The sequence below is a fragment of the Nicotiana sylvestris genome, chromosome 10 (assembly GCF_000393655.2).
Source record: "Nicotiana sylvestris chromosome 10, ASM39365v2, whole genome shotgun sequence".
Lineage (NCBI taxonomy): Eukaryota > Viridiplantae > Streptophyta > Magnoliopsida > Solanales > Solanaceae > Nicotiana > Nicotiana sylvestris.
The window spans coordinates 99,821,745-99,893,833 of NC_091066.1; the positions used below are offsets into that span (position 1 = coordinate 99,821,745).

At 38.0% G+C, this 72,089-nt stretch overlaps 1 protein-coding gene across 3 annotated transcripts; it reads right to left on the minus strand.

Moving 5' to 3' along the window:
* Window positions 1–19,074: 19,074 nt before the first annotated feature.
* On the minus strand, window positions 19,075–27,107 carry LOC104210459 (nucleobase-ascorbate transporter 6-like). Of its 3 annotated transcripts, XM_009759361.2 has the most exons (15): window positions 26,944–27,107; window positions 26,452–26,588; window positions 25,169–25,266; window positions 24,888–25,061; window positions 24,512–24,612; window positions 24,123–24,198; window positions 23,934–23,993; window positions 23,645–23,829; window positions 21,798–21,894; window positions 21,182–21,268; window positions 20,302–20,360; window positions 20,122–20,213; window positions 19,931–20,008; window positions 19,673–19,833; window positions 19,075–19,558 (listed from the first exon to the last, which is right to left on the minus strand). In XM_009759361.2, the coding sequence occupies exons 2-15, from the start codon at window positions 26,561–26,563 to the stop codon at window positions 19,340–19,342; spliced, it is 1,599 nt and encodes a 532-aa protein (XP_009757663.1). In that variant the 5' UTR covers window positions 26,564–26,588; window positions 26,944–27,107; the 3' UTR covers window positions 19,075–19,339. The 3 variants fall into 3 exon arrangements, with proteins under 3 accessions (XP_009757663.1, XP_009757662.1, XP_070016096.1); XM_009759360.2 differs by lacking the exon at window positions 26,944–27,107 and having other exon boundaries at window positions 26,452–26,758; XM_070159995.1 differs by lacking the exons at window positions 26,452–26,588; window positions 26,944–27,107 and adding an exon at window positions 26,105–26,188.
* Window positions 27,108–72,089: the final 44,982 nt, after the last annotated feature.

Below are 72,089 nucleotides of genomic sequence, written 5' to 3' on the forward strand. Positions count from 1 at the left end.
AGTTGAGGTCGAAGAGCATTGCTTCAGTGAAGGTTTAGTGGAGGGGTTAGCTAGCTGAGGAGGTGACTTGGTAGGTCGAGCATGATTTGTGTAGCCGTTACCCTAATCTTTTCACCACTTCAAGTTTGTCTCTATACTCATTCGATGACGAACGTTTGTTTCAAGAGGGGGAGGATGTAATGACCCGGCCGGTCATTTTGAGTGTATTAGCCATGATCCCCTATTTATTATCCCCTCTGTTTCATTTTATGATTATTTGACTTGTCGGGGTGCTTGGTGTCGGGTTTGGGAGAGTTTCAGAGTGAAAGGGGACACATAGTCCCTAACTTTGAAGTTTAAGTTGTAAGAGTTAACGGTAGTTTGACTTGTGTGAAGATCACTCCGAAATGGAGTTTTGTCGGTTCCAATAGCTCCGTATGGTGATTTTGGTTTTAGGAGCGTGTCCGGATGTTGATTTAGAGATCTGTAGTTCATTTCGGCATTAATTGGCGAAAGTTGGAAAGTTGGAATCGGGGTCGGATTCCAATTTCGGAAGTTGGAGTAGGTCTATAATGTCAAATGTGACTTGTGTGCAAAATTTGTGGTCAATCGGACTTGATTTGATAAGTTTCGGCATCGGATGTGGAAGTTAGAAGTTTAAAAGTTCATTAAGCTTGAATTTGGGTGCAATTCGTGATTTTAGCATTGGTTGATGTGATTTGAAGACTCGACATTTGTATGATGTTTTAAGACTTTTTGGTAGGATTGGTTGAAGTCTCAGGGGCCTCGGGTGTGATTCGGATCATGTTCGGCGAAATTTGGATCATTTTAGAATAGCTGAAGATGCTGGTTTTCTCAGGCATGGTTTCCTTTAGTGCGATCCCGTGGGTTGTTCCGCGATCGTAAAGGGTTTTTTTGGGTGAACTGTGTTTTACTCTACGCGTTCGCAGAGAAGGGAGCACAAACGCGGAAGGTTGGTTCACAGCGAGTCGCGAATGCGTGGTGAAAGTCGCGTTCGCGTAGGGGTTTTAGGAGCAGCAGGTCACGCACAGTTGTGCTTCGTGATTGCGTGGCTTAGTTCGTGATCACGTAGGTCTGGGCACTCATTTTCCGTGTTCGTGTGTAGTCAACTGCATTCGCGTAGGCCATTTTTAGGGGCAGCCTTGCTTTCTTCTTCGCGATCACGAGGGTTATTCCGTGATTGCATAGTGTGATAACTGGGCTTCAGAACTTAAATTTCAAAATCGAGGATTTGCTCTCATTTTCATTTTTGGGACTTTGAGAGCTCAGATTGAGGCGAAATTTCGAGCGGATTTTCAGAGAAAACATTTGGGTAAGGATTCTTGACTCATTTTTTATTAATTCTCACTAATCTACCATTAATTTCTTCATCTAATTAAGGATTTGGTTGAGAAATTGGGGAAAAAGGTGTACAGTTCTTAGACTGAATTTTGAGGTTTTGATCGAGGTTTTGGTATCGGATTTGAGTAATTTTGGTATAGGTGGACCCATGGTTAAATGGGTGTTCGAATTTTGTGACTTTTACCTGATTCCGAGACGTGGGTCTGGGTCGACGTTTTGGGGCGATTTTCTAATTCCTTGTTAAAGTCATAATTTTATTATTTAGATTAGTTTTTTATAGTTATATTTATAGTATGTAATTATTTTTGGCTAGATTTGGGCCGTTTGGGGTCGGAAAGTCGAGGGAAAGGCATTCTTATTGATTGATTGAGCTTGGTTTGAGGTAGTGACTTGTCTAACCTTGTGTGGGGGAAATTCCCCTTAGGATTTGGTATTGTTGTGATAATTTGTGATATGTGAGAGCTGTGTACGCGAGGTGACGAGGGCGTACACGGGCTAAATGTTGAAATTTCGGTTTTTGCTAAGTAGTTTCTTTTTTTTATGCCTTAACTGAGTTACTTTAGCACGTGCAGTCATCATGTTTAGCCTAATTTCATATGCCTACTTATCTTATCTCTTATTTGCAACTTGTACTACATGCTTAGTTGAATTACCTGCTTTCTTGATTCTATATTCATTATTTAACTGTGGGATTCTTTACTTGAAATTGTTGTCCTTGAACTATCATTGTTCAGTTGTTATATTTTGGTTACCGTGATTATTGTTGAGATGATTGTTTGGTTGTTACACGAGGTTTCTGTCGTGCTGTGGTTATTGTTTTACGAGGTTTCTATCGTGCGATTGTTATTGTTTGCACGAGATTCCTGCTATGCCATTGTGATTATAGATATGCATGCGGTGGTATAAGGTCTGGGTGTTGAAATGCATGCAGTGAGATAAGGCAGGCTTGAAATGCGTGGCTAGTAGGGGAACTACTAGAAGTCATGTGGGGTGATAAGGTGGGTTAAAATGCAGGTGATGACATCCAAATCCACTACTAAAAAGTAAATGGATACGGTTACATGCAATATAATTTACCCAACTATGAGTCGGGATCGAATCCCATAAAGAATAACATGTAGGCGATGAAGCGTGTAAGAGAATTATCACTTATTATGCTAAGACAAACACTTAGAAAAGTTTTGAGAAAATATTTATGTCTAAAATGCAAAAATGTAAACTAACCTAGAAAGCAAGTAAAATGATCAATGGCTACAAGCATGGATGCATTGGGAATTACACTCAAGTAACGATCCAATGTATTTTACGATTTTACAAATATGAGCGAGTTTATGTTAATTAACATCGGGTAATAATTCTATATTAGCTTATTCCAAATACTAACAAGACTTTCTAATTGAATTATCCCTAAAACAATTAAGAGATTAAGCACATCCAAATATGTCTAAAAGTAGTTCAATCTTATCCCTAGGTAGAATCTATAAAGTGAGGGTTAAAGCCTCAAGTTCTTGTTAATTAATCTTTCCCAAAAGTAATTCGAAGTAAATGGGCGAGTCCTAGGGTTAGCTAATCTCTTTGGAAACATTAAAGAACAAGAATAATTAAAGAAACAATAACTCACTTCATAATAAATAACAATCATTCAATACATAAGCACAACAAGATATTTAATCCACACATTAAATATGAATATTCCCATAAACAAGTTCAAGTATTGGAAAAAATACTACACACTTAGATATACAATACAAAGCAAGGAAATGAAGAAATAAACATAATGGGTAAGAAATTCTCAACCAAAAGCTTCAAATCTTCAAGACCCAAGTGTGTGTGCAAGAACCCTAGCTTCCAAAACTTGTGTTCACTAGTCTAAGGACTGAAAATAAGCCAAAGATATCCCAAACATATGCCAAAAATATGCCAAAGATATTTACAAATGATCTAGGTCGTGTATTAAATGGTTTGGGGCCAAAAATATGTGAAATTACTGAAGTACCCATAACAGAAGCACGATCTTCGCATTTGCGAAGAAATGTTCGCATTTGCGAACCCATGGATTACTGTTGCACGTCGCATTTGCGATCCTTATATTCGCAATTGCCGACTTGACACTGTGCACTGGTTTTTGCATTTGCAATGGAGATCTTCGCATTTGTGAAGGTTGACTACCTGGTTTGACTTCACATTTGCGGTTCCTCCGTCACAATTGTGACCTCTGCTATATTCGCATATTCCACATTGATGTCGCAATTGTGACATATGAGGCCATTTTCCAAATTTCTTCTTTTCAACGTCTTTTTGACTTGTTTTTACTTGGTTTCTTCATGATCACTTCTAAATCACAGAGAACCTATAAAATAGAAGTAAATGACATTAAGCACATGCTTTTACCACTCAAACATAGCAAAAATCTAGGCTTAAAGACAAGATAAGTTAGTAAAATACCAACTTATCATCGAGATGCTATTTAGGGAAAATATTTTTCAAAACAAAATATAAAGTCCCCGCGGTGATATAAGAAAATATTGTGAGCTATTTTACTTTTGGGACTACGAGGCGATACCTCGGGAGTGCCCCTGTTGATTTTCTCTATTTGTTGTATTGGTTGTTGTTGTTTTCCTTAACTTGTAAGATTCTTACTTCCTTTGTGTTGTATTTGTCTTTACTTGATCTCGCATTGTTACTTTCTATAAACTCTTGTTTGTTTCTTTTCCATGTCATTTAATTATGCCATTATATCTTCTGTCTTGTTTCCTATTACTTTCAGTACGGCCTTAACCTGACCTCGTCGCTACTCTACCGAGGTTAGGCTTGGCACTTACTGGGTACCGTTGTGGTGTACTCATGCTATGCTTTTGCACATCTTTTTGTACAGCTCCGAGTACCTCCTTCCAGTCCAGGCACCAGTGAGGCGAGCTCAGTTCAGAGACTTCAAGGTATACCTGCCGGCGTTCCCAAACCTCGGAGTCCCCTTTTATCATGTTCTTTTCTTGTTTCTTTATATCTTTATAGACATTGATGTATATGAGTGTTCCGTATCTAGAGCTTGTGACTCAGTATCACTAGGTTTTGGAGAAAATGTAAATGCTGAGTTGTGGAGTTTTTTGTATTAAAATTGTTGAGTATTTGGGAGTTTATTTGTTATTTCAGTTATATTCCACATGTTGTTAGGCTTACCTAGTCTTAGAGACTAGGTGTCATCACGATATTCTATGGAGGAAAATTGGGGTCGTGACAATGCAAGGTATATGTTCCAACAGATGGTGCTCAATTATGAAAATTGGATGTTTTGATATTAAGTAGGAAGGAATCTAGTATATTCCAGTATTTAGAGGATGCTGTAAAATTGGGAAAGCAATCAAAGTAAATTAAATCGCTATACAGGCTGGTTCCTACCATTCCCAGGAGGGAATCATTGATATTTAGAAACTTAGAGTCTCTAAGGTAGAGGAGGAAAGATATGTTTAGACCTTCTCTTGAAAGAGATTTAGCTGCAATTTGTACTAAATCGAAATGAAGGTAATAATATTTTCACTTATACTTTTTATAGAGTTAGGGTTTAAATGTTGATATCTTTATGATTTGACTCAAGAGGAATGATTTGTTCAATAGTTGAAATGTGATAGTAACTTGTCAAAGCCTATCTTGAAGATTTGTAGATGGTGGACTGGGGATGTTTAGAAATTTTTCAATCATCAATTGATTGCTGCTAATCGGCAAAGCTAATTTATTCTTTGAGTTTAGAATTTAAGGAAGAAGAAAAGGATGTAGAGGTAGAGGAGGAAGGAAAGGAGTTATTAGAAGAGGAAGAGAAAGTGGAGAAGAATGACATTGTAAGATCTGCACAAAAAATTAGTTAGAGACAATAATAATGATTTAAATGCTTCTATTCTTGGTTTAAGAGACCATTAGGTTTCATAAGAAAAATATTCAAGTTCTTAACTTAATCTTATGCAGAAGAGTCAGATTTATAAGTTAAATCAATGGATACATACTTTCATTTATACATAATAGTTAAATCTGATCATTTTCTAAGAAGTTCATCTTATCATGTGACCAAAAGGTTATAAATAACCATCTGTAAGTCTATTGAATATTTTTTGGGGGTAATCTAGCCATTTTGTCTCAGAAAAACTAGTTACAATATAAATTTGGAAGAATCACATTGTCATCCTTAAGAGATCTTCTTAAAAATTAAAGATTTAACAAGGATATATAAGAATTCATGTATCTATAGATTATATATATAGAGAGAGAGTGTGTGTGCGCGCGCGTGCCTGTATGTGTGTGCGCATGTGTGCGTGTATGAGTATTATTCGCGCGTATGTGATTTCTCATGTGGTTTTTTTAAGAAATTTATAATGACGTTCAACATATTCTATCTTTGTTGCATTATTATTCGGCCTTAAACCATATATATTAATATTTATAATATGATATAAGCATGTTCCTTGACTTCATTACTTTCTTGCAGCATTTTGTTACCCTTGAGATGCAAAAATAATAATAATAATAATAACGTTTGTTCTATCACATCTCAACTTGGCTTTTAAGAACACCATTAAAATAACTGATAAGGCTTTCTCTCCATGTTAAGCAAACGTGCGTCGTCTTCGCCATGACTGGTAAGAAAGCTCGTGGACGTCCTAGAAAGCAGCAAATTCGTGTAGATGACGAAATACCTAAGCTCAACGCCATGGAAAGGAGCTCAACAAAGTGAATGGAAACCATTTCTAGACCATCGAAGGTGACTACTGGATCTGTTTCTCTAACACAGATCTACCATGGAGAAGCTTCAGGATCAGCTAAACAGCAGCAGAAACAAGTAAATCAGAGTCCAATCCCTATGCATGTTGACTTACGAGGAAGTATCACACCCCCAGTAGTTCGAGAAGTTACTGTTCCATTGAGCAAAGAGCAGGAAAATAGAGCTAATGCACAAGCTGAAATTATTGTTCCATTGGTGAACAAGGGGCAAAACCAAGTTGTCTCCACAAAGTCTACTTGGGCTAAAGTACTTATAGGAAATAGATCTACAGCAAATGGTATGACACTGAATTATATTACTCCTGAAATTATAGAAGAAAAATTAGTAACTAAGCTTGAGAAGTCCGAAATTGAGCTGGAAAATCTGAAATGGAAGAGTGCCTTAATAGTCTATGTTTTGGGTGAAAACCAGGCTACAACTATATAAAAAGATACATAAATCAGATGTGGAACACAGTTGCCATGCCAGATTTGTTTTATCATAATGAAAGGTATTATATTGTGAGATTTCAAACATTGGAGGATATGAAGGAAATAATGTGTGTTGGGCCTTATACAGTGAATAATAGATCAATGATAATGAAATACTGGTCTCCTTAATTTGATTTTGCAGCAGAATTCATGACAGACATTCCATTATGGGTAAGGTTTCCAAAACTTCCCATGAATTGTTGGAGTGAGAACTCAGTGAGTAGAATAGCAAGCACAATAGGGATTTCATGTTTGCAGATGAGTGTACTGTCAAACAGACAAGAATTTTCTATGCTAGAATCCTAATAGAAGTGAATGTTACAAAGCCTTTGCCAACTAGCATTCCAGTCATGAATGATGAAGTGGTGATTTTTGAGCAAGCAGTTGAATTTGATTGGAAACTAGAGTTCTGTGACAAATGCTTAAAAGCAGGACATAATTGTAGTAGAATTCCAAAGGAAGGTGACAAACAAATTTTCCAGCCCAAGAAAAGGAAACAAATATGGAGAACTAAGGTATCAGAAATAGTTACAACTGATGAAATGAGACAAAAACAAGTGGAATAAGCTAGCAAGGAAGATGTGAGTACTTCTAAGCTAACAGAAGGTAAGAAAGATCATCAGCAAGAAGAGGAAGCAGTAGAAGTAAGTAGGCAAGTAGATAAAGGGAAAATGAAAGTAGTGACTAATGACACTCCAATGACCTATGCCAAAGCTATAATGTCTCCATTGAAACAAAGATCGCAAACACTCCTGAGTGCAGCTATGATAGCAACCTTGAAACCACCTAATATAGGTGGTCATTCTCAACTTTAACTATGTCTTGGATGATATGGAACATAAGGGGTACCAACAAGAAATACAAATAAAAGGAGTTGGGTACCTATATAAAGGAGAATAATATAAAGCTATTGGGGTTAGTAGAAACTAGAGTAAAGAAGGACAAAGCAGCTCAGATTTCATAGTTAGTGCACATGGTTGGCAAGCTCACTACAATTATGATTATGCAATAAATGGGAGAATTTGGATTCTTTGGGATCCTCAGAGTTATGTCATTACAGTTTTAGGAAAAAATCTGCTTAAAAAATTCACTGTAGAGTTATAGGCAGACAAAATACTATAAATTGTATTATGACAATAGTGTATGGATTTCATACTACTAAAGCAAGAAAACCTTTATGGCAACAACTAAAGGCTGATACACCTCAGAATACTGAACCATGGATCATCTGGGGGGACTTTAACTCTGTCTTAATAATTCAAGACAGAATTTGTGGGAAAACAGTTACACGAAATAAAATACAAGACTTTAATGAATGTATGCAGACTCTGAATTTGAACGAACTGGCTTGGAGAGAAGATTACTATACATGGTCGAATAAACAGTAAGGAGCAGATAGAGTATATAGCAGGATTGATAGAGCTTTAGGGAATGATGAATGGATGCAAGCTTATGGACATATGGAAGTAGAATATAGACTTCCATTCATTTCAGATCATGCTCCAATGGTTATCCCTATAAGAAGACTAGTACCAAGTGGCAAGATTCCTTTCAGATTTTTTAATGTTTGGGCAAAACATCCAAGCTTTATGGCACTTGTGGAAGGAGTATGGAAAGAACGATATGATTATGACCCTATGAAGAATATATGGCAGAAGTTGAAGATTCTAAGATCTTTGTTGAAGCAGCTCAACAACAGTGAATTCAAGGGCATCACAGATAAGCTGGAATCAACAAGGAGTTTACTACAGGGTATTCAAGCTCAAATATCAAAAAGTTATTCAAGCAAACTAGCTATTGAGGAAAAACAAGCATTAGAGAACTTGGAGAAATGGTCACTAATTGAAGAAAGCATACTGCAACAGAAGGCTCGAGCTACATGGATAAGATTAGGGGATGCTAATTCTAAATATTTCTCAGCAGTAATGAAGGAAATAAGGCAGAGAAAAGTTATCACAAAACTACAAGATAGCTTGGGAAACAAAATAACTGACCAGCAACAGATAGAAGCAGAGATCATCAGTTTCTACAAAGCCTTGATGAGGGCAACAGTTGGGAATATACCTATAGTCAATAAACAAACAATGAAGAATGGGCTAGTTCTTAATCATGAACAGCAGATGAACTTGATTGCAGAAGTTACTGAGCAAGAAATATATGAAGGTCTATGTGATATTGGAAATGATAAAGCTCCAGGATTTGATGGTTACAATGCAGTATTTTTCAAGAAAGGATGACCAATTATAGGTGTTGATGTTTGCTAAGCAGTCAAAAGATTTTTTACCACAGGGAAGTTATATAGGGCAGTGAATTATACAGCTTTCACCATTCTGCCTAAAGTCCCAAATCCTACAAGCATCAGAGAATACAGACCAATAGCTTGTTGCACTGTATTATATAAACTGATAGCTAAGGTTCTAGCTAATAGAATACAGAAAGTCATTGCATCCATCATATTAGAGACTCAGGTTGGATTCATCCCAGGAAGAAAGGTTGCGGATAATGTGATACTTGCTCATGAACTAGTCAAAGCTTATTCTAGGAAGAACATTTCTCCTAGATGCCTTATCAACGTGGACATCCAAAAATCTTATGACACAGTAGATTGGAGATACTTGCATCAAATGCTAGATGAACTTGGCTTCCCAACTAAATTCATTAACTGGATCATGGAATGTGTGACAACAGTAAACTATACAATTCTTGTAAATGGTGAAACAACAAAGTCTTTTGATGCAGCTAGAGGACTGAGGCAAGGGAACCCTATGTCACCTTTCTTATTTGCCATAGCCATGGAGTATCTCAGCAGGAACTTAAAGACCTTAAAGCAGGAGAAAGAACACTATTTCCATCCTTTGTGTGCAAGGTTGGACTTAACTCATTTGAGTTTTGCAGATGACCTTCTGATTTTTGCAAGAGGAGATACAACTTCAGTAAGTTTAATACATGACAGATTCCAGATTTTTTCAGAGCTTCAGGACTTAGTGCTAACCTAGCAAAAAGTTCCATCTATTATGGAGGATTCAGTATGGAGGCTCAAAAGGAGATACAAGGAAAGCTGGGGTATAGTCAGGGGTCACTGCCTTTCAAATATTTAGGCATATCACTTGATTCTAAGAAACTATCAATCATGCAATGGCAGCAACTTATTGACAAAATAGTGGCAAGAATCTCATCTTGGACAGCTAAGAAATTGTCATATGCAGGTAGAATTCAAATTGTTTAGCATGTCATCTTTGGTATTCAAGCATACTGGGCTCAGATTTTCATCATGCCAGCTAAGGTTGTCAAGACAATTGAAGCTTATTGTAGAAGTTATGTATGGTCAGGGGAGAATGTGATCATAAAAAAAGCTCTGGTATCTTGGGAGAAGATGTGCTCACCTAAAGCTGCAGGGGGACTAAATTTGGTTAATCTGGCATTGTGGAATAAAGCAGCAATAACAAAGTCTACATGGGAGCTGGCAAACAAGAAGGACAAATTGTGGATCAAATGGATCCATAGTTATTACATTAAAGATCAGTCTTTTGTTACTATGGGGGTACCGCAGTATGCTTCCTAGATGCTGAAGAAAGTCTTTGAAGCAAGAAGTTATGTGGCAGGTATCAATAGCAATCAAGGCAAACAGAAGACAATGATCAAACAGGTATACATGAAGCTGATAGGAGAGATGCCAAAGATAGCATGGAAGGGTTTAATGTATCAGAATCAGGCCAGGCCAAAAGTAGTATTTATACTGTGGTTGCTAATGTATGGTAGACTCCAAACTGCTGACAGACTGAAGAAATGGAAGATTCAAGTGGATGAAATATGCTTTTTTGTAAGCAAGCTTTGGAAACAAAGGAGCATATGTTTGCAGAATGTGCATATGGCAGAGAATTGTGGAGCAGACTCATGCAATGGATTCAAATGCAAACTAGTCTGTCTTCATGGACAGAGTGGCAACAATAGGTAGTACAGAAGACAAAAGGAAGTTCTCAAATGGCTAGAATACTCAAAATGTTAGTTGCAGAATATGTGTATGCATTGTGGATTGAAAGAAACTTAAGAGTCTTTGAGAAAACAGCTACAACATGGGACATCCTCGCAAAAAAGATAGCTTGTGTATGTAGTATGAGAACTGAGGGGTATACTAAAGTTTTGTTAGCAAAATGTAATTATTAATAGATATAGTTGATAGGCAGTTAGATGGAGGATAGATTGATTGTATCCAATAAGGAAGTTAGGTTGAGCTGACCTACTGCTTTGTAAATATTACTTTGGTGATTAATACAAGGATTTAATTACCAAAAAAAATACCATTAAAATATACTTAATGTATTTTCACTTATTTGCAAGTCTTGATTACTAATTTAGACACCTAAAATTTTTAGAAACCTGGCATCTCGTTTTGTAACACTATACCTACTCAGAGCACACCATCCTACTTTTGTAACTCTTAAGAATCCATCTTTATCTAATGCCTTGACCTCCATTTACTTATTCATCTAAAACTCACATATATCATACTCACACCTTCACACATATCATCCGGCTATTGACTTAAGCTCTTGTATTCACTATATCTCCCGAAATGCTTACGTTACTTTGCTTAAAGCTATTATCCCCTTCTTTAGTCTAAGATTCTCCGTTGTAAACTAAGTTAATTCATATTCTATAATCCCCAAAACATTTTCTACTTTTTTTAGCTGAACCTTATCCATCTTAACAATTCTCTTAGGTCTACCAAGATTTCGGTAAAACTTTCCTTGTATTTAGAACTACGTCATTTTTATACCTGTCTCAAAACATCAACGACCACAACCTACAATCACCATATATATACACCAAACACCTACTATTGAACTCCAATCAACTCTGTATCATCTATCAGACTATACATTAGAATTAATGTGCATTTAGTAGCACCATTGTTCACTTGGTAAGCAGTTGCATCACAAGTTTATGCCATTTTTGCGACGCACGAGTAACTACGAATGTGGTCAAGACAATCCTAAAGAGAATTTCAAGCTCTACAACTAGGGATGGCAATGGGACGGTGCGGTTGCGGGGCAGGGCGGGTTTAGGCCTATGCGGGGTATATTCAGGCTTATGCGGTGTGGGGCGGGTTGAAATGGAAAATTTTCAAATTCTAGCGGTGGTGGGGCGGTTGCGGATGGAAACTTTTCACCAAAAACGTTACATGTTGTTATTATTAATAGAGCAGCTGATGCTGCATAACTTGAAATATGTTGCAATTACAAAAATACCCCTACGCGCTCTGAGGAGAATTGAACCTTGTAAAGTTTTTGAACCTCTAAGCTATATTTTTAGATTGTTACATGAGAATTAAAAACATGTAAAAATTAGATTTTGCCTTTTATATATAGTGTAACTTTTGTCCCTAAATCCGTCCCTTTTAGTAGTGTATTAGCTTTTTAAATTATTTAATGAGTGAAATATGAATATCATTTTAGATTTTATCATAAATAAAATAATCGAAAAAATACGAAAACAAGCACCTTCAGTTGGAAGGATATTAGTTATCATGAAGTTCGACATACGCTAATATGTATTTTTTTTTTTTTTGGTTTTTTACCCGGTATCCGGTATCGACATTGGGACCCGACTAAATCCGAATTCGCACCGAAAAATCTATATTGGGAGTAAAGCACTCCCTAACAAAGCCGACTTCAAACCCAGGCCTGAACCCGAGACTTCTGGAAATTTTTCAAATTCTGAAGTTGCATAATCTATTCTTTCTATTGATAAGTTACTTTTAAGAGGGCCTGCTACTTAATTGCTAAAACTAAAGAAAAACATCTTACGAGGCTACAATGATGGAAAATAACAAGTTTGCTATAATATATTTGAATATATTATTTATTTGATTCGACGACAACAAATAAATGAAATAGAGTAATTTCTTATTGTTATTCCATAAAGACTAGTATTATTTCTGAATTTTCAATATAGAATGGTAGCAATATAGAATATAAGTGTTCTAGTGGTATTTTCGAGTATTATGGTTTACAATCACATCTATATATTGACCGAAAAAATTAAATATGGCATGCTAGCTTGAATATTTTTATTGGGGAATGATTTCCAGTAACAATTAACAAATTCGTTTTTGTTAGACATACGTTGTTTAGAAGGAAACAAAGCAAAAAATCGAAAAGCAAAGAAGAAATACAGAAGAAAAAAAAATAACAAATGTAAAAAGGGGAAAAAAAGAATTGATGCGGGGCGGGCAGGGCGGGTTGAAAATTTTGCGGGTTCAGCAAAACCCGCCCCGCAACCGCCCCATTGCCATTCCTATCTACAACACAATCTACAATAGAAAAGAGTAAGAAACACTTATAATATCCTGGTAGTCATTCATTTATACAGGTGACCAGTTCGCATGAAGAGGACTCTAGTAGACATAACTCTACAGACAAACCTAGGACACTTCTAATCCTAAATTTCATATACTATGCTTGTCACGCCTCAAACCCGACCCTAGCGCAACAAGCATCCGATGCTAAGGGGCCATGTTGGAAGCACCTTATAAAATGAAAGTTATAACAATGCCCCCACATTCTTTTAATAAGTCATTAAGTTATAAGAAAGATGAGATAGGTCTAAATAAAATAATTTAAATTAAATATAACAATTCAAAATCTCAAAAAGAAGCTAAGCAATGACTTGCACAACCTTACCCACAATATGACACTTGTCTATGGATCTTCTAAGAAAAATAGTCTAATTCAGGACACATCCCGAAACCAATAAGAAATAATAAATGACTTAATGGAGCCCCACGAACAAGGATGTGGACTCACCAGCAACTCAAAAGCAACAAGTACTCCTAGCTTGCTCGATTTACCTATACCTGCTCTTCTTCATTACCACCCAACATTCCATCAAAAAGAACAATGGTATATCTGAGTATACATACTCAGCGAGTGTCTTAGGGCAAGAGTTCGTATAACAAAATAAGAATAATAATACATAAGTGAAGTAATTTCGAGGGATCAGTTCCAATTCAAATATGCGGAATAAATCATGTAGTTAGCATAAATCAACAGTAAAGAATTATCCAGTTCACAATCGTTATGTCTAAAAGTTCCATCATGGCAATACAAGCCAAGTTCTGCCAATACAAGCTCAGTTCATGCCAATACAGGCCCAGTTCATGCCAATACAGGCTAGTCCAATACAGGCCCAAACTATGCCAATACAAGCCCACACAAGTTCAGTGTATCATTTATGTCCTTTCATTAGTCGTGGCATAGTAGCCGAATTGTGCATGGTCATTATTCTTTTAACAAGAGCATTTCAGAAAGCTATACCTTAGTTCAAAAAATCATGTTCAAAAGTCTGTAATTCAGGTTCAAAATTAATAACTCATGCATAAGGTACCTCATCTATACATATGTATAGCATACAACATAATCAAAATACGAGACTCGATGCGAACTTGTCCAACATGTGCAAAAAGTCTAGTTCAAATACTTATGTAGTTGAAAAGAATTTTCAAAAGAGATACACTTTATAGTAAAAAGTATTTTCAAGGAGAAATACCTCAAATCCGCTAATAACGCTCCTAAATGCGATTTCCAACGTTCAAAAATCGCTTTGACAATCACTTATGATAAAGTTTAGATCTTTGATCCTATTTCATGAATTCTCACCCTTTTCGAAAAACTAGGTTTTAAGATTAAAATTCATGTTCTTGACAATTCACAAAATCATTCAACATTCTAATATCTTTCTATAGGCCACACGAACCACAATCCACTCTATAAAAGCTACAAGGAATCAAGGGACTTACCTCTGGATGATTCCCCAAAAAATTCTCTTCAAACGATCTTAAATTGATTTTCAATAATATGAGGATATAGATGTTAATCTAGCGTTAATACTTGTTTATTTGATGAAATATCCATGGGGATTGATTAGCAATTCAATTATATGATTTGGAGAAGCCCTAGGGTGTCTTTCTCCTCAAAAAGTCGGACAGAACAAAATAGAATTTGAAATCTCAAAAATTCTCATATTTATAGAGTTTCTGTCATTTTCGACATATGGTCTGTATGTTGGTCGTATGTCAACTCCTAGAGCCTACTGTGGTGGATATACACTTCATATACGGCTGATACGACTAATATACGGCCCATATGTCACACATACGGTCCAACCCGACTTTTTTATCTTTCAGTATTTTCAACCGACGGTGGATATAACTATCGCTCTTTACGGTTGCGCGAGGCCATTATAAAGTAGGATTAAAAACTCTTCTAATATAACACACAAAATGAGGGTTAGAAGGAAAACTATAAGGTAAGCACATAACAGTAATCATTTTTGCCAATTCTTCACGATCTTTATTTGGATCATAATATAAAATGTCACCAGTAATAGTGTTAATTCTCGGTTGAACTAGATTTGACCATGTACTAGGGTTAACCGTAGTATCTACACTTGTCCCCTCTTGTGCAGCTTTCATTTGTAAATATCTAGCTTTATCTCTAGGGTATTTCTTTATGTGTCTAGTCAAAGTACTCGTACTGCTACAGTCTCCATTATATTTATGAGCCATCAAAAACCCACAAGTTTTACACTTAGCCTTATTTTGTTCTCTTAGTTAAGTAAAAAAGTGCCAAACAAGAGATGTTTCGGTCCGTTTAGAAGGTTGTCTATTAAAAGTAGGGGTTACTACAAGAGGGTCAGGCGGGGCATCATTTGGATTATTATCAGTTGGGTTATTAATAGGACTAGTAGGTGTATCATCTAAATCCGGTTGCGTTTCATCTAAATCATCATTTTCCTCATCATTTTCAAAGATAGTTTGATTAGAATAAAGAGCATTCATAATTTCATCATTTAATGGTTGACCTGGTGTAAGATCATGGCAAAATTGACTATCGGAAAATTGAAAGCAAAGGTTATCACTATCAAGAATAACAGGTGGAGGAGGACGGGTAACAGGTCTAGGTCGGGGAGCCGGGGGGAGAGTATTAGCTTGGCGACTAGATTCACAAATTTTAGATTTTCCATTACCCTTGCCACAAAATATTTTTTTCAAAGAAAAATTCATATTAATTATAATTATACTAACTAAAACAAACAAAACTATAATATTAAAACTTAAGAGTTGGAACGAGTTTACCGAATTGACGAACAACTTCTTGAAAATTGAATATCATTGAAGACTTGAATACTTCAATTCACCAACTTCACAATTTTTCACGAAATTGCAATAATGAAGTAAGTAATTATAGAATAAAATTAGAGAGAGATTGATGAATTTGTGAGTAAAAATGAAAGAATGATGAGGTATTTATAGTTGAGAAGAGGGAAAAAGTGTAGTTATAAAAAGTTTGGGGTTAAAACAAAGTTTGAGGGCCAAATGACTATTTTTGAAAATGCCAAACGGCTAAAATTGCAGGCCAACGGCTACTTTTCAAATTTTAAACCGTTGGCCTTTTTTTAAAAAAAAAATTGAAAAATATCCGTTGGGCCTGTTTGGCCCGGTTGAACCGGCTCAGGCCCGCCTGCCGGTCCCGGGCTCACGGGCTATTTGGTGAGGAACGGCCCACTGTGGGCTTTTAGGACCGGCCCGTTTGGCCCGTTTTGTGTATTGTGTTCTACATAATTTCTTTTTCTGCTAAAAAATTAATAATGATAGTTGATATTCGGCTAAAAGTTCATATTTTTAGTATATTTTGCCTCATATCTAGAGCGAAGTTGTAGTGATTTGCATTGTTATTGAGGTATTTTGAGTTAATTACATGTCTTACGTGTGTAGCAAGTATTTTGGATGAAAGAGAAATAAAAATAAATGATTTGGCGCAAGTTTGAGTAAAGAAAATAAGAAAAAAGGAAGTTGAGAGTCGAACGTATGCCTTGTTTGCGACTCGCGTCACGAGCAGGCATGACCTCCACGAGGTTTCAGCAGCCATGCAAAACAGTGAAGTGAAAGCAAGGCGAGCCCTATCACGAGACCTACATTTGGAAGCATGGAAGTGGATATTTTCCCGGGCTCGCCTCGCATGAGTCATAGACCTGCACTACAGGTTTTCCTAGCCAACTTGGGATTGGTTAGAGCGACCTCCAACATGCCCTAGGTCTTATATAAACACCATAAAACGTCCTTATGAAGGGGAGACACCACTTTGAAGGTAAGAAACATACGAGGAGCGACGACCATTGGAATTCGGCTTACGAGTTTCTCTTCTTTTTTTTCCATTCGTTCTTGTTGGTTTATGAATTCTAGTATTTTATCTTTGAATGAAATTATAAGTAGCTGAACTTCTCATCTAAGTTTTTGATGGGATCAATTGTTGGGTGAATTATCTGCAGTGTTTATTTATAATTGAGTTATTTTTATAATTTATTTATTTAACTACGTTTTGCTTGTGGTTAATTGAATGGTCATTGATTAAATATAATATTATATCTTGTATTGCTTGAGAGAGGTTGTAGGATTAAATTACTATTAAACAACATGATTTCTAAGTAATTAAGAAATTAATTGCTTGGATTTAAAAGTGGATTAGAGATAATGAATCTTTAACGCGATCTTTGTGAGTTATTCGAATTGCTAGTTAGAGGTAGTTCGAGGGAATAATTATAGAAAATTACTATTTTTGATCGAGAGATAATTGTGGTAACAAGAGAACTTACCATTAGTGGAGAATAACTCAATGAGATTATAATGAACACGTTAGGCATTCACCCCGTTTATTGTGGTTACAATTCTAGGCTTTTTACTGTTGAATATTATTTTACTCCCTACAGTCGATAGTTTTACTGTTTTTAATAGTTGTTAGTCACTTAGTTTAAAACAAGCACAATTTTTTAACTCGAAATTTGGTTAAACTTATTCTCTTAGTAATATAAAATAGTTATAGTTGAATGATAGTTTTGTGTGGAAGTTGACTAAGGACTCTTTAGCTGGATATGGTTACGGCAACCGCTAAGTCTCTTTTATTAGAGTCTCTTTGGGCGTGAGCAAATGGTAGTGGATGAGGAGATCAGTATATATTCTGTATAGGCATAGGCTGAGTTAAGATTTGAAGGTTATAATCACTCCCCACTTTCCCCATCAAACTGCAATATATCACTGTCCGTATTCTTGCCTTATCTTATTTTTTAGCCAAAAGTGATATATTCCCTCTAAGCAGGAATCGCATACTTTGAAGTAGGGGTGTTCTGGTTCGGTTTGGATCGGTTTTTCCCTGAAAAGAAACCAAATCAAGTAAGTCGATTTTTCAAATATTAGAACCAAACCAAACCAATTAAGTCGGGTTTTCTCGATTCGGTTTATGTCGGTTTTTCGGTTTTTCCGGTTATTTGTCGGTTTTTTCTTAAATATAAGACATACACTACCAAATACATATTCCGGCGACCACATTTTCAATGTAACACTATCAAATCAATTGCCCTTTGAGAAATCTATTATTTACCAAAATATATTGATGATAATTGAATCAAATAGTGATAAATAATTTAAGGACTCAATTGAAAATATGTTATTTTTAACACGAAAGGGATTCTTACACTAAACAAAAAGAAAACTACCAATCAAACTAGAATGTAAAGGTAAAGAACTATATTAAAAGTGCAAACTACTAACATTTACCGTAAATTTTTTGAAACTTTGTATAACAATATACATATATATAGGTGTAATAATAAATTTGAAATAGCTATTCCTATAGTCGGTTTGGTTCGGTTTTTTTCTGATTAAAACCAAAACCAAACCAAATTTGATCGATTTTTAAAATTCAAAACCAAAACCAAACCAAACCAAATAGTATCAGTTTTTTTGGTCGGTTTGATTTTGTTTTCGGTTTGGTTCGATTTTTCGGGTTTTTATGAACACCCCTACAAATCAGATTCTAAAGTACAAAAGTCAATGCATCCAATTATCAATGTGAATTATGAGATCGACTTTTTAAACTTTTATGAAATGGGGTTAACATATTTAAAGTTACATTATAAACAACTTTGTATAATTATTATAATATGAGAAGTCTTTTTGATAATCATATTCAGAGAAGAACAATTCCTATCAAAATAGCAACAGTTATATCGTTTTAGTCGGAGAAAGCAGTATTTAGGACAATTTTGAGTGTGCTTTTATACACTGGATGAAATTAAGGCACTTAAGCAAATTACATGGTCCTAGGTTATATTTGCCATTGAAGACCAGATAAAAGGTTTGTTCAATCCTCAGAATCTCAGTATTACAGATTGACATTTGTGTTTTCATGATATGTCCATTATCATCATTCAATGCTTCTTCTGTCTTTTAGTCCACTAGAACAAGTGAACGTCAAGTTCAAGTACGTTACAGAACTAAAATGGAAGCAAAACTTCTCAAGTCATGATAGATACGACCTGTTATACTGCTAACAAATCAAAGAAAATTGGAAGACGAAAAACGACGATAGGGTGGCTGAAGGAGAAAGTGGATATATGTGCTAGCTTGTTGGCTGGTTAGTTGCTGCACAAATCAGGACAAGAGTAGAAAGCACCAGACTTGCTATATTACTACTAAAATCCACATACATATCCATCAATTTACAGCAGAAAAATAACAATAAAAAAATTCACTAAGCATCTTCAAAATGGTCAGACTAATTATACTTTCTTTTTCCATGTAACCGGGTACATATAAAAGAAAATACGTGTAGCAGCAGTGAGGCCCCCAATAAAGATTTTCATTGAGAAGGGACTTGCGTGTTATGGTGTATGAACCCTTTTGTCTCCATATGATGTCCGCAATTCACACAGATGGGAAATACTTGTTGAGATTGAAAGGAAGGGAATAGAATTCCTCACTTCTTGTGTCGCTCTTGAAGGACTTGAACTTGTTCCACCAGGGCTTGCCTCTGTCTTTCTTTATCGCATTATCCTTTTTGTGCATTGTGTTGTCCAGGAAATAAGCCAAGATACCAGCAACAAAAGCTTCTGATGAGAAAGGTACATTGACCATGTCGTTGAACTGAACAATAACAAAGCACAAGCAACTTTTTTTCAGAAACCCTCTCAACACATGAGCAAGCGTGCAAGTCAAAATATTAAAAAGTATTAAGGAGCTAATGCCAATTTGCCATACCCATCGTCCATGTGTGTGAACAGGTCCATAACCAGCAATCACAGTGTACTCGTTGAAGTACTGTGGTACTGACAAACCCAGAAAGATAGAGAAACCCAATATAAACTTGTTACGGAAACTATTAAGATTGCAAAACTGAAGGAAGCTTAAGCCTCCAACCCCTGCAATAAAGAGAACAAAGAAATCACTAACTTGACATAACATGAACCAGATATTGGTAGTGATCCAGGCAGATGTTTCCCTTGCATATTTACATACCTACATAAGCGAAGAAAAGGCAATACAAAGCGCCTACAATGGGTGCTGGAATTGAAGCAAAGACAGCTCCAAATTTCCCTGATGATAACCAATGCGCAGTTAAAAAAGCAACATGCGAAAGAGGAGAGGGGGATCATATATCAGCCCAAAAAACCAATCTATTCAACAAAATGCTTAGGCAGGAGGTTTACCAAGAATTGAAAAGAAAATCATAAACCCAGCAGATATCTGAACAACTCTTCGGCTGCCAACACGTGTTAGTGCTAAAAGACCAGCATTTTCACTGCATATACACGAAGGAAAAGTCAATTCATCTGTGATGACTAATTTCTTCATCTTATTGTGCTGAAGAAGATTTTGCCTGGACTTACACAGATACAGAAGATCCATTCCCTGTGCCAAACAACCCCGACAGTAAAATGCCAATTCCCTGAGACATACAAATGGTTTTGAAATTAACTACAGCAAGAAGGGTCTGTCATATGATGAAATATAGGGAGCAGGTGATCCAGATCCAGTTGATCCCCCCCCCCAAATCCCTCTAGCCCCACAATAACTCACAGGCTTGCATAAGTTTCAAACCATTCCCAAACTCATTCTGCAAGATAAAAGAATCCTCCCCACGTAAAAGAAAGACAGTGAATGAATGTGAAGAGGAACATAAAATTACTAGAAAACACAAGAGGAAGCAAGGACTGGCAAATATCAAGTTTCAAGACAAGGGTCGTCACTCGTCAGATGGTTATGCAGGGATTTGGGGGTATCTTAATTGCTTGAGCAACATGACGTATGATAGCTGCCCTATAATGGCATACCAAAGTGGATCCAGTGAGAAAAATCAGTAACCAACTTGACTCAGATTGGCATTAAACTCAGATTCTCAGAATATTTAGCTTCATATAGCTGAACCAGACTTTGACAATGTGGGCTTAGATTGATTGGAAACATTATACTCTTGCAATGTATGGAGTGTCATGGGACAGAATTTGGGTACTAGCTGAAGAAAGAGTCTCATGGTGATTTTTTCTGGTGGAAAAGGTTAATCTGGGAAGAGTGGAACAATGTTTTAACTGCATATTCCCAATTTAGTCATGCTCCTCCATATAAACCTTCCAAACCGTCTTATGCATTTGAATGTAAGTTCTAGTTCAATGAAATCATCAAATTATTTACGTTTTCCTTTTTTTCTCATTTTCTTAGAATACAGTGGGATTGGGAAGGGCAGGTTTTAGGGGGATAGCACCGGATTACCTGCCAGCCTACGCCACGGCTGAGTATCGATGGTGGCATGGGAGTGGCACTTGCATATCTTGCAACTGCAATAAAAGCACCAGTGGACTGAAAATACCAGAAAGCACAACCAAGAAAGAAATTAGCTTCAGGCCTATAACTTACCAAGCATAAAAATATCCTTGCTCGCTGACAAGGAAAATTTTGGAATGAAATTAAAAAACTGATAAAGAAGTTTAAGGGAAAGGCAGAACAGCGCAGGGAGAATAAGAAAGCAAGAGACAGGAGTAAGCTGAGAAGCAACTCATATGCATCTAATCCGACAACCTCAGCATCATTATATCCATTGTACCCTAATGGAAGCAAAGAGCACACTATAACAAAGCCAAAGCAATAACAAAAGGAGCAACGTAGACCTAAAATATTTGCAAATATGACAGTATAAGACAGGCAAGAGAGGGTAGCTCGGGCAGAAAGCATCCTTCACATTCACCTTGAGGTTGAGGAATTTGAGTCAACAAGAGAGCGAAGTGCAAAAGTACCACTATTGACTCTTGGGGAGAGGGCAGGGCTGGGGTAAAAGATATCAGTTACCATATCGATAAGATAGTTATTAACAATATTCAATGTGACAAACCTCTACAAGAGCAACAAATGTAGCCATCATCATAGCAAATGCTTCACCAGCATCAAATGAAGGTGCTCCCCACTGAAAAGGGTATGGAACTCTAATCCTGCAGATACACAGAAGCAAAAGATGAAGAGAAAATTATTTTTCTTGAAAGACATTACATTTGGAGACAGTTGCTAGAATAATCGTGTTTTGGGCTAGACGTTTATTGAAAACAAAAAGTAAGCTGGAAATCATTAAATAGTCCAAACTCAACTGAACCCCTAACAATTACTTCCGGCACATTATGAAAATATTACAACAATTCAATAAAGTAACATCTATTAGATCAATGAGTTAGTGCTATAGCAACATTAAAAAGAAAGTGAAAGAAAAAAAAAGAAATAGTAAAAATTATAGCAGTTTTACAACAAACAAAAATAATTTTACAATGAGAAAATGAAATACCATAAGATATATGGAATTACTTAAAACGTACAGCAAGAGAAAAGGAAGAGAAAATAGTTCTCCTTCTAGCCCAACTCAAAAATATTTGATACAAGTTCATCTCTTTACAAGCTTCACAACTCACATTCATTATCAACTTTTAAAATTTGATGTGATAAAAATATTTCAACAACTGCTTTAATTTTTTGTTCCAATATTACTAATTGAATATGTAAGTCAACTTTAACATCTAAAACTTCTAGCCCAAGCAAATATCGTTAAATGAAACAAGGCAGTATATCTTGTTTTATATAACATCGTGGAGAAAGGAGGGCCAAAGTGAATGAATCTGGAAAAGAAGAGGGTTCAGCAGGAAGAATAAGCTAATCCATTTTTTCTTGGGTTTTCTAGAAAACTGAAAACAATTTTCATTATCTTCAGTTCTTATGAGTAAGTTTCAGGTTTTGGTTTTTGCAAAACCCAAAACTGTTATCTATTCAAAACGTTTTTTTTTTTTAAATTTGGTTTCTAGGGAAGTGAAGGGGAGTCTTGGAACAACTGTAAAGTTGTCTCCGTGTGACTTATAGGTCACGGGTTCGAACCGTGAAATCAAAGCCACTGATATTTGCCTCGGAGCAGCTGCCTACATTACACCCCTTGGAGCGCGGCCCTTCCCCGGAACATGAGTAAACGCGGGATGCTTCATGCACCGGGCTGCCCTTTTTTTTGGTTTCTGGGGAAGTATGTTGGAAAATGTTTCCAACCCAACAGTCACCCACTTACCTTGGAATAAAAGCATCATTTAGACGCACTGATGGAAAAAGCAAGTAGAGCAAAATGCACATTGACGCTTAAACAAATACTACTAAACAAGCTTTGCCTCTAACAATAGTGCATCATGTGCCAGGACGATGAGCCCATCAGTGGAAAGATAAAGTGAAGAAGAGAAGTGAATTTGTTGTGTGCTCAAGAATAACTATTAATCAACTATGCCTCAATTCCAATTAGTTGGGGTCGGCTTATAGGATTTTTTAACCAGACATCAACCTACCGCAACCCACTAATTTATCCAAGCTTGGGACTGATTGTACTTTGCCGAGCTCGGCAATATGGACTTTGCTCCAAGGATTATAGAAAAAAATATACAAATATATCAATACCCTAAACAATTTCCGAAATGTGCAACAACTATAGAAAGCAACCCATGCAGTCTTAAACAAGGAAATCAGATTGATGAATTTCAGATATCCCGCAGTGTTTTTTACCTTGTACATTTTTTTGTCCCATTACATATACGCTAATTATGCTGTGTGCAAGAACAAATGGCAACTAGCGAGCATAGGCATTTCTTCGTTGTCCCTAAAGGTGATGGAAAAAAAGCACTAGAACTCAAATCCCCTAGAAAGTCATAAAAGAAGATAACTTACCAGGGAGCACCACTAATAAGTCCAGCCCGATCAGTTCTGCAGCTTATCTGTGTCTTTTGTGGCTTCCCATTATAAGCCCCACCCACAGTAAGTATGTATGCATAAATCCATACAATTGCTACCGTGAAAAGAACAGCAAAGCGATCAAAGATATTCTTTCCTGGTTTTATCAGATGGGCCAAATACTGCATTGACCAACCAAATTTGTTTATTTTTTCATATCCAATTATGCATTCCAGCATAAAACAATGCGTAATAGGAAAATTTGACTTCCAAAATAGCATCCTACCTGAGAGAAAATGACCAAAAGGACTAGCTGTGGCAACCCAACTTCAACACATTTGGCAACCTAAAAAGCGAAGATGTATTACACTTTAACAGACTCAGAAGCAACAAAGTCCCATGGACACCCAAAGAGAAAATAGTGTAATATGCTATAAAATTGATACTTCAGGATCAGGCGAGGTTGTATACATACCCCAGGAAAACCAAACTCATAAAGCCCAAAGCCAACAAGAGATATCAAAGGAACAGCTGAAAGGGGGGTCAGAAACCTATGAATCCACAAAATATAAAATGTTAATATAGCTAGTTTCCACAGTATCTATATAAACCCTTTGCCATGAACATGCAGACCTCAAATCAGAAAAGGTGATCTTAGGAGCTTTTACTTGATCTACTAGTATGGAGGAACACTACACAGAGTGCAGAAAATTATGTCACCTCATCAAAATGATGGATGAAGGAGAAGGTACTACAGGAGAATAATGATGCAGATGCATGGAGAAGCACAATTTAAAGCATCAATTATGCTATAGGTAATGAATAATTTAGAGCATGCTCACACATTTGCTGACACTGACTAACCTTACAACGTTGCGCCAGAGTCCACTGAAGCCCAGGACAATTTGAAGCGTTGAAGCAACAATAAGTGCACCTTGGGTAGCTCGCATTATCTTCTTGAATCTCTGATGAATCATAGGAAATGTTTACAATCAATAAGCACCAAATAGCACCAAGATGCAATGGATGAGTCTCGTAATATCTCACTGTCTCTCCACATGTCTTCCCACCCATTAGAGAATTTACAGGAATATACACCAATATGGATCATAAATGAAAAAATAAGTAGTTTGTTTATAAATAATTATAAAATAGCTCTTATTTTCTCCTTTTCCAGTTAACTGTTGAGATTCAGTATGTATTCACAGAGAAGACAAATACAGTGCTTGAAGAGACCAACCGACACAGGGTCTGGGTCCTCCCAACGACCAGAAAGGATGATTGAAATTGTAGGAGCAACAAAGGTGTAGGACCCTCCAATCACAGCAGGCAGCCTAGTCCCAAAGAAACTCTGCAACAAGGTGTTCAGCCCGGCAACAAATAGCAATGTCTGGATAACTTTTGCTTTTTCCTCCTGCAAAAGGACATGCATTATTTCATATAAAACCCGTAACACTGCTTGACTTCAAAATTAGTCATGGGTTAAGTAGTTAAATAGGCTATTCTGTTGAGTATTCTCACATTTCCACCTCCCATTTGGGGAACCAGAGCCGTAGGAATGATGACCGTTGTACCAAGCATAACAAGATAATGTTGAAACCCAAGAAGGATAGCCTCAGCTGCATTCCAACAATTAGGCAAAAATCAGCAGAGTACAAAATCTACATTATGGTGAAACTGATTCTTAAAAACAAAGTTTTTTTGATGAAATTTAAAAATGTTACTTAATACAGAGAAGTGCTACTCTTTGCTCAAGTGTATTAACAGGAAAAGAAGTACAAATTACTTTATGGATTAAAGTTTAAATCAGCCACCAAAATAATAGGCCATACAATCAGCCTACTAGCCAAAAACACTCTTGAACAAGTTGTGTGAGATTTTCATGTGAGACTAGTTATTGGGACGATAAAAGCATAATATGTAAATCTAAAATTGAAAAAACCTTCAGAGATACAGAAGGCAAAAGAGATTCCATTAACTCGATTTTATACTTAAACGCTGCTGAAAGAAAATAATTCTACTCTTTACGAGCTAGAACAGGAAAAAGGAGGGCACATATGGGAAGCTTTTCCCATATCTGACCAGTTTCGAGATCTTATTTCGCCAACAGAACACATATACACCACAAACCCAGCACATAACATGACCTACACAATTAGTCCCTGATTTGAAAAGTATATCAGAAGACGAAAAAAATCCTATATTCACTAGAGCAAAAGGCATTAGTATGAAGCAATTCACACCAGTGAGCTAAACTTGGTTCAGCAAAATCAGAACCCACATACACCTACCATGAAGGAATATAAATATTAATCAATCAATTAGAAAAACTGAAATACAAGGGTATATAAATTAGGCTATACAAATTATCTATAAAGGGCAGCCCAGTGCACTAAGCTCCCGCTATGCGCGATCCAGGAAGGGCCGGACCACAAGGTCTATTGTATGCAGCCTTACCTGCATTTCTGCAAGAGGCTGTTTCCACGGCTTGAACCCGACCTTCTGGTCACATGGCAGCAACTTTACCGGTTACTTCAAGGCTCCCCTTCGTACAAATTATCTATATCCAGTTTATTATTATTGAATTATTTTTATGTTGACGGTCAATTTACCACCACTCTCCTCCATCACCTGGACTTGGCACATACACAGAGTTAAGGAACATACAAGGTAAAAATAGTACTTAAGAAAGTAGATACATATTAGGTTCCTCAAAGAATCTAACACTACTCCCATCAAACCTAAAACAGTAAAACATGAAAGCAAAAGAATATAGTGAGGTAGAAAGAGAGGTATAGACTTACGCCATGGGGGAGGACTAGTAATACAGTAGGAAACATTAGGAAGCTGATCTTTAGTTGGATGTGGCGCTGGGTCATCTGATGATTTTGCTGGAGCTGCTCCTCCACCTGCCATTCTTTCCTCTTTCTCTCTCTACAAACTTAAGCAACACACTGTATGTAATACTACTATTATTCTCCAACAGTATACACTAAGAATCTATTCACTACCCAGATCACAAATCTTTCAGAAATAAAGACTCAAACTTTTTGGTTGAAATTTGGAGTAACCAGAAAGCACAAATGCTATGACAAGATTGGAACAACAAACCACATGTTATTGTACCATATACCTACTTATTATAACTTTCTTTATGTAAAAAGAGAAAAAAATATATAAAAGCAAGGGTTAAGAAAATAAAACTGTAACAGCTAGTGCTTGCCAGTGTAAAAGGATAGAAAGTGTGTACAGAAATGGTAATTATTATTATTATTATTGATAGCTAGGAAAACTACCTTCTTGTAAATAAGCTTTTGGAGCAACCTCAAGTGTGTGTGGGGTACTAAAGGCAATAAAATCCTAGACCCTACTTTAAATTAAATTCAAGAAAATGGGGTTTAGAGAAAAGAAAAAAAGTGAACTTTATAGAGGATGCTATTTTGCTTTTGCCCCAAGTGCCAAAAGAGAGAAAAAGGAAGTCTAGAAACAGTATATTAGCATTTGAAGATAAAAAGATTGAAGATTGGCCCACCAACTTTGAACACCTCTGCTTTTTCTCCCATTTCTCTCTCTCTTAATAAATAAATAAATAAATAATAGTAGAAGAATCTTGATCAGACACATTAATTAACGGGGCTAAATTTGTTTAATTAGGCTCCAACATACATACCCCTCCTGAGGTGCTAATATGTCAAATAAGAATTACTATATCAATGGAGTAATAAAATGACCTTTTTTAAATTGTCGTTTTACTCTTTCTGTTGGTTAGTTCACATGAATTGCCCAAATTATTGCACTACTGTTTTCACACACACATAATAATATAAGACAAAAGAAACTCAATTGAGTATCAATAGTCAAGAAACTACTGAAATTCGTATTTATGATACTTCATTTCCAATGGTATATTTCGATCATTAGATTATACCTTTTTTAGTTTTTGTCAGCAAATAAAATAGTTCAGATAGGAAAGCTTTTATTTGTCTGACTCTTTCCTAGTCTTGCATATAACGGGAAGTTAGTATACCAGGTTCTCTATTATTTATTTTAATATGACGGATTTGTCTATGGTTAAAATGAATGCTCGAGCTCAACAAAACTCAATTATTAAAATGGGCCAGCTTTGACCCTTTGATTGATCAATTTGTACCCTATGGTATATAATTTCAAAGTGAGAATATGGGGATGCACAAAAAGAGTAGACAATTTGGAAAAAGAAACAAAAGACACCGACATATCACTTTATCCCTTTCTCATATGGTTACAACTTGCATCACACACACACACTGCCCTCTACCTTCCTACCTTTTTTATTAGCTGAGGAAGTTTCCACCTTTGGCCCCGTTTGTTTTTTCGATTTATTTCTTTTTCTAAGAATAAGATGTCAGAATGCAAATATATTACTACTTTTTCCGTTCTAATTTATGTAAAATTATTTGACTGGGCACAGAGTTTAAGAAAAAAATTGAAATTTTTTGGAATTTGTGGTCCTAAACAAGTCCAAATGGGCCCAAAATATTTGTGTGGTTATAAAAGCTTCTCATTAAGGGTAAATGTGTAACTTTAAGCTAAATTGTTACCAAATTTAGAAAGGGTTCATTCTTTTTGGAACGGACCAGAAAGGAAATAGGTTTACATAAACTGGAACAGAGGGAGTACTATCATCTATAAATTTTGAATATAGAATATAAAAAATATTTGCTTTCTCAATCTTTGAATATAGAATTTATTTTATTCAAAATTAATACATATAAAAAACAAATAAATATAAATTAATTGTTGCCGACAGACTGGAGGTTTGGAGACAGACTCTTGAGTCTACAGGTTTCATGCTGAGCATGACCAAGATGGAGTACTTGGAGTTTAAGTTCGGCAAAGTTAACCAGAAAGCAGACAAAGGTGTGAGGCTTGATACACAGGTCATCCCCAGGAGAGAAAGTTTCAAGTACCTTGGATCTATAATACAAAGTAACGGAGAGATTGATGAGGATGTCAGACATCGTATTGGAGTAGGATGGATGAAGTAGAGACTCGTTTCCGTTGTCTTGTGTGATAAGAATGTGCGGCTGAGAGTTAAAGGTAAATTCTATAAGGCAGTAGTTAGACTAACTATATCATATCAAAGTGTTGGCCTGTCAAGAACTCTCATGTCCATAAGATAAAAGTAGTTGAAATGAGGATGTTAAGGTGGATGTGTGGGCATACCAGGTTAGATAAGATTCTTCGGGATAAAGTAGGAGTGGCCTCTATGGAAGATAAGATGTGGGAGGCGAGGTTGAGATGGTTCGGACATGTTAAGAGGAGAAACATTGAAGCCCCGGTTAGAAGGTGCGAGAGGTTAGCCTTGGTGGGTATCAAGAGAAGTAGAGATGGATCGAAGAAGCCTTGGAGAGAGCTTATTAGGCAGGAAATAGCGCAGCTGGAGCCGACTGAGGACATGGCCCTAGATATGAGGGTGTGGAGGTCGAAAATTAGGGTAGACGGCTAGTAGGTAGTCGAGCGTTTCTATTTGTCTTACTCAGTTCGCTAGCATTAATGTTAGTATGATATCTTTTTATTCATAGATTGCTATTACTATCTAGAATCTAATTACATTCTTGGCTTCAATCTTATTTTTATCTTGTTGTTAGTTCCTACTTGTTGCCATTACTTTTTTTCATCTGTTCTCCAGCTGAGGGTCTATGGGAAACAATCTTTCTGCCCTTCCAGAGTAGGTGTAAGGCTGCATATATCTTACCATCCCTAAACTCCACTTGTGAAATATCACTGAGTTTTTTATTGTTGTTGTCATCGTCTATTAAATATTAAAGAGAATATTAATTTATCCACACAAAAAAAGGATCTTAATTAACAGTGTTGCAGAAATTATTGTTTACTGAAGCATGCTCTAAAGCTAGCGAGAGTAGCAATTGATGGTAGTAGTAGTCGATCATGATAGTTATAAGGTGTTGGCTGGTTGATGGTGATAACTAATTATTATTAGTAATCTGTGTATCTAACCAGACAAATAGAGAAACTGGTTGATGGTGATAACTAATTATTATTAGTAATTTGTGTATCTAACCAGACAATTAGAGAAATAAAAAAATATTAGTTCAATAAAGCAAAACATAAAATAATTTTTGAACCCACAAGTTATTTGTGTGTCCTTAAGGAATTTAATCCCCTCAGTATTGCCTAAGGTTATGGATTACTTCCTCCCGGGATAGAACAGAGAAACTATTTAGTAATACTGAAAATCAAAATTACAGAACTTTCACAAACTCAATAAATGGAGCAAATCACACTTGACATGTATATGTTTGTTTTGGAAAAATATTGTAATAATATAGAGAAGAGAGGCGAAATTTTCAGATTTTTCTATGTATGATAATTGAGGTTAGACCTCTAAACTTATAGACAATGAAAGATTGAGATGAAGTGGTGCAATTCAAAGGTACCTCTTTCATTTCTCATTCATACCCATTCACAAAACCTAACAATTATGATGATTGTGCAAACATGTGGTGACAATGGTGGGTGAATATGACTAACTGATTGTACAGGATGGGTTAATGGTGGTTGTGTCACGGTGGCTTGGTTGTGTTATTGTTATTGATGATGGAGTTAGTTGGTGGTAGTGACTGGTTGTTAGTATCTGTATTCGAAAATATAATTTCTACAAAATAAAATGAAACCAGAAACAAAAGACAAAAGTAGAATAAGATGAATAACGTTCCGAGCCCAATAGAAAACTATGTTTCCTTAAGAAATTTAATACCCCCACTGTTGCCCAAGGTTGTTGGATTAATTCCTCTCAGGACAAAACAGAACAAATATCTTGTAATACCGGCAATAAAAATTACAAAACTTCGCCGAACTCAAAAAATGACAGTAAATCACACTGATGCTTACGTTTTACTTTTGAAAAACAATGCAGAAATACAAAACAGAGAGGGAGAATATGCAAATTTTGGTGGTCTGAAAGTGAGACCAAACCTCTGAATTTATAGCCAAACAATCTGGATTGAATAGGTGTGAAAGTACCTGTTCACATGAGGTACTGTTTCAGCAGAAAACTTTTCTATTTGATCGCGAATCAATCATATCAATTGACCGAATCCGATTTTGAAGTCGAAGCTGAGCCGCGCGAGCAACGACGATGACGTGAGGCACCACTTCTTCTAAACTCTTTAAGAGCTAGAAGATATGATTCTCTATATAAGCACAAAGATTTTCTTTCCTTTTTCCAATAAGGGACAAAGTGCATTAGTAAAGGAAACACTTCAAATTTTTTGTTTTCCTCATTTTTCATTCACACCTCTTATTATATAAAACCCAACAATCCCCCACATGAATAGGGAATGGCTATCTAAAATATGCATGCATGAAAAACTATGTGATTTACAAGCAAGGATTAATTGCATCTGGATAAGTAGGTTTCCCTTTGAACTTTTTATAGTGAAATTATGTTGGATATACTCGGTCAATCTATAGATTTGACATCTTTGAACAATCAAACTTTGGTGTATACCTAGACAGCCATAAGTCACACAATCAACTCTTTAACCACTTTTGGTTCTTATTGTTGTGTTCGTTTCAGCCATGAACACCACCTGATTCATAAGTGCGTACAGATCTGGCCTTACAGAATTCTCCTTAAAGCGGCTTGCAATTTACACTTATATAGGTAATTCCTAAACGTGTTATCCCATAGATACATGATGTGTCGGAGAATTTCGGCACATTTAATACAAATTGCTTAGATTTTAGCTTGTTTTAAATGCAATTATCTTTTATACTTATATAATTTTAATGTTTTTGTAGTGTATGAGGTTTAAGGACCCAAGAACAAGGAAATGAAATCAAAAAGCTGCAAAAGGACAAGAAAAGAGCAAAACACGATTGCAGATGTAAAAATACAGACCGCAAATCCAACATGCGGACCGCATAGTGCTAAAAGGAATCACAAAGCCCAACAGTCTATTGGCCAAATTCAAGCGCAAGAAATGCGGTCCATTATGCGACCACATAACAGGTTTGCGGGTCATATAATGGATCACAAACTCTCTGTAGAAGTTGCTAAAGGTGGAAAATGCGGTGACAAATGTTATTGCAAATCAACAATGCGGATTGCATAACCTAAATGCGACGAATACCTGGGAACTAGGGTTTCGAAGATGCGATGGTTGTGACGAGAATGCGGACCGCATGTCTGTTATGCGACAGAAATGTGGTCGCATAATTAACCTGGAAGGGTATTTTTGTCCGAATTTGGTCCCGAATTTTATCCCACTATAAATAAATTTATTGGGATTTTGTGGAGGCATCTTGTCTTGGTTTTGAGCTACATTCCAACATTTGAATATTTCTCTCTTTTGGAAGCTTTAGGAGTGAAGAATCTTATACTTTGTAAGCTTTATGGCATTTAATATTCTCATCTTTTTGTATTTTAGCATGAGTAGCTAGCTTTAAATACTAAGGTTGTGGACCCTAAATGGGTATTATGTTAATGTGTGTTTAACATTGAATATATATATAATGGTTGGTTAATATATATTTATTTCTCATTCTTCATTTATTGTTGGTGGTTGCAAACATTAACAAGAGTCATTAAACTCTTTCTTTACTTAGAAAAGTGAATTAGAGTTTAGTAGAAGTAAACATCAAAGACTCAAGGCTTTAAACCTTGTTTAATAGAATCGCTTAGGAATAAGTGGATTTTATTTGGCATAAATTGATTGCTCTTAAATTGCAACTCTTTTATATTTGGAAAAATCATAAAGAGAAAATACTACCTAACTATTGAAAAATATTGGGTAGTCATTTAGAAATCATTTGCATATCTAAAGAACCTTCCATTAGAAATATATCATATTAATACCGATAGCATTACATTTCATTGAAGGGAACACAACCTTGGTTTACTTAATCAAATTATTTACATTCTCAACATTACAATTAGTTATCTCTTCAAATCACAATCATATCATACTCTTGTTACAATTAACGGAATAGAATTATGACCTAAGTCAAGTAGCACACTACTCGAGTAACCTTTTTACACCTATTCCCTGTGGGATTTGACCCCAACCTTGTTGAGTTATTATATTTAACACCGACCGCCTTATACTATTTAATTAAAGTATAATTTGAGCGTATCAAATTTTGGCGTCGTTGCCGGGGAATATGGTTTTGAAATTACTAATTAGTGTGTGCTTTACTTTACGTCTTATTCTATTCTATCACACTCTGCTTGTTTTGCTTGGTGTTTATAGGAAGACATGGTTGAATATGAGGAAGAAATGGAAGAAAATCCTTTTGCAGACATAGATGAGTACATCGAGGATACAAATGTTATTGTACCTCCGGTTGTTGGTGCTACAACTTTTAAAGTAGAACATGGTTTAATCATAATGATCAAAGCGGAGGGATTTTTCATGAATTCCACTGATGATGATCCGACACAACATCTTAGAAACTTCTTGGGTGTGTGTATGATGCATAAGCAGAACAACGTCTCTGATGATGCCCTAAGGTTGAGGGTGTTCAAGTACTCACTAGCTGGGGACGCAAGGAAATGGCTTCAAAATATGCCACCAAATTCCATCCATTCTTGGCCCGAACTTATCCGAGCATTCTTAGCTAAATGGTTCCCGCAAAGTAAGAAATCTGAGCTCCGGGATAAAATTTTCTTTTTCAAGCAAGTACCGGGAGAACATCTACATGAGGCATGGGATCGATTCAAGTTATATTTGGTGAGGTCTCCCAATCATGGTTTAAAGGATTCTATCTTGTTGGAGAAATTCTACATGGGTTTAGATCCTATGAACCAATCTATAGCGAAGAATGTAGCTGATGGATCTTTTATGCACAAGATATTTGCAAGGGTCACACAAATCCTTGACAAAATGGCACAACATAATCAAGTTTGGCACTCAGAAGATACCACAGGTGGAATTGCATATGGTTCTCCCTCCTTGACCACCATGATTAAGGAGAATCAAGAAAGAGATCAAGTAATTGCAGGGCTTGTCACAATGTCAATGTGTTGACAAAAACATTCATTGAAAGCCAAACGAAGAAGGTAAATGTGGTAGAAGATGTTCAACCATCATCAAATGAAGATTATGAGGAAGCCAACTATGTCAACAACTCTCAAGGAGGCTATCAAAGGCAACAATACCAAGTTCAAGGACAACAAAATCAATGGAGGCCTAACTCGCAAGGGTAAGGAAACCAATAGTGGCGAAATGACCAAGGTGGCTCAAATTAAGGAAATTGGAATAACAACAACAAAAACTTCTCAAATCGGAGTTCCAACCCTTACGTTCCTCCAAAGGGTCAATATTCAAATCAAGGTTCCTCAAGTGATTCCAAGTTGGAAAGCATGCTTGAACGGGTATTGCAAAATCAAGATATGAGGAATATGACCGAGCTTATTGGCTCTCATACCGCATCCATTCAAAAATTGGAGATGTAAATGAGAGATCTCTCTAGGGAACAAAATCCAAAGCAAAAAGGAACACTTCCTAGTGACATAATTGCGAACCTAAAAGGTAGTGGGAGTGACCCAACTTCTCATATCATGGCAATTACTACTTGGAGTGGGAAGGTACTACAAGGAGAAAGTGAACAAGTGGTTGAAGTAGAAGAATCCGAACAAGAGGTTGAAGTTGAAGAGCCAAGTGTTGTTGAAGTTGAAAAGGTTCCGGAAGAGTTGAAAGTGCAAGAAGTAAATCGGGAAAAGGTAAAACAGACTCCAAAACTCTACCACCTATTCCTAGACCTCCTCCTCCATTCCCTCAAAGACTTGAGAGGAAGGTTGATGATAGCAAACTCGAAAAGTTCTATGACATTCTCAAGCAGTTATCGGTGAATATTCCATTTGTGGAAGCATTTCAAGAGATGCCGGGTTTTGCTAAATATTTGAAAGACTTGATTATCAAGAAAAGAACCACCAAGAATGAAGTGGTGAATGTGACTCATCGGGTTAGTTCCATCATTGCAACATCCACCGTTCAAAAGAAAGAAGACCCCGGGAGCTTTCACCATTCCATGTACTATTGGGGCACATGATTTTGCAAGAGCCCTTTGTGATAATGGGGCTAGCATCAACTTAATGCCTCTTGCCATTTACAAGCAAGCAGGGTTAGGTATGCCAAGGCCCACAAGTATGAGATTGCAAATGGCCAATCGTTCCATAAAGAGACCGGTGGGAATTGTCGATGATGTGCTTGTAAAAGTGGAAAAAGCTTCATTTACCTGCCGATTTCGTAATCCTTGATTGTGCAGTTGACAAAGAGATCCCTATCATCTTGGGGAGACCATTCCTAGGAAGAGCACTAATGGATTCAGAATGGAATGAGATCAAATTTCGTGTGAATGATGAAGAGGTTACATTCCAAGCAAGCAAGGGTATGAAACTACCACATGAATATGAAAACATCTTGGTGATTGATGTTGTTGATGAAGTGTAAGATGCGGTTGAAATGAAGATGGAAGAACAATGCCTCGGTGAGGTGTTGGCGGCTATTTTGGTAAACTTCGATGGTGAAGATATGAAGGGGTATATGGAATCAGTCAATGCATTGGAGGGTCTTGGGTCCTACACTTATGCTCCGACGAAGCTCTCTCTCGACTTGGAGAATAAAGCCACTCCTCCCGCAAAGCCTTATATTATTGAGCCACAACAACTAGAGCTCAAACCACTTCCACCACACTTAAGGTATAAATTTTTTGGCTCAAATGATACTCTACGGGTAATCATTTCTTCTTTGTTGAATGATATGTAGGTAGAACAATTGCTGGATGTCTTGAAGTAGCATAGACAAGCTATTGGGTGGACAATTGCGGACATCCGAGGGATTCTCGCCGGAATTTGCGAACACAAGATCCAATTGGAGAATGAGACTAAACCAAGTGTGGAGCATCAATGACGGTTGAACCCGTCCATGTAGGAGGTGGTAAAGAAAGAAATCATCAAGTGGTTGGATGCTGGGGTAGTCTACCCCATTGCCGATAGTTCTTGGGTGAGCCTGGTGCAATGTGTGCCGAAAAATGGAGGCATGATCGTAATTGAAAATGATAAAAATGAGCCCATCCCAACAAGAATGGTGACCAGATGGAGGGTGTGTATGGACTATAAGAAGCTTAACAGTGCCACGTGCAAAGACCATTTCCCTATGTCTTTTATTGATCAAATGCTTGATCGGCTAGCGGGAAGGTCATTCTATTTCTTCCTGGATGGATATTCTGGTTACAACCAAATCAACATAGCATTGGATGACCAAGAGAAGAAAATATTCACTTGCCCTTATGGAACTTTTGCCTTTAGCCATATGCCGTTTGGTTTGTGCAAAGCTCCGACTACTTTTCAAAGATGCATGATGTCTATCTTCTCAGATATGGTGGAGGATTTTCTAGAGGTTTTCATGGACGACTTTTCGGTGGTAGGTGACTTTTTTGAGCATTATCTTAACAATCTTAGACAAGTGCTCACGAGATGTGAGGAGACCAACCTTGTGCTTAACTGGGAGAAATGCCACTTCATGGTAGATAAAGGCATTGTCTTGGGGCATAAAATTTCAAAATATGGCATAGAGGTTGACCGGGAAAAGATCGAGATCATTTCCAAGCTTCCTCCACCTACTTCAATTAAAGGTGTCCGAAATTTTTTGGGGCATGCCGGATTCTATAGGCGTTTCATCAAGGATTTTTTCAAAATTGCAAATCCCATGTGCAAACTCCTTGAGAAAGATGCAAAATTTGTGTTTGACCAAAAGTGCCTCAAAGCCTTTGAGGAATTGAAACAAAAGCTCACCACGACACCTATTATTGTCACACTCGATTGGTCTCTTCCATTCGAACTCATGTGTGACGCCAGTGGTGTAGCTATTGGGGCAGTGTTTGGCCAACGCTATAACAAGGTTCTTCACCCGGTCTATTATGCAAGCAAGACACTTAATGGAGCGCAAATGAATTATACGGTGACTGAGCAAGAACTTCTTGCCATTGTCTATGCCTTTGAGAAATTTTGGGCTTACTTGTTGGTATCCAAGGTGATAGTGTACACAGACCATGCTGCTCTTCGCTATCTTATGGCAAAGAAGGATGCAAAGCGTAGGTTGATTCGGCGGGTCCTGTTGTTGCAAGAATTTAACTTCGAAGTCAAAGATCGAAAAGGGACGAAAAATCAAGTGGCGGATCATTTATCAAGGCTTGAAGAGGCAGGGAGACCAAAGGAAGATCTTGAAAAAAAATGATGCGTTCCCAGATGAACACATATTGGCATTATCTAACACTTTTGCTCCTTGGTACGCCCATATTGCTAATTATTTGGTTAGCAACCTTATTCCGTATGGATTGGAAGCTTATCAGAAGAAGAAGTTTTTGAGAGATTGTCGACAATACTATTGGGAAAAACCATTCTTGTTCTGTGTTTGTGCTGATAACATCATTAGAAGGTGTGTTCCAAAAAAAGAGATTATACCAATTCTAAAGGCATGCCACGACCCACCGGTCGGGGGTCACCATGGGGGCAATCGAACGGCGGAAAAGGTGCTTGAATGTGGTTATTATTGGTCGTTGATCTATCATGATGCCAATAAAATGGTCAAGCCTTGTAACCAATGTCAAAGGCAAGGATCAATCTCCAAGAGGCATGAAATGCCAATGCACTTTGTGATGGAGATAGAGATCTTCGATGTATGGGGAATTGATTTTATGGGCCCCTTTGTAAGCTCTTGTGGTATGAAATATATCTTGGTAACTGTGGACTATGTGTCCAAATGGGTTGAAGCAATTGTCTTACCAAACAACGAGGCAAGAAGTGTGATCACATTCTTAAAGAAAAACATATTCACGCGGTTTGGCACTCCTAGAGCCATTCTTAGTGATAGTGGATCTCATTTCTGTAACAAGGCTTTCACAGGGCTACTAGAGAAATTATGGTTTCAAGAATAAGGTGGCCACATCTTATCATCCTCAATCAAGTGGCCAAGTTGAAGTTTCCAACTGGGAGATAAAGAATATTCTAGCAAAGACTGTTAATGCAAACAGGATCGACTGGTCAAGGAAGCTAGATGACGCATTATGGGCATACCGCACGACATACAAAACCCCTATTGGCACTTCTCCTTATTGGTTAGTCTTCGACAAGGCTTGTTATCTACCCGTAAAACTAGAGCACAAAGCCATGTGGGCTTTAAAAAGGCTGAACTTGGACTGGGTTGAAGCTGCAAATTTGAGGTTAACACAACTCAATGAAATGGAAGAATTCTGTTTCCATGCATATGAAAGTGCAGATGTGTACAAAGAAAAGATGGAGTTCATCCACGACAAAAAGATCTTGAAAAGGGAGTTCAAGTTGGGTGACTTAGTTTTACTCTTCAACTCAAGGCTCAAATTGTTTCCGGGGAAGCTCAAATCGAAATGGTCTGGTCCGTGTAAGGTGGTAGATGTCTCTCCTTTTGGAGTTGTGGAATTAGAATCGGAGGATGGGTTCCGAACATTCAAAGTAAATGGCCAGCGAGTCAAGAAGTACTTGGGCATAGATAGAGACAAACACTTGGTGGAACAGTTGGCTCTCAAAGTTGGCTCATGCCCGACCAATGAGTAAAACCAAAGAAAGTCCAACTTCGTCGTGCCGCGACGTTAAATCAAGCGCTTTATGGGAGGCAACCCATGTGTGGTAACATTATTTTTGTCCTTTAAATTTTAACTTTTGTTATATAGATTTAATTGAGCAATTTAAAGTGTGTGTTAGAGTGAAGGTGATTCAAAAGATCATAACACAGGGTAAAATTGCATGTGAAAGGGAAGAAAAGTCACCATGGGAAGTCTGCTACACGTATGCAGTTGCATTTTAACTATGCGGGCTGCATAGTGGTCGCAGACCTTGACAGTTTGTTTCGCAAAAATTGGTGGTAGAAATGCAGCAAGGACGTGCACTTTGCGGACCGCATTTTAGTTATGCGATCGCACAAGTGCACCGCATTGTGTCCATGAGCAACTCCAGCTGAAACCACCGCATAACACTTATGCGGTCGCATAAGGTGTTATGCAGTAACTTATCAACCGCAAACTTCACAGGTAAATAACCCCTACCCCTTCGCACTTAAACACACACCAGCACTCACAGTTCCCTCTTAAACAAAATAAAAAGAAAACGAAACAAAAAGAAAAAAGGAGAAAGAAAAACGGCTAGTGAACAGAGTAAACAACGATCCCACTTTGTGCATTCATCTTCCAAGGGTTTTAAATTCTCCGTTCCTGGTATGTTCCCCTTTCCAAATTTCATCCCTGTAAATTTTAGTTTAAATTTTGTTGTGTGTTGTCCCATTTTTATTTCTTTTAATTTTTATTTTTTGTTTTCCTCTTTGTTCTTGGGTATATGCTCATGATTAGGGGGGGGGGGTTCTGGAATAACTAGTTAGGCTTGGGGTGCTGGGTAGTGAAATTGGGTTCGCTATTGTAGAAGGTAGAGTTCAAAACATTGAGGACGACGATTTTTGCAGACCGCATAGTTGATTTGCAGTCCGCATTGTTGCCGCATAACAAACCCTAGGTGGACTGAGGAAGATGACAATTTGTGGAGGCTTTGCGATCGCATAAGTGATATGCGGACCGCAAAACCACCGCATACCTAGGCAGTTTCAGGCCCTTTGTAAAATGTTGTTTGCGGCTGAATTGAGATCGCAAACCCATCTTTGCGGTGGATTTTACGATCGCATAGTGTGATGTACTTTCCAAGCATATAGTTTTGCGATGGTTATGCGAACCGCATAATCGATATGCGATCGCATAACCCATCGCATAACTGTTTCCTTTCAGCAGACAAAAGTTTTGCGACAGGTTTGCGGTCCGCATAGTGGTTATGCGACCGCATAACCCATCACATACTTGATGTTCTTTGTAATTTTTTCCTGATGTCTGCTATGTTGCTCACACTTTGTTTCTTTGCAGATATGGCTCCCAAGAAAAATATTGCTTCCAAGAAAAGGGCCTTTACCAGTCATCAGGCACAACAAGCTAAGTGTTCACGACCAGAATCATCCCAAACTACTGCTGCACATCTCTCCCAGCCTGATGAGAAGGAAACTTTGCCATCAGTTGACTTACAAGCTGAGACAAGAAGAAAAAGAGGAGATGATTTCCAACTCCGGTTTGGGGTCGAAGGCTCTAGGGATATGTATAGAGAAGGCTAACAAAACGGAAAATCCTTGCCAAAAAACAACTGAGTTTGAACGGGCTACAAGAGAAATATCCTCACATATTGGAGAACATCAAAGCTAGAAACTGGGAGTGCTTCACTGAGCTGCCTGATTACAATGAAACATTGGTGCGTGAATTTTATGCATCTTATGGAGCCTTCAGAACCCCTCACCACAAGCGCAACAAAGTACTTTGTGAGACTGTCTTGGTTCGGGGAAAGCAGGTGTTCTGTAGCAGTGAAACAATAAATGAGTTCTACTTTCCAAACCGGAGATCGGGCACCGCTGAGTATGACACCAAATGGGCCAACAGAGATAATGAGCGTGGTTGGATAGCCTCAATGATAGCCAAGGGGACCCCCGCTTGGATTGACCCTCTGCATAAAATATTCAAGGAAGATCTCACATAGGGTAGATTCTGGCTCTGCTTTGTCACCTCTCGATTGATACCGTCCTGGAATGAGACTGATATAAGTATTGAGAAAGTTCTTCTCATTGCATGCATTATGACTGGGATAAAAATTGATGTGGGTGACTTTATCTTCCGAGAGTTAGGGATCTGGGCCAACCAGACAGCTACATCACTTCCATTCTTGTGCTTGATCACAACCCTTTGTAAGGCTGTGGAAGTCCCTTCAATGCCACACACTGAGAAGACGGGGAAAGCGCTGAAGGATATTGATATCACGCGCATTAATGACGTGGTAGTTGTTGCTCCCCTAGAGGTTCAGACCCTAATTCCTACTGCTACAGAGATCTTAGACTCCCGGACTCTTACTTTTCCTCAGGCCACAGTGGCCTCCACTCCCACTCCATAGCCCACCTCTCAAGCCACCATTGTACAGTCTTCTTCCCTACTGCCACCCGTTTCGAGGCTCGGTCTCTTAGCTCAACATGCAAATGCTAAGGTAGACCACCTTCTGAAGTACCTCCCCACACTCAGCAGGCAAGCATTGACCCCTATCCAGTCCTCAGTGACGGCCCTCCAACAGCAACAAACATCTTATGGGGATCGCCTGAAGCAGCTTGAGGTGCGGATTGAAAAGATAGAGCAGGGTGAGATTGGAGACTTGCCAAAGCTCTGTAATGAGGTTGCCACACTGAAGACTAAGCTCCACAAAATACAAACTCTGGAGTTCGATCTATCCTCCTTCATGCCCAAGAAAGGAGAGCAGGGAGCAGACACGTTCGTGGCTGGGTTAGATTTTGATTTCTCCACCTTGATGACAACTCCTACACCTTAGACTGTCGGGGCTTCCCAGCCTCCAGCTTCCCCTACACATATTGACATCCCTTCTGAGGAAGATTTCAGACACTCTGTAGAGTCTGAAGGTGGGGAGGCAGACGAGGGAGAGACTGATAAGGAGTTATGGTCCGAGGAGGATGAGGGCCCTCAGGAGAAAGGTAAGCAGGTTGATGTCCCTATAGTTGTAGAGGAAGAACAAGCAGCAGTTCAAAAGGCGATAGAACATTAGCTAGCAGACAAGGTCGCCCAAGGAAATCCATCGACCACTCAGTTATCAGCAGGCGAGGCTAGCAGCTCACAGGCCCAAGATCCAATTTAGGTCCAGTTGGAGATCCCTCCTCCATCAGTGGAGGTCACTTCTCAAGCCGAGATCTCATCGGTCCCACTTCAGCATCAGAGGATGACCCCACTATCATTCAGCCGGCTTCCGACTCCCATAGCGCTTAGTGAGCCTCAGGGAGCCCCTAAACTCTGTCTTACATTCTTATGCATTAGGGACAATGCATGATTTTCAGTTGGGGGTGGGATAGCTTTGTACAAACTTTTTTGTGAATTGAACTGTTGTACATGTTTTTGTGTTATATAAGCAAACTTCTGTATATACTTGTGTTGTGTGGTTTTTGTACATAGGTTATCTTTGTATATAAAAAAACCAAAAACAAGTAGATAGTTGTATGTTCATCTTTATTAATTAGCAATGAATCCCCTTGGTTTTTCTTTGTCAGGTTCTTTTCCAAGGGTGTAATAGTAGAACCAGGGCAGTAGAATGAAACATTTTGACCAGTTTGGTGTAATTGTCTAGTTTCAAGCATGTGTGCCTGTAAATAGCCTATACCCTTCCATTAATTATAAAAAAGGAAATCAACTGTGTGAACTTGAGGCTCGCTCTTTGACTCTATGTTTACCTAGAGTTATACATGTAAATATGATGAAAGCTTCGAGTTGCCAAGTGTTGACTCGAGGGCTAAAACTATGTTGAGTCAAACAGTTCGTGTGCCATATGTGTGAGTTTTTGTATAAATAATTCTTGTGTTTACTTCTGCCATCTAGAACTTGCCCGATTGGTTTTTTGATGCTTATAATAATTACATTTGGTTGGAGAAATGACCTTAGGCCATATTTGTGATTTTGGAAAACCAGTTAGCCTTTCAAGCCACCTATTGTACAGATAGTATCACTAGTCACCCCACTTGAGACTTTAACCTTTTCTTTGGCTACCTCATTACAAACCTTTCCCTTTTGTAAAATAATTCCCTCTTTTGAACCCGTCCCTCCTTGGACATTGAGAATGAGGTTAAAAGCGTAAGTTGGGGGTGTGGTGTCAAGCCGAAAATTGGCAAGGTTGTGCAGTGAGTGTAGGAAAGTATACCTCAAGATATGAAACTATTCAAGCTCCAAAAGAAAAATAAAAAAAAAATTGCAAGAGAAAAGAAGAAAAAGAGATGTATGTATATATATAATATGGAGCCTTGAAGAAAATTAGAGAGGTATTTAAGGTGGTTCAATGTTGGAAATTAGGAGCTAAAGAGGGCTATGTGGTTTGAAAAGAAGCAAAGAGCAACAAGAAAGAAAAATATGAGTAGTGTTCAAGGAGGGTGTAGCCACTTGTACCCAAATGTTATCCGACCCTTCCCTAAACCTAGATTACAAGCTTAAAAAGTCCTTATGGGGTCTCCAACTGAACGTTCTTAGAATATAACGATGAATTAAAATAAGGGCAATCCTATGGTATGGCATGTTGTAACACTTGAAACTCTTTTTGAGAGTGAGTGTCTTTGTGAGTCCGTCCCTTTTGTTGTCATTGTAAATATTGTGAGTTTGGGACTTTCTTTCTAGTGAGGGTACATGAATTGTGAAGTTTGACAGAAGTTGAGTTCTTGAGTTCGAATGCAAGTGCACTCAGCTGAGAGTAACATTTTGTCAAATTGGTCGAGGCTCAAGGTTCACAAGCTGATTAGTTTCTTTTTAAATAACAATGATGGTTCAGGAAGGGTAAATAAACGAAAGTGCATGCTTGTAGTATAACAACTAACACCGTCCATGATCACTATTGTTTCATATCGTTTAGATAGAGTCTAGTATAGGATAGTGTCGTTTTAGTTACTTGAGGACAAGCAAGAGTTTAAGTTGGGGGTGTTGATGTGCCGTAGAATTTCTGCACATTTAATACAAAGTGCTTAGATTTTAGCTTGTTTTAAATGCAATTATCTTTTATACTTATGTAATTTTAATGTTTTTGCAGTGTATGAGGTTTAAGGACCCAAGAACAGGGAAATGAAATCAAAAAGCCGCAAAAGGACAAGAAAAGAGCAAAATGCGATCGTAGATGTGAAAATGCTGACCGCAAATCCAATATGCGGACCGCATAGTGCTCAAAGGAATTGCAAAGCCCAATAGTCTGTTGGACAAATTAAAGCTCAAGAAATGCGGTCCATTATGCGACCACATAACAGGTTTGCGGGCCATATAATGGATCGCAAACTCCCTGTAGAAGTTGTTGAAGGCGGAACATGCGGTGATAAATGCGATTGCAAATCAACAATGTAGATCACATAACCTAAATGCGATGAATACCTGGGAACTAGGGTTTGAAGATGTGATGGCTGTGACGAGAATGCGGACTGCATGTCTGTTATGCGACAGAAATATGATCGCATAATTGACCTGGAAGGGTATTTTTGTCCGAATTTGGTCTCGAGTTTTAGCCCACTATAAATAGATTTATTGGGGTTTTGTGGGGGCATCTTGTCTTATTTTTGAGCTACATTCCAACCTTTAAATATTTCTCTCTTTTGAAAGCTTTAGGAGTGAAGAATTTTGCACTTTGTAAGCTTTATGGCATTTAATATTGTCATCTTTTTGTATTTTAGCATGAGTAGCTAACTTTTGTAACGACCCGACCGGTCGTTTTGAGATTTTACACTTTGATCGCCAGTTCTCGGGCATGACTAGCCCTGTATGATGTATTATGACTTATGTAAATCATTGGTTTTGATTTTCAGGGTAATCAGAATGAAATTGGAAGAACAGTTCTCAATTTGAAGCTTGAAATTTTAAAAAGTTTGACCAAGCTTTGATTTGTTGGTATATGATCTCGGATCAGAATTTTTATGATTTGGTTAGCTCTTTTAGGTGATTTGGGACTTAAAAGCGTGATCGGAATTCATTTGGGAAGTCCGTGGAAGGTTTAGGCTTGAATTGGCGAAATTGAGATTTTGGCGTTTTTCGGTTGATAGGCGAGATTTTGATATAGGGGTCAGAATGGAATTCCGGAAGTTGCAATAGCTTTGTTGTGTCATTTGTAATGTGGGTGCAAAATTTCAGGTTATTCGGACGTGGTTTGGTTGGGTTTCTGATCAAAAGAGGAATTTTGAAGTTCTTAAAATTCTTTTGCTTGAATCCGATGTGATTTTGGTGTTTTAATGTTGTTTTAAGCGTTCCAAAAGTTGGAACAAGTTTGAATGATGTTATGGGATATGTTGGAATGTTTGGTTGAGGTCCCGAGGGCCTCGGGTGAGTTTCGGGTGGTCAATTGGACCATTCCATGTTGTTTGGAGTTGCAGGTTTTGAGTTTTAGCTGTTGCAGAGATTTCTCCTTCGCGATAGCATAGGAAGTCTCGCGATCGCGTAGGGCTGTGATGAGGGCAGGTTAGGTTGTTCTTCGCGATCGCGTAGTGTGAGTCGCGATCGCGTGAGTTGAGCAAGTGGTGCATCACGTTCGCGTGTATCTATCCGCGTTCGCATTAGGTTTAAAGTTCTGAGCATCGCGTTCGCGTAGACCTCACCACGTTTGCGTAGAGTAAATTTGAGATCCTGGTAGATTGTGCTTCGCGATCGTGAAGGAAGTCCCACGATCGCGATGAAGGATTTCAGGCCTGGGGCTGAATGTTTAAAAAGTGAGTTCGCGATTTTTTGTCTATTTTCTCCATTGTTGAGCATTTTTTGGAGCTTTTGAGAAAGATTGAAGAGGGAATCGAAGGGAAACACTTGGAGGTAAGATTTTTGAACTCAATACTCGATCCTATGTTGATTCTTACTTGTTTATTCATGAAAAATGTAGAAATTAAAGCCTAAAAATTGGGGAATTAGGGCTTGGATTTAGAGAGTGTAAATTGGAAATTTGAAGGGGCAATTGAGGTTTAATTTTGATGTTCTTGGTATGTATAGACTCGTGATAGGATGAGAATTCTATTGATGTGACTTTTATCGGATTCCGAGGCGTGGGCCTAAGGGTCGGGTTTGAGCAATTTCGGGATTTTTGATGTAAATTGGATATTTTCGACTGGGCTTTGTTCCCTTAGCATATTTTAATAGTTATGTAATGATTGTGGCTAGATTTGGAGCATCCGGAGGTCGATTCGTGAGGGCAAAGGCATCGCAGGCTAGAGTTTGGACTGGATCGAGGTAAGTAATGATTGTAAATGCTGTCCTGAGGGTTTGAAACCCTGGATTTCACATCGTTGTGCTACTTTGTGGTGACACACACTAGATGACGAGCATGGAGTCGTGCACTGTTGGGGACTGAGACTTGGTCCGTCCCGTACTACTGTTACGTCGTCTATTTGATTTGAAATCTTATAATATTCCACATTTTAGAGATTGATATTATGTTTTGGGCTATATGCCATGTTTGGGGCCTTGTGCCGACCTGTTGAGACCCTTAGGGGCGCTTTCACTATTTTTTCCTCACTCTATTTATTTTGAAAGCGTATCCTTAGTCATGTTTTACCTGTTTATTGTTTAAATCTGGTTTTATCACTTTACTTCTTAAAATGTGAAAACTGTTGGGCTGAGTTCCCTGTTTTACTGATGGTCCGAGTGATCGTAAGGTTGATGACTGAGATAGACCGAGGGTCTGATTGTAAGGTTAATGACTGAGAGAGGCCGAGGGCCTGGTTGTTGAGGATTATATATCTATGGATCGGGCTACACGCTGTAGCTATATATAAAGAGATCGGGCTGCACGCCGTAGTGATATGTATATGGATCGGGCTGCACGCCGCAGCGATATATGGATCGGGCTACATGCTACAGCGATATAGTGCTTGGGCTGTAGGAGCCCCTCCGGAGTCTACACACCCCCAGTAAGCGTAGTCGACTATATATATGGATTGGGCTGCACGCCGCAATGATATATGGATCGGGATGCATGCCGCAACAGTTACTATATGGTACTTATTGAGTGTGAGTGCTGAGTGTGAGCGCTTATTGATGAGAGTTGAGTCTCGAGTGACTGAGAGGCTTGCCCGAGGGCTATAGATATATATGTACATGAGTGATGCTTTGCCTGAGGGGTTTGTTTATGAACTTACTATTTTTCACTCCTCCTTAAAGTGAGTTTATCGAATATGTTGATTTAATTACTGCTTTCACTCATCTTTAGATCGAGCCTCTATTGAAAATGTTGAGCAAACGCTTTAAACAAGTTTCATCCAAACTAAAGTTTCTTAAGTTAAGAAATGGGTATTAATGGGCTGTATACGAGCTATTTTTTGCCCGAGGGGCCGATTATGGTTTTCATCTCTTTTATTATAAATGGTATTGAACCCCTACTGATACTGTTAGAAAGCATTTTCAAATGATTTTTACCAAAAGGTGGATTTTAAATGAGACGATTGACTCGAATTCTGATTTAAAAACCTGTTATGCTTATTGAGTTTATCATAAATATGGATTCATCGTTTCCTACTGCTCAGTCTTTATTTACTCTTATTACTTACTGGGTTGGAGTACTCACATTACTCCCTGCACCTCGTGTGCAGATTCAGGTATTTCGGAACCCGGTAGTGGGTGTTGATTGCTCAGACGCGGAGTCATCAGAGTTAGCAAGGTGGTTGCACGACGTTCGCATCACTGCTTCCTTCCTCTCATTTTCATTACTGTACTTAGTACATTTTTGATTGTTTTTGTTGTATTCATACCTTGGTAGATGCTCATGACTAGTGACACCCCGATGTCCGCTTGTATGTTATTTCTGCACTATTCATTCAGACTTATATTATGAAACATTCATGTAATTAAAGGCTTAAAATGACTCTTAATGATTAAATGGCTAAAATGGGTGTTGTGTCGGTTGGCCTTGTCTTCACGAGAGGTACTATCACGACCAGGTCTAAGCTATGGGTCGTGACAAGTTAGTATCAGAGCCTAGGTTACATAGGTCTTACGAGTCATGAGCATGTTTAGTAGAGTCTCGCGAATCGGTATGGATACGTCTGTATTTATCTTCGAGAGACTGCAGAACCTTTAGGAAAAACTTCACATTCTTGAATTCTTATCGTGTGTCCTTGATTCGGCTTGAAAAGTAGCTCTTGGAATTCCTTCCACGCGTTCGTATGCACGCGTGAGCGCTCGATATCAGTTGTGCATCGATGGCTTGTGATTCCCCGATCAAGGGGCGAGATGTGATCTCTGTGTGTTGAGGTTGGGCCAGTCTGGAAGACTTGAGGCCGGATCTTTTGCCTATAGCTCGAGCCCTGAGTTGTTGATTTTGTGAGTGCGTGCTTCTGGATCTATATGTTCTGTTGTGTCCCTATTAAGGGGAGTAATGACTGGATAGTTACGTGATGAGCATGTTATGACTGCGAGGTGTATTCATATGATTTGGAAATGACGAGAAGGGTCTGCTGCAGGATAGAAGAACTATTAGGTACTTGATTTTCATCTCGATTTGAGGTATAACCCTGAGTTATGGGCGTGTGAAGAATCCTTTCATGTTTCCTAGTTGGGAGTAAAATAAATTTCATGTTGTAGTATGAGTTCAGACTCAGGAAAACTAAGTGACTCCGTAATGTTTATGACGGTGGAAGGTATACAGAAATGTTAGTTGAGGCAAAGCAGGTGGGGTTATCTCCTGCGGATTGTTCTGAAGTTTGCGTAATCCCTTGTGTCATTTATTGGAAGATATCTGTTACCAGGGAAATATATGTTTTACAATTTGAATTTGGGTTGATCAAGAGAGTAGGCTTGACTACTACGAGAGTGAATGCGAGATTTGCAGAAGATATAAAGTACCAGATGGTCTGTGTTCCACGAGCTTATGAAGGATTGAGTTTAATCTCACTATGGTATTATGGCAGCAATAAAGTATATGCATTATGAGTTATTGTGTATATTTTGGTCTATGGCTTCGAGCCAAGTGGGAGAGTCTGCTATTGATGAATTGATTGCATGGTTATGTGCTATGTTGGTTCCAGTGTGAGGCGTATTGGTGAATCAGTTATGGCTTACGGAGATTTAGATCAAGGATGGCTAGAGTAAAGGAAAATTTTGACAAAGGTTATGTCATGATTTATAGGTGTATGAGAATCACGGAATGTCTTGAGTTGTTGTTGGTAATGGATGTTCGGTGCATAGAGCAGGAAGTTGCTTGGTTGTTCTAGGATGAGGTTACACTCTGCGGTGTGGGAGTGCTATTGAGGCACGAGTGGTTCTGTTCGTTTAATTAGGCTAATTGCAGTTTGAGTAGAGTGAATGACTCTCAAGAATGGTTCTAATGTGTTCAAGATTTTACATGTAACAATTGGGTATTCTCAAGTTGTATGTGTGGCTAGAAGTTGAGTTTTCATTGGAAGATGTCAAGATTTGTGGCATTTCTATATCAATTATGGGATTCTATGTATCAGCATCAGGAAGGTAAAAGTAACAGACTTAGATTCGCAGGAAGTCTCTTCAAAGATAAGTATTTTGAATGTGGTGCTTTTGGGAATAATTATGAGAGTATTCAACGCCTTATGAGTCTTAGACGGTGTGGGTTTGTGCTTGGGTCTCGTGTGGTGAGTCTGGGTTGAGGAATTGTGGTGTTGTAGCAAGAAGAAGTGTCAAGCTGATGGTAGATCAGAAGGAAACTCGGATAGATGGGATAGCTTGGTAGTAGGCCGGATTGGTGTGGTAAGGATATGATTAGTTCTTTAGATGCTTATGAGGTAATGAGTTTATACAGGTGTTTCGCGACAATGCTCTTGGGTTTTAGTGGCCTGTTTAGCTTGGTTGAGTTAGAAGGATTCAGTCCTGATGGTTTAGTTTTGTCCAAATGAAATTCGGAGAGTTCTTGATGGATTTCTGCCACGGTTTGGAGGTGTACGTTTTCTATTGGCGTGAGGAGCATGGGATGTATAGTGATTTTCTTCTAGATGAGATCAATGGAAACTTCTTGGCTAATTGAGTACGTAGCTTCTTGTGGCTCGGAAGGGATATGAAGTTCTCGTAGTTATCCTAGGATGGTACGATTTATGCGGAATGTTGTGTAGGATTGAGATTTCCATGTGTAAGGACACAGTTCAGATTTGAAAGGAATGTCACAAATTCTTAGATAACATGGGCAGCTTTAGGTGACTAGATAAATGAGATCACTGATTGGTGTGGCTTGATGAGGGTATAACATTTCAGAAGGGCGATGTGTTTGAGTTACGGATGCTTTATTGGTATTGCAACACTATCTTGTCTGGTCGACGGATGATATTCGAGTTTGCCTGGTGGCTCAGAAGAATTATATGTGTACCTCTCATGAGATGATTGAGTACTAGAGGTGTGTTATATATGCGAGCGGCATAATTGGCATCAGATATGGTAATTCGTGTGCTTTATGGACTTGGAAACTGGAATTCTCGTATATAGGTTAGCTCGTGGTTGTGGACGGCAAAGATGTGGGTAAGTTAGTCAGATGATAGTATGTACTATGATCCAATCATTGTGAACCTTCGGAGGATTATTTATCTGTTGTGGGTAACTAGAGTTGATGTGTGGTTCATTGGTAGAGCTATATGGGTATGTGTTCGGCATCGAGACGGCTTTGTTGACATCGAGTTGCCATTGATGAGGAATGTGTTGATTCGGTTGTTATTGAGCTAATAGTAATCAGGGGGATCTATGAGTTACCTTAGCGTGTTACGAGCCGTTAGGATTTGTTGGTTATAGGCACATGTGGTGCGGTGTTATTAGGGCCTCTCAGTGGAATTCGAGCGGGAAGAGTACTGGGTATTGCTCAGTGGATGGCGTATCGGTTATGTCCTTTCGAGTTGTGTGGTGTTATGTAATTTCTTCACGATGGTTATGATGATTGCCTTGGCTTTAGATATCATATTGCGCACGGTTGTCGATTTTGAGCATAGTGACTTAAGGTGTTTTATGCGGACTAGTGTTTGGATGAGGTCGCGTATTGGAGCGAACCTTTGTGGAGGTATGATCCTGCGAGTTAGATTCGTGTGTTCTATTTCTACAATGTGTGGCGGGTTCTCAACCTTGTGTTGTGGTGGTACTAGTGAGCTTGCGGTGCAACTCTTTCATTTGAGTCATTTTCATGATTTGAGAAAGTTCGGATTCTGGCTTATTGGTTTACTGATTGCACAAGTCATGGATTTAGTCTATATTGAAATGTCAATGTCACCAGAGTAGCTGTGTTAGATTAGATGAGATCGTCGGGATCTTTAATGATTGCAAACGGATTTGATTTCAGCATGTTGGAAGGATAACATCAAGGTTCGGCGCAGAAATTTGCTATGGTCTTTGCCAAAGGAGAAGTGGCTTCATGAATGGTTGATCTGAGAAGACGGTTATGGCTTACTGCGTGTTTCATTTATTATTGGCAGTATATGAAAGTGTTGGAATGAGACTCTCGTTGATAAGAGGTTTCCTGTCGATATTCAGTTGTTGTGTGCAGCTGCTGTGATTAGAAGTAATTGCTACAAGCGTTGGAGTTATGTAGTATATCATGTAATTGCACCGAGGTTGCCGGTATGGATTATTACAGCTTGTTCGGGCTTAGTCAGAGTATAGATGTGAGATTTTGATCTTGTGGATGATTTCAGAAGTGGAAATGTGGTTCTAAGGTTCATGGGCTAGGTTGGACTGTGAAATTTTAGTTACATTATGTTATCGGACCTATACGAGATAGGGTGACGTGGGATCACCCCGGGTATGTACATGGTAAGGTTATTCAGCGATTGGTTGGCTTTTGGAACAACTCTGGGCACGTTCGAGGATGAAAATGTTTAAGTGGAGGAGGATGTAACGACCCGACCGGTCGTTTTGAGATTTTACACTTTGCTCGCCAGTTCTCGGGCATAACTAGCCCTGCATGATGTATTATGACTTATGTAAATCGTTGATTTTGATTTTCAGTGTAATCGGAATGAAATTGGAAGAACAGTTCTCGGTTTGAAGCTTGAAATTTGAAAAAGTTTGACCAAGATTTGACTTATTGGTATATGATCTCGGATCGGAATTTTTATGATTTCGTTAGCTCCGTTAGGTGATTTGGGACTTAGGAGCGTGATCGGAATGCATTTTGGAAGTCCGTGGAAGGTTTAGGCTTGAATTGGCGAAATTGAGATTTTGGCGTTTTCCGGTTGATAGGCGAGATTTTGATATAGGGGTTGGAATGGAATTCCGGAAGTTGCAGTATCTCCGTTGTGTTATTTGTGACGTGGGTGCAAAATTTCAGGTCATTCAGACGTGGTTTGGTTGGGTTTCTGATCAAAAGCGGAATTTTGAAGTTCTTGAAATTCTTAGGCTTGAATCCGATGTGATTTTGGTATTTTAATGTTGTTTCGAGCATTACGAAGGTTGGAATAAGTCTGAATGATGTTATGGGATATGTTGGCATGTTTGGTTGAGGTCCCGAGGGCCTCATGTGAGTTTCGGGTGGTCAATCAGACCATTCCATGTTGTTTGGAATTGCAGGTTTTGAGTTTCAGTTGTTGCAGAGATTTCTCCTTCGCGATCGTGTAGGGAGTCTCGCGATCGTGTAGGGCTGTGATTAGGGTAGGTCAGGTTATTCTTCGCGATCGCGTAGCATAAGTCGCGATCGCGTGAGTTGGGCAAGTGGTGCATTGCGTTCGCGTAGGTTTAAAGTTCTGAGCATCGCGTTCGCATGGACCTCACCGTGTTTGCGTAGAGTAAATTTGAGGACCTGGTAGATTGTGCTTCGCGATCGCGACAGAAAGTCCCGCGATCGCGGTGAAGGATTTCAGGCCTGGGGCAGAATGTTTAAAAAGTGAGTTCGCGATTTTCGGTCTATTTTCTCCATTGTTGAGCAATTTTTGGAGCTTTTGAGAAAGATTGAGGAGGTAATCGAAGGGAAACACTTGGAGGTAAGATTTTTGAACTCAATACTCTATCCTATGTTGATTTTTACTTGTTTAATCATGAAAAATGTGGAAATTAAAGCCTAAAAATTGGGGAATTAGGGCTTGGATTTGGAGAGTGTAAATTGGGAATTTGAAGGGGGCAATTGAGGTCCAATTTTGATGTTCTTGGTATGTATAGACTCGTGAGAGGATGAGGATTCTATTGATGTGACTTTTATCGCATTCTGAGACGTGGGCCCGGGGCCCGGGTTTGAGCAATTTTGGGATTTTTGATGTAAATTGAATATTTTCGAGTGGGCTTTGATCGCTTAGCATATTTTAATAGTTATGTACTGATTGTGGCCAGATTTGGAGCATCCGGAGGTCGATTCGTGAGGACAAAGGCATCACAGGCTAGAGTTTGGACCTGATCGAGGTAAGTAATGATTGTAAATGCTTTCCTGAGGGTTTGAAACCCCGGATTTCACATCGTTGTGCTACTTTGAGGTGACACACACGCTAGATGATGAGCGTGGAGTCATGCACCGTTGGGGACTAAGACTTGGTCCGTCCCGTACGATTGTTACGTCGCGTATTTGATTTGAAATCTTATGATATTCTATATTTTAGAGATTGATATTATATTTTAGGTTGTATGCCATGTTTCGGGCCTTGAGCCGACCTGTTGAGACCCTTAGGGGCACTTTCACTATTTTTTCCTCACTCTATTTTTTTTGAAAGCATATCCTCAGTCATGTTTTACCTGTTTATTGTTTAAATCTGGTTTTATCACTTTACTTCTTAAAATGTGAAAATTGTTGGGCTAAGTTCCCTGTTTTACTGATGGTCCAAGTGATCATGAGGTTGATGACTGAGATAGACCGAAGGTCTGATTGTGAGGTTGATGATTGAGATAGACCGAGGGTCTGATTGCGAGGTTAATGACTGTGAGAGGCCGAGGGCCTGGTTGTGAGGATTATATATCTATGGATCGGGTTGCATGCCGCAGCAATATATATATATATATATATATATATATATATATAGATCAGGCTGCATACCGCAATAATATAGCGCTTGGGCTGTAGGAGGCCCTCCAGAGTCTGCACACCCCCAGTGAGCGCAGTCGACTATATATATGGATTGGATTGCATGCCGTAATGATATATGGATCGGGCTGCACGCCGCAGTGATTACTATATGGTACTTATTGAGTGTGAGTGCTGAGTGTGAGCATTGATTGATGAGAGTTGAGAGTCTCGAGTGACTGAGAGGCTTGCCCGATGGGCTATAGATATACATGTACATGAGTGATGCTTTTCCTGAGGGGTCTGTTTATGAACTTACTATTTTTCACTCCTCCTTAAAGTGAGTTTTTATCGAATATGTTGATTTAATTACTGCTTTCACTCATATTTAGATCGAGCCTCTATTGAAAATGTTGAGCAAACGCTTTAAACAAGTTTCATTCAAACTGAAGCTTTTTAAGTTATGAAATGGGTATAAATTTCTGTTTTGCCGAGGAGCTGTATACGAACTACGTTTTGCCTGAGGGGTCGATTATAGTTTTATCTCTTTTATTATAAATGGTATTGAACCCCTACTGAAACTGTTGGAAAGCATTTTCAAATAATTTTTACCAAAAGCTGGATTTTAAATGAAACGATTGACTCATATTCTGATTTGAAAGCCTGTTGTGCTTATTGAGTTTATCATAAATGTGGATTCATCGTTTCCTACTGCTTAGTCTTTATTTACTCTTATTACTTACTGGGTTGGAGTACTCACATTACTCCCTGCACCTCGTGTGTAGATTCAGGTATTTCGGAACCCGGTAGCGGGTGTTGATTGCTCATATGCGGAGTCATCAGAGTTAGCAAGGTGGTGTGGTTGCACGACGTTCGCAGCACTACTTCTTTCCTCTCATTTTCATTACTGTACTTAGTACATTTTTGGCTATTTTTGTTGTTTCAGACCTTGGTAGATGCTCATGACTAGTGAGACCTCTATGTCGGGCTTGTATGTTATTTCCGCACTGTTCATTCAAACTTATATTATGAAACATTTGTGTAATTAAAGGCTTAAAAATGACTCTTAATGATTAAAGGGTTAAAATGAGTGTTGTGTCGGCTGACCTTGTCTTCACGAAAGGCGCCATCATGACCAGGTCTGAGTTATGGGTCGTGACAGCTTTAAATACTAAGGTTGTGGACCCTAAATGGGTGTTATGTTAATGGGTGTTTAACATTGAATATATATATAATGGTTGGTTGATATATATTTATTTCTCATTCTTCATTTATTGTTGGTGGTTGCAAACATTAACAAGAGCCATTAAACTCTTTCTTTACTTGAAAAAATGAGTTAGAGTTTGGTAGAAGTAAATATCAAAGACTCAAGGCTTTAAACATTGTTTAATAGAATCGCTTAGGAATAAGTGGGTTTCATTTGGCATAAATTGATTGCTCTTAAATTACAACTCTTTTATATTTGGAAAAATCATAAAGAGGAAATACTACCCAACTATTGGAAAATATTGGGTAGTCATTTAGAAATCATTTTGCATATCTAAAGAACCTTCCATTAGAAATATATCATATTAACACTGATAGTATTACATTTCATTGAAGGGGACACAACCTTGGTTTCCTTAATCAAATTATTTACATTCTCAACATTACAATTAGTTATCTCTTCAAATCACAATCATATCATACTTTTATTACATTTAACAGAATAGAATTACGACCTAAGTCAAGTAGCACACTACTTGAGTAACCTTTTCACACCTATTCCCTATGGGATTCGACCCCAACCTTGTTGGGTTATTATATTTGACACCGACCGCCTTACACTATTTAATTAAAGTGTAATTTGAGCGTATCAATACACTATTTGATATACTCCGTATAAAACTTAGAAAGCATTAAAAAGTCTTAACGCTTTATCCTTGGTACAAAACATTGTCTCATCACGAGAATAGACCAAAATTTTATTTGATAATGTTGAAAAATCACTAATGACTTTGTTTGATCTTCTTGAACCTAAATCTTGGGATCTCCAGTCTTCTAGGTAGAGTTACCGCCACAGTGACTTGTCCTCTGCCATAGTCTCATTCCCTTCGATGATTTATCAACTGCCTCATTATTTAGGCCTTTTGTAAGTGGATTCGACAAATTATCTTTTGACTTTACGTAGTCAATTATGATAATTTCGCTAGAGAATAGTTATCTAACTGTATTATATCTTCATCGTATGTGACGAGATTTTCTGTTATACATAACACTTCCAACCCTTCTTATTACCGCTTAACTATCGCAATGTATGCATATAAAAGCCACTGGTTTGGGCCAAAATAAAATATCTTCCAAGAAATTCCGGAGCCATTCAGCTTCTTCTCTAGCCTTATCTAAAGCTATAAACTCAGACTCCATTGTAGAGCGACCACCGCATGTTTATTTGGATGATTTCCAAGAAACTAATCCTCCACTAATTGTAAAAATATATCCGGTTATGGACTTTGTTTCTGATGACCCAGTGATCCGATTTGCATCACTATATCCTTCAATTACCGCAGGATACTTATTGTAATACAAATCATAATCTTGGGTATGTTTTGGATACCCCAAATCTCGTTTCATTGCCATCTAATTAGGTTGGTCAGGATTACTTATGCATCGACTCAGTTTACTTACTACACAAGCTATATCAGGTCATGTACAATTCATGATATACATTAAACTTTCCAATACTCGAGCATAATTCAATTGAGATTTGCTTTGATCTAGATTCTTTATAAGAGCCACATTTACATCATCAGGTCTTTGTGACTTTGAAATACAAATACTTGAATTTTTCCAGTACCATTTTAAAGTAATGAGATTCAGACAATGCCAATCCTTGAGGATTCCTATGGATTTTAATTCCTAGAATTAAATCAGTAACTCCTAAGTCTTTCATATCAAATTTGCTAGCAAGCATACGCTTAGTAGTATTTATATCTGCAATGTCTTTGCTCATTATTAACATATCATCAACATATAAACATACAACGATTATATGATTTGGAGTGTTTTTATGTAAACACATTTATCACACTCATTAATCTTAAATCCATTTCCCAACATTGTTTGGTCAAATTTCACATGCCATTATTTGGGTGCTTATTTCAATTCGTAAAGTCACTTAATAAGTCGACACACCTTCCTTTCTTTTCTGCGAACCATGAACCCTTCAGGTTGTTCCATATATATTTCTCCCTCCAAATCACCATTTAAGAAGGTTGTCTTCACATCCATCTGATGGATTTCAAGACCATATACGGCGGCTAACGCTATTAATACCTGAATAGATGTAATCCTCGTTACCGATGAGTATGTATAAAAATAATCAAGACTTTCTCGTTGTCTAGACCCTTTGACAACTAATCTTGCCATATATTTGTCAATAGAACCATCAGCTTTCATTTCCTTTTGAAAATACACTTAGAACCCAAAGGTTTATTTTATGGAGGAAGATCAACCAATTCCCAAGTATGATTTCTTAATATGGATTCTATCTCACTATTGAGTACCTCTTTCAAATATTGTGCTTCCGAGGAAGACATTTCTTCTTTAAACGTTTGAGGCTCATTTTCCAACAAAAATGTCAGAAAGTTTGGTCCAAAGGAAGTAGTTGTCCTTTGAGATTTACTACGTCTTGGATTTTCCTCATTAAACGTACTTTCCTTTGCTTCTTCTTAAGGTCACTTAGAATTTTCACAAGACGACTTGCATTCATTTTTATACGGAAAAATATTCTCAAAGAATTCAGCATTATCAGATTCGATTATAGTATTAATATGAATGTCAGGATTTTCTGATTTATGAACCAAAAAACGACATGCCTTACTATTTCTTGCATATCCTATGAAAATGCAATCAACAGTTTTTGGTCCAATCTTTGCCCTTTTGGGTTTAGGAACTTGCACTTTATCTAAACACCCCACACTTTAAAATATTTTAAGTTGGGTTTCCTACCTTTCCATTTTTCATATAGAATGGATCGTGTTTTGCTATGGGAAATTCGATTGAGTATTTGATTAGCTGTAAGAATAGCTTCCACCCACAAGTTCTGGGGTAAACCCGAATTTATCAACAAGGTATTCATTATCTCCTTTAACGTTCTATTCTTTCTTTCCGCAATTCCATTAGATTGTGGTGAGTAAGGGGAAATTGTTTGGTGAATAATGCCATATTCCAAACATATTTCTTCAAAAGGAGATTCATATTCGTCACCCCTGTCACTTCTTATCATTTTGATCTTTTTGTTTAGTTGTGTTTCAAATTCATTTTTGTATTGCTTAGATGCCTCAATTGCTTCATCTTTACTATTAAGTAAAAAAATATAGCAATATCTAGTACTGTCATCAATAAAAGTTATGAAATACTTTTTTCCACCGAGAGATGGTATTGACTTCATGTCACAAATATCTGTGTGAATTAAGTCTAAAGTATTTGAATTCCTTTCAACCGACTTATAAGGATGTTTAACATACTTAGATTCCACACACATTTGACATTTCAAATTATCGCATTCAAATTTAGGCAATACTTCCAAATTAATCATTTTCCGTATAGTTTTGAAGTTGATGTGACCTAAACGTGCATGTCATAAATTATTTGACTCAAGTAAGTACGAAGAAGCTTGAACTTTATTGATATCAATAGCTATTATATTCAACTTGAAAATGCTCTCCATTAGGTAACCTTTTCCTACATACACATCATTCTTACTTATTACAAATTTTTCAGAAACAAACACACACTTAAATCCATTCCTGATAAGAAGTCCAGAAGAGACCAAATTCTTGCGAATTTCAGGAACATGGAGAACATTGTTTAGAGTCACAATTTTGCCCGAAGTCATCTTCAAAGCTATCTTCCCAACTCCTTCAATTTTTGTTGTTGCGGAGTTTCCCATAAAGATAGTCTCACCGGACCTGCGGGAACATAAGAGGCAAATAACTCTTTGTTAGCACAACATGGCGAGTGGCTACAGAATTAATCCACCACTTCTTGGGATTTCCTACCAAGCTGCATTCAGATAGCATGGCACATAAATCCTCAATTTCATCATTCTTTTGAACCATGCTTGCTTGACTCTTCTTCTTGTCCTTCTTTGGTGCACGGTAGTCCATGGCTTTATGTACAACCTTTCCATAGTTGTGGCAATTACCTTTGAACTTCTTCTTGCTCGGGTAATTCTTTGGACCAGACAGCTTCTTTCTCTTTCTGTTGATTGTAGATGCTTCCTCAATAATATTTGATCCCATTATTGTTGAGTTACCACAGGACTTCTTTTCAGTAACCTTGTTGTTCTCTTCAATCCGTAGACGAACAATAAGGTCTTCAAGCGTCATCTCCTTGAGCTTATGTTTCAAGTAATTCTTAAAGTCCTTCCACAGCGGAGGCAGCTTTTCAATAAATGTCGTAATTTGAAACGTTTCATTTATAGCCAAAACTTCAATCATAAATTTATAATTAGTAAAATAATCAATATCTTGAATAAAAATATTGACTCGGTTTATACCTTCAGCAAGGAGGTTATGAACAATAACTTGCAATTATTGGACTTGCATTATGATAAATTTGTTGCCAACCCTTTTGAAATCTAGAAATTTGGCAGCCACAAACATCTTAAGTCCAGCATCTTCAGTCTTGTACTTCTTTTCAAAAGTATTCCTTTAGCGATCCGGCCGGTCGTTTTGAGAGTTGTAACCCCGTTCTCCTATTTACTACTCCTTTAGTTCTTTATAGTTATTATATGACTTACAGGGATAGTCAATTTGGGTCCGAAGAGATTTCGGGGTGAGTTAGGACACTTAGTCTCATAATAGAGAGCTTAAGTTGAAATGGTTGACCGGATATTAACTTATGTGTAAACACCTACGGAACGGAGTTTTGATAGTTCCATTAGCTCCATTGGGCAATTCTAGACTTAGGAGCGTGATCGGATTGTGATTTGGAGGTCCGTAGTGGAGTTAGGCTTGAAATGGCAAAAGTTAAATTTTTGGGAAGTTTGACTAGGAGTGGACTTTTTAGTAGCGGGGTCAGATTCCGATTTCGGAAGCTGGAGTAGGTCCATGGTGTCGTTTGTGACTTGTGTGAAAAATTTGGGTCAATCGGACGTGATTTGATAGGTTTCAGCGCTGGTTGTAGAAATTGGAAGTTTCAAAGTTCATTAGGCTTGAATCTATGTGCGATTCATGCTTTTGATGTTGCTTGAGGTGATTTGAGGGTTTGACTAAGTTCGTATTGTGTTATAGGACTTGTTGGTATGGTTGGTTGAGGTCCCGGAGGCCTCGGTTGGATTTCGGGTGGTTAACGGATCAAGTATTGAACTTAAAGAGTTGCTGATGATTGGCAGCTGTTGATGTAATTGCACCTGTAGAGTGGGCACCGCAGATGCGAGCCCACAGGTGCGAGCTGTGATGCACATAAGTGAAGATTAGTTGGTGGACTGTGGAGCATAGATGCAGAAAGAATTTCCGCTGGTGTGGACTCGCACCTACGTGTAGAGGATCACAGAAGCGAAATTGGCTTGGGAGCCACTAGCCCGCAGAAGCGGAAGGTTCACACAGATGCGCACCCGTAGAAGTGGGATTTGGACCGCAGAAGCAATTGGTCGCATAGGTGATTTCCACAGAAGCGGATGAGGGACTGCATAAGCGGCTAAATGACCACATAAGCGAAAAGCCTGGGCAAAATATAAAAAAACGAGGGTTCTGAGATTTTCACCATTTCTAACATTTTGAACTCGGGCTTAGGCGTTTTTTGAGATGGTTTTTGAAGAGATTCTTGAGGTAAGTCCCTTGTGCTTGTTTTTGATCAATAATCTTGTTTCCCCATTTATTTTCCCACCTAGTTTATGTGTTTTTGAGGTGTAATTTGGGGGTTGGAGGCTAGGGATTTGGAGAGATGATTTTGCGGATTTGAGTGGCGATTTGGTGTCGTATTGTGACGAATTTGATATGGTTAGACTTGTGGTTTAATAGGCATCGGGTTTTGTGACTTTTGTTTGATTTCGAGAGATGGGTCCAAGGGCCGGCTTGGAGCCAATTTCGGATTTTTGATTTATAATCTCATATTTTCTTGTGGAATTGATTCCTTTAGCCCGTGTTGATTGTATCGTATTGTTTATGGTTAGATTCGAGGCATTTTTGGGCTGATTTGCAAGGTAAAGGTGTGTTGGAGTAGAGATTGGCACGGATTGAGGTAAGTAACAATTCTAAATCTAGTTCTAAGGGTATGAAACCCTGGATTATGTGTTAGGTGATTGGTTTGGAGGTAACGCACAAGCTATGTGACGGGCGTGTGGGCGTGCACCGCAGGAATTGTGACTTGGTCCATTCCATGGAACTGTGAAGTTGAATAACTTGTTTTTAGGTATGTACTCTCCATGTGTTATAGAAATTTGACTGCAAGTTATGTTAGAAATCATGTTTAGGCTCTGTGTTGATACTGTAGGGACCCAAAGGCCGTGATACCTGTTGAATTACCTGCTAATTGCCTACTTGTACTCAGTTATAGTTTTATTTGCATATCATACCTCAGTCTCTATTGTTCCTTGTTAATATATTATATTATTTCTGTTTTGGGCTGATTTCTATGATTACTGAGAGCCCGAGAGACTGGAGAGGTTGATGACTAAGTGAGTTTGAGGGTTCGATTGTGAGAATATTGATACTATAGCACGTGAGTTGTTCGTGTAGCACACGAGTTATCCGTGCGAATCCAGATACTGATACTATAGCACATGAGTTATCTGTGCAACACGTGAGTTGTCCGTGCGGATCCAGATATTGATATTATAGCACGTGAGTTATCCGTGCAGCACGTGAGTTATCCGTGCAGCACGTGAGTTGTCCATGCGAATTATAACGCTTGTATTGTAGGAGCCCCTCCGGAGTCTGTACACACCCCAGTGAGCCCATGTACCTATTGAGTGCGAGTGCAGAGTGCCGAGTGTTGAGCTATTGAGAAAGACCTAGTGATTGTTGCTCTGAGAGGATACTTTTGATTTCATTATTGTTGCACTTAGCTGCCATATATCATTGTCTTGAGGTTTTCTGAAAGATTATATTCTATTTCACTTGAACTTGACATAAGGTAACTGATTTGATCTGAAATTGTCGAACTTGAGAGCATGCCTACTTTCCTATGTTGAAATTATTGAAACTGAACTGTAATTGCAAAGCTCGTCACTACTTTAAGTTCGTTATTTAGTCTTGTTACTTACTGAGTTGGTTGTACTCACACTATACCCTGCACTTCTTGTGCAGATCCAGGTGTTTTCGGACATGGAGGGTGTTGATATTCTGCGCAGTTGATCCTTGGGAGACTTCAAAGTAGCTGCCCGACATTCGCAATCCTTGTTTTCTCCTTTCCTATCTTTCCTTTTATTGTATCTAGTTTCGAACTATCTTAGACAATGTATTCTAGACTTGTGATACTTAGATACTCATGTACTCTGTGACACCCGATTTGGGAGTTTTTCTGCGTTGTTTTTGGATCTTTCTATCTTGTTTATGAGAAGTTGCTATTTAAACTGCTTTAAAAATCCATTTTTATTAGTTATTCGTAAATGTTGGCTTGCCTAGTACCACGATAGGCGCCATTACGACTGGTTAGAATTTGGGTCGTGACAATTCCACAACTCTCTTGATGTTTTCATGATGCTATAAACATTGTATGAGTTGTCTTCCAAGCAACTTAAAATATAGTTTTTGCATAAGAAGTCAGAATGCTTCCATGCCTTCGTGACCACAAACCGTTCATTTTCGGGTGTTTCTTCTCCTAAAACTGGAACGTCCTTGCTGATAAAGCGCCACAAACTAAGTGTGATAAGGTAGAAGAACATTTTCTGCTGCCAACGCTTGAAGTCCACGCCGGAAAACTTTGCCGGTTTTTTTGCCCGTGACATCACAAGTGTCGGCATTGTGTGACTTGAAGACGCAGCCATTGCAGTATTAGTAGTCCCAACAGAACCATTCTGTTGTTCCGTACTTGTTGTCATTTTTCTATAAAAAAATTTGACACAATCAGAATTAGTAAGTCAGTAAATTTTTTATATCTTCAAACCGAATGCAAACAACCGAGTAGAAAATCACTAGGATTTTAATCTCGAATTGAGTAGAAAGCCACAAAGACTTTAATCTCAAACTAGAAAATCCAAAGATTTTAATCTCCAAAACGGGAGTAGAAAATCGCTAGGATTTTAGTCTCCCAAAGCAGAAAGTAAGATGAATACAGAATATAAAAAAAATAAAAAAATTCCTTAAGCTTGTTAGTATCTGTATTCGAAAATATAATTTTTGCAAAATAAGGTGAAACCAAAAACAAAAGACAGAAATAAAATCAGATGAATAACGTTCCGAGCCCAACAGAAAATTGTGTCTCCTTAAGGAATTTAATCCTCTCACTGTTGCCCAAGGTTGTTAGATTAATTCCTTCTAGGATAAAACGGAACAACTATTCTGTAATACCGACAATAAAAATTATAGAATTTCATCGAACTCAACAAACGGCAGTAAACCACACTGTTGCTTACGTTTTGCTTTTGAAAAACAATGCAGAAATGCAGAAGAGTGGGGAGAATATGCAAATTTCGGTGGTCTGAAAGTGATCGGTGGTCTGAAAGTGAGCCCAAGCCTTTGAATTTATATCCAAACAGTCTGGGTTGAATAGGTGCGAAACTACCTGTTCACATGAGGTACTGTATCAGCTTAAAACTTTTCTATTTGGTCGCGAATTTTAATTTAAAAAAAGACCATTAGGCGTTAGGAAATTATCCGCCAAAATATCAAGAAGCCGAAGCGATGACAACGCGAGGTGCCACTTCTTCTCAACTCTTTAAGAGCTAGAAGATGTGCTTCTCTATATAAGTACAAAGATTTTATTTCTTTTTTTCGATGAGGGACAAAATGCATTAGTAAAGGAAACAACTTCAAAATTTTCGTTGCTCTCCAAATCTTTTCCCTTCATTTCTCATTCACACCTCTTATTATATAAAACCCAACACTGGTTGTTAATTATGACGTGGAGGGTAGTAGTAATGGTGCTAGCTGGTGGTGCAGTGATACAATATTCAATTTGGACGGACTTGAAATAATGATATGTCTATGATGTCCAGGTTAAGAGGAGTTGCAATTTTTATTCCTAGAACAGTAGGTCGAACAAAAATATCATGTGTCCCCATATCCTCATAAAAAATAGGTGAGAATGCCCGTACAATTGTTTCAACCCAACATTCCTTTCATTCTGTATCTTATAAAAATAAAATAAAAAGCAATAGGAGAGAATTTAACGAAGAATTATCGAGTTTATATTTTGCTCTGACAGTCAATTAAGGTGGAGTCAAGGAGCAAGGGAAAGGCAAAGGAGGAAAGTACTGTTTGCGGATTTAACCAAAAAAAAAAAATCCTATCCAAAATACTAGTAATTGTTTTGATCTTCAAATAATTACAGTATGTTCTGATGATTTGTTTCACATAAATAATTACAAAAAATAACCCTCTCACAGCAAATTCAAAACAATTCTTTTAAAATCAAATCCAAAATCTAAAAAGTAAAACAAAAGTTACACACAAATAAAACAAAGAAATCTTTTTTTGTCGTTGTTAAGGCATTGTCAAAAATAATTATAGTAGCGTTTCTTTGAAAAAAATTGGGTGTTTTTCGGTGCTTTGCTACAGAAGGTCCTACGCAAGTGACGCGTAATATTTAAAAGCATCAGACAATAATAAAGTTCCTTTAATAGGGGTTTGGTTGTTTCTATATGGCAGAAGTATTTATGTTTGGTAAACTGTTACATTAATACACAAATGAATATTGTCCGCAATTACGTATGGCTTTGGTTTAATGACCTTTTCTTTCTTTTGTGCTTTTCTGTGAGGTTACTATCTCACTGATTAGGATAACGATGATCTACCTAATACAGATTCAAAATTTTAACTTAGTAAGCGCATCAATATTTGTTTAGGTTATCAGTATAATTTTAACAATAAACTTTAGAGGCCATTTGATTTGCATATTAGTTATGTCGGAATTATTTATCCAATGATTAATAACTAAATGATTGTTGTACATGAATTATGTATTTTAAAAGGTAATTTTTGTATCCATATAGTTTAATTGTAGCATTGCTAATACACATATTTTTATTCATATTCTATCAGCATAAAATAATATAAAGAATCTCATATAACTTTAATACGAGTACCGCCAACCAAATTATACGTTAGTTACACAGTGATTATTTCTTTTTTTGCGTCCAACTAGAAAATTGTATCATATCTCATGTGAATTAATTACCACCACAACCAACCGGTTACAAAATATTTCAGTTATATATCTCAAATCAAATGATACCACATGCGTTTTCTTAGGAATTAGGATGATATTCCCAATTTGATTTTGTATACGGTCAAATCGGGCTTGCCCTTTTTTATGACTAATCGAGACCTGGGTGTGATAGGCCATGTTTCGACCACACGTCATACCAGATCGTGACACAAAGTTAGATTGCCGAGCTCGTGACTCAGGGATCGATCGAGATCAGCCAAGACCGAGACCGAGTGGGAAAGAGATCGAACAAGATCGAGGCAAGCATGTCGAACCAAATAACAGAAAGCCAAGATATCCGCGATCGGGTGAGGATCACAGCGGAAATCTCGGCACGTATCAAGGAGAGGCCGATTTATAAGTTAATCATGAGATTTCTTACCGTATTTAGAATTGTACTAGAAATAGGACTTTCCTACTATATAAACGGGAGCTGACCATTTGTATTAATAATCATACTCAAATTACAAAAGCAATATATTATCTTTCTCTTAAGCCCTCAATATTTTTGTCACTTTGTTCATACCTTTCAACGAATTACTTGATTCAAGGGCAACCTAGCTCAAGGATCAAAGCTATACATTTCATTTGGTTTGCTTTACTTGTATTTGCAGTTAATTTCATTGTCAATTTACGTTTTCTCTAAATTTATGCTAAGTAAATCACGTGTCCTTAAACCTACAGTATAAATTCAATTGTTATCCGTTTTTTGGGTAAACAGTTTGGCGCCCACCGTAGGGATAAGGATAATAGTGATTGCTTGGTACAAATTTTCTATACACACACTATTTTATGCTCGTTCTTTGAAGTGTCTTTGATTACAAGATTAGAAAATGTCAAACTCTCAGTCAGCACCTCAACACAATGACAATGATCTCAGCCACCACGGCGAGAATGAGAACATTGCAACAGGAAACGTTGTACCCCTTGCGGGCCTCGATGGAGTTCCAGCTGTAGACCCAATCAACGTCAATTCGCATGTAGCCATCAATGGAAATGTGGTCGTCGATCCCGAAAGCAGCATTCGTGGGGGTACCCGATCAGCAACTGAGAATGCACATGGCGGCAAAGATGGCGGGATCAGTTTGCGGGTAATCTTCGAAATATTGCAGGCCCAATAGGCAGCAATAGCTCAGCTCCAAAATCAAAACCAAATGCCAAGCAGGGTCGAACTCGAGCCATCCCAAGAAGTTATACACATGGTCGAATCGGCTTAGACAAAATCAAATGAGAAGGAATTAGAGACCAATCCTGCTATTATAAAGATGCTCGAAGAATTGACAAAGCGAATCGAGATAGGGAAAAAGAAGATCGAGGAAAATGATAAGAAGTTGGAAACCTATAACTTCAGGGTCGACCAAATCCTAGGGACACCACCGATATTGAAAGGACTAGATTCTAAAAAGTTCGTACAAAGAACTTTCCCCCTAAGTGCGGCTCCGAAACCAATCCCCAAGAAATTTCGTATGCTCGAGATTCCTAAGTATAACGAGATGACTGATCCAAATGAACACGTCACCTCGTACACGTGTGCCATCAAATGAAATGACTTGGAAGATGACAAAATTGAATCCGTATTGTTGAAGAAATTCGAGAAAACTCTATCGAAGGGTGTCATGATATGGTATTATAATTTACTGCATAATTCTATTGATTCATTTGTTATGCTTGCAGATTCGTTTATAAAGGCACACGCCGGAGCTATTAAGGTCACAACAAGAAAGTCGGACCTTTTCATGGTATGGAAAAAGGACAACGAGATGCTCAGGGAATTCGTATCATGGTTCCAAACGGAGAGAATAGATTTGCCACCTGTCATCGGCGATTGGGCTATTCAATCTTTCACTCAAGGTCTCAACATTCGGAGTTCCATAGCTTCACAACAATTAAAGCAAAATTTGATCGAGTATCTAGCTTTCACTTGGGCCGATGTACATAATCGATAACAGTCGAAGATCAGGGTCGAGGATGATCAACTGGGGACTCCTTCCAGGTCCGTTTATCCTAACATGCCCGTGGATAGAATCAAGAGGGATATTGATCGAGAGCCAAGGTCGAACAGAGATCGATATCAACCATACAACAGAGATTGTAGAGGCAGCGGGTCTGGGAAAAACATTGCACAGAATAAGAGGAGAAATGATCGAGGTCAAAGTTCACGAGGACTCATGAACAAGGGTGGTTTTGACAAGGATGTCGGGCCCAAAGAAGCGCCAAGACTGTCAAAATATAACTTCAACATAGATGTTTCCGCCATCGTATCAGCCATCGGACGTATCAAGGATACTAGATGGCCTCGACCTCTACAGACTGATCCGGCCTAGAGAAATCCCAACCAAATATGCAAGTATCGTGGCACCCATGGCCATAAAATAGAAGATTACAGGCAACTAAGGGAGGAAGTAGCCCGATTGTTCAACGAAGGGCATCTTCGGGAATTCTTGAGTGATCAAGCCAAGAATCACTTCAAAAACAGAGATTCTAGTAGACAGAACGAGAAGGAAGAACCACTACATGTGATTCATATGATCGTTGGAGGGGTCGATAATCATCAAGGACCAATATTAAAAAGCACCAAGGTGTCGATCATAAGGGAGGAGTGAACTCGGGATTACATACCAGAAGGAACCTTGTCTTTTAATGACGAAGATGCAGAAGGGATCGAATAACCCTACAACGACACAGTGGTAATATCTGTACTTATGAATAAGACTTAAGTTAGACATGTTTTGATTGATCCAGGTAGCTCGGCCAATATAATTCGTTCAAGGGTCGTAGAACAGCTCAGCCTACAGGACCAGGTTGTACGCATGGCCCGAGTTCTAAACGGCTTCAATATGGCATGTGAAACCACCAAATGCGAAATAACTTTGCCACTAAACATGGCTTGGATCATCCAAGAAATGAAGTTCCATGTGATCGAGGGCGATATGAGGTATAATGCTCTATTTGGGAGACCATGGATCTATAACATGAGGGCAGTTGCTTCGACCCTTCACCATGTTCTAAATTTCCAATGCCAGAGGGAGTAAAGACAGTCTATGGGGAGCAACCCGCCGCCAAAGAAATGTTTGTCATCGAAGAAGTGCTACCGATATCGTCACTCTCATCAACAAAAAGGGTCAAGTTCGAAGGGAAAGCATGAGGTTAAATAGCAACCACCGACACCAGCCTCAACCCAACCAGAGGAGCAGGGGACTTACGAGGATGATGACTATATTATACCTCGATCCTTCATAATCCCCGATAATTCTGATGCCACAAAATCAACAGTCAAAAAGCTGGAACAAATCATACTGATCGAGCATCTTCCCGATCGAAAGGTATACCTGGGCACGGGGTTAACTCCCGAGCTCAGGAAAAAACTTATTCAATTTCTTATAGCTAATATGGATTGTTTTTCCTGGTCCCATCTCGATATGACAGGGATCCCACTGGAGATCACTACTCATAAACTAAGCTTGGACCCGAAGTTCCACCTGGTGAAACAAAAAAGGAGGCCTCAGTCCGAGGTCAAACACACTTTCATTAAAGACGAGGTAACCAAACTTCTTAAAATAGGGTCCATCTAGGAAGTAAAATATCCCGAATGGTTAGCAATGTAGTAGTAGTTCCTAAGAAGGGAAACAAGCTTAGTATGTGTGTAGACTACAAAGACCTAAATAAAGCATGCCCAATGATTCTTTTCCTTTGCCTAACATCGATGCCACGATCGGACACGAGATCCTCAGTTTTCTCGACGCCTATTCCAGGTACAACTAAATAAAAATGAACCCAGAAGACCAGAAAAAAACTTCATTCATCACTAAGTACGGTACCTACTGCTATAATGTAATGCCATTTGGACTTAAAATTGCTGGTGCAACTTATCAATGCCTAGTAAATTGAATGTTCGAAGAATAAATAGGAAAATATATGGAAGTTTATATTGATGACATGCTAGTTAAGTCTCTGCGAGCAGAGGAAGCATTTGCATGAAACTTTTAGTATACTGAAGAAATACAACATGAAGCTCAACCTAGAAAAATTTGCATTCAGGGTCGGATCCGGAAAGTTTCTTGGATTCATAGTGTCAAATCAGAGAATCGAGATCAACCCTGATAAGATCAAAGCTATCGAGGATATCTCGGTAGTAGATGACGTGAAGGTTGTACAAAGGCTATCCGAGTGCATTACGACTCTGGGTCGGTTCATCTCAAGATCGTCTGATAGAAGTCATCGATTCTTCTTGCTCCTGAAAAGAAGAACAACTTCACATGGAGCTAGGAATGTCAACGATCTTTGGAGGAACTCAAACGATACTTGTCGATCCCACCGCTGCTTCATATGCCGAGGGCAGACGAACAACTTTACTTATATGTGACTGTATCGGAGATAGCGGTAAGTGGAGTCCTAGTCCGAGAAGACCAAGGTACACAATTCCCTATCTATTATGTTAGTCGGACCCAGGGTGATGCCGAAACTAGGTATCCTCATCTAGAAAAGTTAGCACTCGCTTTAATAAGTGCCTCTAGGAAACTAAAACCATACTTTCAGTATCCTCCCATACGTATTGTAACAACTTATCTCTTTCCAAATATTTTACATAAACCGCGATAGGCATCCGGTGCCTTACTCAATCGAGTACCAACGTAACATATCTTTCTTATTATATCATCATGGGTAAGTGGGCTAGAAGGGCCGTATGAGGCAACAAGAATAAAATATAAGGAATCACTCGACATAAAATGATCCAACATGATATAGAAATTTATACACGTGACATACGGGCCTATAAGGTCAGCATGATCATTTGTAAACTCAAAACATAGGTCGACAAGGCCCTATAAGTATCCGTATATATGACATCGGTCTAAAAGACTCTAAGAGTACATAAGTATCATAAAGGTTGGGACTGGGCTCCACTATACCAATCAATATATGTCCTAATTATACTGATCAAATAAGCAACTCCGGAGCAAAATGGAGCGCACCAACACCTTCAGGTGAGCTGATAGCCTACTTGGAGGACTCTCAACCTATGTATCAGAACCTGCAAGCATGAAACACAGCATCCCCAGGCAAAAGAGACATCAGTACAAATAATGTACCGAGTATGTAAGGAATGAAACTCAATAAATAATAGACATGAGAGAAACATGGAGTAAAAGACTCTACATATAAGTCTGAATAACTCTGTGAAATCATTAATATGTATAATGTCATGCATATGCATATAAATGTCATGTCGTGCATAGGTACATATGTTCATAATATCATCAAGCCTTTGAGAGCACCCCATCATATCATCTCGGCCACTGTGGGTAAAATCATCAATGTATACCAGCTGATCAGGTGGTGGTACGTATATAACGCCGTAACCTTTTTTCATATCTCATATACATATAATATACATATATACTCGCATATAACACCATATGGTCATATTTCAATGTATATGTATAAATGAGTGCAAGTATGTCAATAAAACCTCTCGGAATGTCATAAGACCATGCCTTTGAATAATATCATAAAGTAAAACTTTATCAACTTACATATTTTCTGAGACCCATGAACAGACGATAGAACAATAAGACATATGAGAATTCAAGAACATAGGCACCTCTAATACTTCTATGAATAGAGTCATTTATGGAAGTTGTGCATTAGGTCTTTTTATTTGTGTCGTATAGATCATGCCAAAAGGAAATAAGGGATAACCTTAACATACCTGAGCCGATTCTCTTGACAAACCCTCTAATATACGTCAATTGTGACAAATCACGTAACGACAGATCGAAGTAGGGAAAAATCCGTATGATGTTCTTTGAAAAAATTGCATCTTACTCCCTTAAAATCGCAAAATCCCGCTGCTATAACATTAGGTAGTCTCGTATGATTTTTGTAGTAAAATCATGTTTATAATATCTTGTCATTCATAAATGAGTTTGCTGAAGTTTCCTCTCTTAAATTAGTAGAGATGAGAAAATTATTTTGTGAATTATAGAAGTTATTTTTATCCTTTAGGTGTGGCCCCACTAGGATGACTCATCCTTGCCTAAAGGCCCCTGATTAGGCCACCTTACCATAATAACTTAGGAGTTATTAGGTTGGGGTGGTTGGCTGCCACATTTGGGGTTTTTAGCCTTATCCAAATTAACTTAATTATCTGATTAGCTTATTTACTTAATTAGTCTCCCACACAAAATCCATAATTATCCAATTATCCACATAATTAAGAATTATCTCAAATTACTTAAAATACTACTCACTTTTAACACACTTTATACACCTTACTATCATGGTCATGTGGTATCTTGTATGGTACTAGCTCATAAATACCGAGTATTATAGCTCGGACCGTATTTTATCCCAAATTGTCAAACTTCGACAAAACTCATTTTCTTCGATTCGCTTACCCTCTCACCTTCACGAATTTACTTATCACTTTTTTGAAAATAACATAATACTTATAATCTCAAAATAATCTCATTCCCGAACTTACATCGATTAACTTACAATGAAACTTTAACGTAGAAAATGCGGAATGTAACATCTCATTTCTGAGCTTTCATCACTTTACTTATGGCGTACTTTCACATACGAAAATATGGTGTGTAACATATCAAGTCTCAAATCTTGGCAGACTTTGTGGCTGACTTCATGCCGGCCCTAGTACCCGAGGTTGAAAGAGAATTGTTAGTTAACTCGGGACATCTACGGGGATCTAGACCCCACTACAAAAAAGTAGGGAATTTGCAACAACATTTTAGCAACAACTGAAATATTGTTGGCTAAAATGGATAAATGGCAACAACTCGATAAAATTGTTGCTATAGCATAGATTTTTTGGCAACAAAATTTTCTTGTTGCCAAATATGTTAATGTTGTTGCCATATTTTATGGTCTAAATAATAAACTTTAAAATTTTAAAAATGACAACAGCATTCTAGCAACAACTACAGTATTGTTGCCAAATTTTAATAAATGGCAACAACTAATTTTAGTTGTTACAAAAAATAAAACTTTTAACATAATAAAGTGAAATTATAAACAGAATTGACAACAATAAAGTTTTTTCGTTGGCAATAAATATTATTTTGACATACGTCGGCTGTGGCCTAACGATTTTCCGCCAAAATCGAGCGGCAAACCTTTCCCTTTTAATTAGTTTTCCCCGTTTTTTAGCCCACTCACTAATAACCATTCTTGCTAGGGTTTTTGTTATCAGTTTTACTTGAAAGAGCTCCTCTCCTGCTCTGCGTCCTCTTTATTGCTTCGTGTTGCGACTGACCGAATAAGAACCGGTAAGAATTCAATCTTTAATTGCTTTACCCGATTGCTTCACTAAATTATGGAAATACCAATGTTTGTGATTATTTTTTATCATTGAAGTACTTAATGAGTATGAGTATCTTAAAATTTTCTATAATTCCTAATGCCACAGAAATAAACATTGCATAGGTTTTTCTTTTATTGTTGTCTAGTTTGTTGTTCCTTTTTTTCAATTCATCTTATGCTATCATACCAATATTTATGATTGTCTTTTTTATTATTCATATTCTGCATTGTAGA

Coding starts and splice junctions, on each gene's coding strand:
- LOC104210459 (XM_009759361.2), bottom strand. CDS start 26,563: ATGGCAGGTGGAGGAGCAGCTCCAGCAAAATCATCAGATGACCCAGCG. Junction 23,830..23,933: donor TTTTGGTCATTTTCTCTCAG/GTAGGATGCTAT, acceptor TGGTCAATGCAG/TATTTGGCCCATCTGATAAA. Junction 20,361..21,181: donor GCCGTGGCGTAGGCTGGCAG/GTAATCCGGTGC, acceptor TGTATGTCTCAG/GGAATTGGCATTTTACTGTC.